The sequence below is a fragment of the Mangifera indica genome, chromosome 19 (assembly GCF_011075055.1).
Source record: "Mangifera indica cultivar Alphonso chromosome 19, CATAS_Mindica_2.1, whole genome shotgun sequence".
NCBI classification, from domain to species: Eukaryota; Viridiplantae; Streptophyta; class Magnoliopsida; order Sapindales; family Anacardiaceae; genus Mangifera; species Mangifera indica.
The window spans coordinates 353,075-425,163 of record NC_058155.1 but is presented as its reverse complement, the minus strand read 5'-3'; the positions used below and the strand labels follow the sequence as shown (position 1 = coordinate 425,163).

Genomic DNA, 72,089 nt, shown 5'->3' with positions numbered 1-72,089 from the left:
TATTATATAAACACTTAAGAAACCATCCATATAGAAATCCTCTTATTGGGTCATTCTAATGAACATATCTATAACATGCACTTATGTGAGAATTGTCATCGCCTTTCAGTAGGATCACTCAACATTGTGATAATCTTATCTGTAATACTTATGTCATTGGTCAAAGTAAATTGATCAAATAGAAATGGGACTTTGAATCATAGAACTATAATAAACTATATAATGAGTCAACATTTATTGATTTAACTCTATAGAATTTTCATTTTTAATATCAAAATAGTGGATAGAGTCGTGATTCAATGGCTAAAACTCACTTACTTCTTACTTTTGATGTAATTTTAATGATTCCCTATGCTCAAACAATACTATTTTAAATAAGAAGGAGACGTATAATAATTTGATAGACACAACAAATTACCATTTTAAATAAGATAGAGACGTATAATGACAAGAATTGAAAGAAGCTTTTGTTTAGTAAGTTTGGTCAATGATGTCTATCTTGAAAGATTGGGTGAAGAGAATAGATGCAAAACAAACATACATGTCAAAGGAGAAATAATCAAAGCATGCATTTGCAAAGAGAGAAAAGATAAGGATTTTACCTACTTATTTGCCTTCTATATGAATATAGGATGATGGAATAAGACTCGCACTTGTAAGACCTCCAAAGAAAGTCCACCACCAGGCCAAAATACAACTTTGTTGTGAGGTAGAGAGAGGAGAGAGAGTTTTACAATTTAGTGAGAGAAATTTTAGTTTAAAGTGGATTAACTCACTTTGAATGACCTAACTTCATTCCTTTACAATGGTGGTTAGCTGTAGTTTTCTAAAATTCTACTTTTGGCCCACCAATATGTTGATTTAAAGATTTGTCATGCATATATCAGCCATATTAATTTCATCTCACTAACATCTTAATTTTTAACATGTTATTTTTGTACTCATATAACATTTTATATGATTTTTATTATCGTTCGGAAGGTGCTACCCAACCTCGGATAATTAATTCTCCTTATAAGCTTGGTTTATTGGTGTGACCCTTTAGGTTCACCACAGCATAGTCGTAAGTACTTTTTTAGATGATCTAAAAGTGTATCTGAAAACTCAACAACTATAGTAAACATCTAGCAATGTGTCATAACCCCTAAACCACGATGAAGAAATACTTCATCGAACCTAAAATATCCAATCGTACGTTCCATATAGGTAATATCTTTTCTTTGTCCAATCCAGATCAATTTCAGACTTGTAGATTGTCAAAATCCTAATTTTGATTCTTTACGAATCATCAATTTAAATATTTAGAGCATGTCATATCGAACATCCTTTGTATGACTTACATTATACTTTGATTAGAAATTCAATTTCCAGTATTTATCAATGTTCACTTTAGAACTCAGATCCAGGTCAAATCAACAGAGATTCAGAACTTAATACTTTTTGAGTTAACTAATCCCATCTTAATCATCATTCTTCTTCATATACAAATAACATATGACCAGGTCAAAAGATTACTTCGTATACTAGTATGATCTTACGATAAGTCAATGACTACAATTTAATGACCATGTGACTTATCGTTATTGGTCATACTCGAAAAACGGTTCTCTAACTATTAATCTATACTAATACCCTAATAACATGACCATTATTGTCACCTGCACTAATGTTATCTCATGATATTCAACAGAGATATTCAATATGACTACTATGTGATATATAATTGTCCAAGGTATATCATGTCTACAAGGTGCAATTTAATGATTCAGTTTATGTTAAGTGAGTCATCTGGATAGTTCATATACATATATTTAGCTTGCGCATCTATACAACCTCTTTTGCTGCTTCTGAAACAACAATATATTTAGCTTCTATAGTGGAGTTAATTGTGGTTGATTGTTTGGAACTCTTCCATCTAACTACGCCCTCATTACAAATAAAAATAAACCCTGATATAGACTTTCTATCGTTAATGTCTGACTAGAAATCAAAGTCTGAGTATCCCTGAATGTTTAGCTCTGAACAACCATAACTCAGAACAAGATCTTTAGTCCTTCTTAAGTACTTAAGGATTGATTTCATAGTTGACCAATATTTCTCCCCTCGATTGGTCTGATATCTGCTTGTAACACCTACAGTAAATGTTATATCAGGCTTTGTATATAGCATTGTGTACATGAGTCCACCAACAACCGAAGCATAAGACACATTACATATCTATTGTCATTTTTCATCGATTTTTAGACCCATATCTTTAGAAAGATGAAGACCATGAGTGAAGAGCAAAAGTCTTCTTTTCGAGTTTTCCATATTAAACCTTTTCAACAACTTTTATACGTATATTTTTTGGGATAATCCTATTATCCTTTTTGCTCTATCTCTATAGATACGAATTCCAAGGATGTATATAATGTCTCCTGAATCTTTCAATGAGAACGCTATAGAAAACTAGATCTTGACCTCATTTATCATACCAATGTCACTACCTATTAGTAGTATGTTAGTGTGCTGTCGTAGGCAACCAAAATTAAAACCTATACTTCTAAAAATATAATGTGATAGTGCAAGTAAAGGATCGTCCCACAAAGAGTGTCAAATCTAATTTCTATGCTAATATGAATAAGATTAAAGAGAAGGGGTTCGTTTATAATGAATAAAAGTAAAGAAATAGCTAAGAAGCAAATTAAATTAATTATCAAAATTAATGAGAAAACACGCCTTGGTCCAAGTTAACATCCACCATCAAAACCTCAACAATTGGTCATTGATGCATGAATAGATTTATTCATACTTTAAATATTCACCGTTGAAATTACTTTCCTATCTCTCCTTAGTCATAGTTAATTACAAACAAGCGATCTAATTAACCCTAACTATCAAAAAACCTAAGTCAAGCACTATAGATTTAATTTGAGAGAAGCATTAAAAATTAGAGAGATCAATGAAGCTAAACAACACAAGCACAAGCAATTGTATTTAATTTAGTATAACGTTCTTCTTAGGATTTAATAATCGCTAATGTAGCATATCATTAACCCTTAGTTGCTCCATAGATTAGAAAGATCAAACAATTACGGATTTGATATCTAATCTAGCAATAGGTTATAATGAATAATTAACAAGTAGGCTTCTTGGCAATCAAACAAAATAATCATTAAAATAAATCAAACACAGAAGAACAATCGATACTCAAAGCATAAATTGAACAATAAAACTAATTGGATATCATAGTTTATGAATTTTGAGGTTTCAGTTTCCTTTGACCAAGCCAAATAAATCAGCCACGCAGGGCCATGGAAGAGCACACAGAGAAGAAAAGAGAAAAAGAAAAAAAATAGCTGTTGTTTTGTTCCTCTCTGTCTCTTCACGTTTTTCTTTTTAATATGCAAATTTCTAGCCTCTCCAAGCTCTCTTAAAGGTAATTAGAGTCCTCTAATAATAGGATATTCCCACTAATTATGGGAAATATTAAAAATAAAATAAAAGTCTTGATTTAAATAGGAAAGAACAACATAACAGTTGTGAAAGTCGTCCACAACCTGGAGACTTCTAAAAAAATATCATGCATCTAATCTGCCACTAAAATCACAGAGCAGGAAACGTTCCAGTGCAGGTACAACAACTTCAAGCCCAATTTTGACCCTAATTCGATTAGCTCTAGACAAAGCCTAAAATGAAAGTTGTAGAGCTCTTTCTTGGCTTTCCATAGCATCTTGAATCGTCTCATTTGGAGCTTAGATGATAAAATTATGCCCAAAATACGGAGACACATCAAGACTGTCCGAAAATTGTGAAATTAATTCCGTTTTTTTTTCAAATGCCTTCAAATGCTACCTAAATCAAAATGTAAACTTAACAAGTATAATTGGGCATAAAATAAACATAAAAGACTAAGTATTAAGGAGTAAAAATATAGCATTATGTAGTTTTATCAAATTCCCCCACACTTAGTTTTTGCTCGTCCTCAGGCAAAACTCTGAAACTAATAAGTCAATAAAAAAAAAAACAAGGTTGCAACATCACCAACAATAAACAACCAACCTTTTTGAAACTCAGAACACATCATGAACAACATTCTTAAACAACTTACAATTACTGATAAGCAATTTCACTTGAAGATGGAGCAAACTAAACAGGCAGACCTTCACGGAAATAACACTCACTCTCATGTGTTTGAAGGGTATGTGTTTCACTCAAATTATTTCCAATGGAAATGATCTAACATAGGCTTGGATATCTTCTCATTCTCTACCACTGGGATCACATGCATGACACAAATCATAAGGACTTTCCATAGGTTGTAACGGGGTTAGGTTTCAAGGTAAGAAACAATTTGGGAATGTAGCTCAAAAGCCATCGAATCTAGTAGAGCAAACACTTATTCAATGCCAAGTTTAGGCATACAAGATATGTAAGACCAAAAATCTCCATTAGTAGCTTCTACTTTTCTATATATTATATATGAATAACGTTTTTTCTTGAAAATTTAAGAGGGATTAATAATTTTGAATTCATTGAAAACATTTTCCTCCAACACTTTCCTTTCTTTCTTTTCTTTTTTTTTTTTTTTTGAATAATGACGACTTCATCAACCATGAAGCTCACATATTGAAAATGAAAACATGCTCCATTTCACTAGTCATAGCCATACCAAAAATATGAACACCCCCACACTTATTTTTTTTTTCTCTTTTTGCACACCCATTCAATAACAATGATGAACAATGCTCCATTAGTCCTCAAGCTAGGTATAAACATTGTGTTTCAGGTTAAAGGCTTGTAATGTGGGTTTATAACAAAAAAAAAATGGCCAATAAAGCTCAAAGGTGTTCAACAAAGGGAAAATTAATTTCAAGGTAGGCTATTTGGCTAATGTAGTTCAACGTCAAATAGGGCCTTAATCACATTCATGTCCAATGCATGGGTCAATGTAGCCTCGAGGAGAATCAAGGCAAGTTCTGGAGAACCAAATCCATGGAATAATATCACTCGTGAAAGGAAAAAAAAAGAGACTGATATGGATGTGTTAGTTTATGGCTAAAAAATCTCACAGGCTAATGCCTACCAAATTTAGTTACTACCATTCTCAAAGAAACAAACTATACCAATCAATCACAAATTGCAAGACGACTTGTTCAATCATGTCTTAAATCTCTCAAGCTCAATTGAACCTTGTTCATGATATCCACAACCATAAACTATTGACACATGCAAAAACAAAAGCAAAGGCTTATTGTTTTATTTTATTTTTTTTCCATTTTGAAAAAACAAACACAAAACACACATTTTTTTTTTAAAATTAGTTTTAAAAAAATCAAAAACAATATTCCAGAATAAAAAAAACATAACCTAAATCCCCCCCCCCCTACACTTAAAACTGACGTTGTCCCCAACATAAGGTTAAATGCAAAAAAAAGGCAAATAATAACCAAAACAAGAATGCAAAAATAAAAAGAAAATGGAACGAACTCCCTTTGGGTTGCCTCCCAAGTAGTGCCTTTGTTTATTGTCTTTGGCTCGACTCAATACTTCCTTCTTCAATCTGAATAAATTGGATCCTGGAAGTTCACTTATGCCACATTCTCTACTTCAAAACCTTCATAAAAAAGCTTAAGCCTATGGCCATTCACCTTGAATATCTTGGAAGCTACTAAGCTTTGAATTTCAACTGCACCATGAGGAAAAACATTAGTAACAATAAAAGGTCCAATCCAACAAGAATGCAACTTACCAGGAAATGGACGAAGTAGTGATTGGTATAGAATGACTTTTTGACCAACTTTAAAATCTTTCCTAGAAATCATCTTGTCATGAAAAGCCTTCATCTTCTCTTTGTAAATTCTTGCATTTTCTTAGGCATCATTACAAATTTCCTCTAACTCTTTTAGCTGTAACTTCCTGTGTTCTCCACTTTTATCCATCTTCATGTTAAACTCTTGATAACCCAATAAGCCTTATGTTCTAACTCAATTGGAAGGTGGCATGATCTCCCAAACACTATCCGATAAGGTAACATACCAATTGGTGTCTTATATGCAGTCCTATATGCCCACAAAGCATCATCTAATCTCAAACTTCATTCCTTCCTACTTGGGTTAACTGTCTTTTCAAGGATAGACTTGATTTCTCGATTTGATACTTCTGCTTGTCCATTAGTTTGTGGATGATATGCAGTTGATATCTTGTGGGTTACACAATACTTCATTAGCAATGCCTCTACGGTTCTATTACAAAAATGAGTGCCTCGATCACTTATTAAAGCTCTTGGAATTCCAAATCTGGAAAATATGTTAGACTTTATAAAATCTATAATAACTTTAGAATCATTAATCAGGGTGGCTTTAGCTTCTACCAATTTTGATACATAATCAACAGCAAACAAAATATAGATAAAACCGTAAGATATAGGGAATAGCCCTATGAAATCGATGCCCCATACATAAAAAATTTCACAAAATAGTATAGGGGTTTATGGTATCTTAGTCTTTTGAGAGATATTACCTGTCCTTTGGCAATGATCACATGACTTACAAAAAGAATATGAATCTCGAAATAAAGTCGACCAATAGAAACCACACTCAAGCACTTTTCTTGTTGTTCACTTAGCTTTGAAGTGACCTCCACAAGCATAAGAATGACAAAAGGTTAGAATGGAAATAATTTCATTATCAAGAACACACCTTCTTATCACTTGATTCACACAATGCTTCCATAGGTATGGATCATCCCACACATAGTGCTTAGCATCAATCTTGATCTTATCTCTTTGAGCTTTAGACAAACCATAAGGAATTATGTTAGTAACCAAATAATTCACAATGTGTGCATACCAAGGTAATGTCGCACTTGTGGAAAATAACTGTTCGTCAGGGAACGTTTCTTGCAGAGGCATTTCATCTTTCCCAAGAAACCAAACGACTCAAGTGATCAGCAACACAATTTTATGTTCTTTTTTTGTCTTTAATCTCTAGATCAAATTCACTCAAGAGAAGTATCCATCTTATTAATCTCAGTTTTGACTCTTTCTTTGTCATCAAGTAGCGAAGAGCTACATGATCAGAATAAACAATTACTTAAGTATCAAGCAAATAAGATCAAAGTTTTTCTAAAGCAAAAACAATAGCTAAGAGCTCTTTTTCTGTAGTAGAATAATTTCTCTGGGCATCATTCAATATCCGTGAAGCATAATAAATGGCATGAGTTGATTTTCCAATTCTTTGACCCAAAACAATGCCTAGTGCATAGTCACTTGCGTCACACATTATCTCGAAAGGAATGTTCCAATCAAGGGGCTGGAGAACTAGGGCAAAAGTGAGAAGTCTCTTCAACTCATCAAACGCTTGTTTACATTCCTTATCAAACTCAAAGACTATTTCCTTTTTGTAGCAACTTGCATAGGGGTAATGCTATGTTGGAGAAGTCCTTGATGAATCTTCGGTAGAAACTTACATGTCCAAGAAAATAATGAACTTCCTACACACTAATAGGGTAAGGTAGAGACTAGATAATATTAATTTTAGCTTTGCCAACCTCAATTCCCCTAGAGGAAACAATATGACCCAAAACAATACCTTGTTCAACCAAAAATTGACATTTTTCAGAATTTAATTCAAGGTTAGTTTCTATGCATCGTTTAAGAACAAGTGTAAGGTTATGCAAACAATCATCAAAGGAATCTCTATAAACTGTAAAATCATCCATAAAGACCTCTATGATTTGCTCAATATAATCAGAAAATATGCTAACCATACATCTTTGGAAAGTAGTTGGGGCATTGCAAGGCCTAAAGGGTATGCAACGATATGTAAATGCCCCAAAAGGGCATGTAAAAGTCATATTTTCTTGATCTTCCGGTGTAATAGCAATCTGAAAATAACTTGAATAACCATCAAGAAAACAATAGTAAGAATGACCAGCTAACCTCTCAAGCATTTGATCAATAAAAGGTAAAGGGAAGTGGTCTTTGTGAGTTACAACATTTAATTTTCTATAATCTATACAAACTTGCCACCCATTCTGAACACAAGTGGGTACTAACTCATCATTCTGATTTTTCACCATAGTCATTCCAGTCTTTTTAGAAACCACTTGAACTAAGCTAACCCAGTTGCTATCTAAAATAGATAAATCACACCAATTTCGAGAATCTTGAGAATTTCTTTCTTCACTACATACATCATAGGCGGGTTTAATCTCCTCTGTGGTTGACGAGATGACTTTACTCCTTCTAGCAAGATGAGATGCATATATGTAGATGGACTAATTCCTTTTATATCTACAATCGTCCATCCAATAGCCATCTTATGCTCCTTAAAAACCTATATAAGTTTTTCTTCTTACATCGTAGTGAGTTTGTTTGAGATGATGATAGGGAACGTTCCTCCATCTCTAAGGAACACGTACTTAAGGTGACTAGGTAAAGGCTTTAATTTTGGAATGGGAGCCTACAAAACAGAAGGTAAAGGTTTTATGTTAGAGACTAGTAACGCGATATAATGAACATTACCTTGCTACCGTAACTCTGAGGATTCATTCAATGCTGCTACTGTTTCCTACAAATCAATACTTAAAGCCAACTCCTCATTCTCTTTCTCAAGATGTTTAGTAAGGGCAACATCTAATTAATCCTTTCCAATTCAAAAATCTTCTGTGCTAAAGAATCAATAACATCAATAGAATAAATAGGATTATCATTAGCAAGGTATTTCATAGCATCATAAATATTAAATTTCACAATTTCACCATCAAATTCCATGGTAAGGGTGCCACTATGGACATTTATTTTAGTCATAGATGTTTTTAAGAATGGTCTTCCTAACAAAATAAGAGTTGTTTGATCATTATTCTCCATATCAAACACATAGAAATCAGTAGAAAAAACCAAATTATTAATTTGCATAAGCACATCCTTAACAACACCCTTAGGATAGGCATTTGATCTATCAGCTAATTGAATCACAACACCAGTTTTATTCAAAGGTCCAAGTTTTAAAGAAAAATATATAGAGTATGGCATAACATTGATAGATGCTTCTAAATCTAACATGGCCTTCTCAAATCTAGTGTTCCCTATCATACAAAGAATAGTGAACATACATAGATCCCTGCACTTTACAGGAAGCTTTCTCTAAATAACTGTAGAGACATTCTCCCCTATTCTTACCTTTTCACATCCTTTGAGTTTTTGTTTTCTCTTAATTGTACATAATTTTTTCAAAAATTTAGTATAACGAGGTACTTGTTTAATAGCATCTAAAAGTGGAATATTTACCTCACATTTACGAAAAGTCTTATATAATTCTCTATTTTGCTCATCTTTTCAAGATTCTACTAAAGTTTGAGGAAAAAGAGGTATCAGTTTATAATCAGAAAGAAGAGGAAACTTACATTTAGGTACGTTGTTGCTATCAGGAACATCCCTTTTGTCGACAAGAATAAAACTATCTAAAGTGACATTTTTCTCCTTTTCTTGGTCCGAAGGTGTAAGGGTGGTTTTTATTGGAATCTTAACCTCTTTACCATTTCTCAGAATAATTGCACTTGCATTTTCTCTTAGATTTACAATTGTTTGAGAGGGTAACTTTCCCAAACTTTGTGCCTCTAATCGACTAATTACAATTGCCATCTGACCCATCTGGTTCTCTAAACTTTGAATACTGGTTCTTGCCTCTTGTTGAAATTGTTTTGTCTCCTGTTGAAATTGCATAGTGTTAGTAGCAAGAGACTTAACAATATCTTCTAAAGACATACCAAAATTAGAGGCTTGGGGTGGTGGTTGTCTCGGAGGATATGATTGCTTATATTGTTGATTTACTTGTGAGTTTCCATAGCTAAAATTGGGATAATCCCTCCATCCTGGGTTATATGTGCTTGAATAAGGATCGTACTTCCTTTATGGTTGTCCAGGAAATCCACCTGCCGCATTCATTTGTTCTATAGGCTCTTCTTGAAGGGTTGGGCACGTATTAGTTAGATGTTCTGCTACTAAACAAATTCCACAAGCTTTCACCGTTTGCATGTTACCTAGCCATTTGACAAACAATAGAGGTTAGACTAGCAACTTGTTGTTCAAAGGAAGAAATATTTACCTCATTAACATGTTTAGAAGGTGGATCAAACCTAGTGCCGAATTGTTGAGAGTTAGCAGCCATGTTTGCAATCAAATTTCTTACGTCTTTAGTAGTTTTATCCACCAAAGCTCCTCCACTTGTAGCGTTAATCATGCTCATTTCAGTGGGACAAACGCCTTCATAGAAATGTTAAACTAAGAGCTGCTCACTAATTTGGTGATGAGAACAATTAGCACACAGTTTCTTGAAACGTTCCCAATACTCATACAAGGATTCCCTAATGTATTGCCTCACACCACAAATTTTTTTTTGAATGTTAGTTGCCCTTGAAGCGGAAAATATTTCTCTAAAAACAATTTTTGCAACTCGTCCCATGTGGTAATACTTCTAGATGGCAAATAGTAGAGCTAATCCTTAGTTGTGTCTTTTAAAGAGAATGGAAAGGCTCTCAATTTAATTTGCTCTTCCGTCACCCCTATGGGTTTCATACTCGTGCACACTACATGACACTCTTTTAAATGCTTATAAGGATCCTCACCTGCAAGACCATGGAAAGTGGGCACAAGTGAATTAGTCATGATTTTAATTCAAAAGTAGTAGTAGCATCTAATGTAGGAAATTGAATGCATAGGGGTTGTTGGTTTAAGTTAGGGGCAACAAGCTCTTTCAACGTTTTGGCCATGAGTTTCTCTTCTGAATTGCTAGCAAATAGAGTTAGGTTGTTCTCTTCAGAATTTTTCCGTGCTTCCCTCCTTAATCGACGCACAATCCTCTCTATTTCTAGATCAAACTCTAAGTTACCTTTATTAGAAGATCGAGTTACAACCATACACAATCAAAGAAATCCTAATAAACCACACAAAAAAAATCAGAAAAAAATAAAATAATGAAAACAAAAAAAATTCTATGTCGAAATTGAAACTAGCAATTTTTTTATTATTATTATTTTATTGAATTGCAAAAAATAATAATAATAATAATAAAAGATCACGAAAGACAAAAAAATTAACTAGAATCACTCCCCAACAACGGCGCCAAAAATTTGGTGTGCTGTCGTAAGCAACCAAAATTAAAACCTATACCTTTAAAAATATAATGTGATAGTGCAAGTAAAGGATCGTCTCACGAAGAGTGTCTAATCTAATTTCTATGCTAACGTGAATAAGATTAAAGAGGGGGTTTGTTTATAACGAAATAAAAGTAAAGAAGCAGTTAAGAAGCAAATTAAATTAATTATCAAAATTAATGAGAAAACACGTCTTGGTCCAAGTCAACATCCACCATCAAAACCTCAACATCTAATCATTGATGTACAAATAGATTTATTCATACTTTAAAAATTCACCATTGGAATTACTTTCCCATCTCTACTTAATCGTAGTTAATTAGAAATAAGGGATCTAAGTCACCCTAACTATCAAACAACCTAAGTCAAGCACTATAGATTTAATTTGAGAACAGCATTAAAAATTAGAGAGATCAATGAAGCTAAACAACACAAGCACAAGCGATTGTATTTAATTTAGTATAACGTTCTTCTTAGGATTTAATAATCGCTAACGTAGCAAATCATTAACCCTTAGTTGTTTCATAGATTAGAAAGATCAAACAATTACGGATTTGATATCTAATCTAGCAGTAGGTTATAATGAATAATTAACTAGTGGGCCTCATAGCAATCAAACAAAATAACCATTAAAATAAATCAAACACAAAAGAACAATCGATACTCAAAGCATAAATTGAACAATAAAACTAATTGGATCTCACAATTTATGAATTCTAAGGTTTCAATTTCCTTTGACCAAGCCAAATAAATCAGCCACGCAGGGCCATGGAAGAGCACACAGAGAAGAGAAGAGAAAGAAAAAAAATAGCTGTTGTTCCATTCCTCTCTGTCTCTTCACGTTTTTCTTTTTAATATGCAGATTTTCAGCCCTCTCCAAGCTCTCCTAAAGGTAATTGGAGTCCTCTAATAATAGGATATTCTCACTAATTATGAGAAATATTAAAAATAAAATAAAAGTCCTGATTTAAATAGAAAAGAACAATATAACAGCTGTGAAAGTCGTCCACAACCTGGAGACTTCTAAAAAAATATCATGGATCTGATCTGCCACTAAAATCACAGAGCAGGAAACGTTCCAGTGCAGGTGCAGCAAAGTCACGCCCGATTTCGACCCTGATTCGATCAGTTCTAGACAAAGTCTAAAACATGAAAGTTGTAGAACTCTTTCTTGGCTTTCCACATCATCTTGAATCGTCTCATTTGGAGCTCAGATGAGAAATTTATGCCCAAAATACGGAGACACGTCAAGACTGTCCAGAAATTGTGAAATTAATTCCCTTTTTTTTTTCAAATGCCTCCAAATGCTACCTAAATCAAAATGTAAACTTAATAAGTATAATTGGGCATAAAATAAACATAAAAGAGTAAGTATTAAGGAGTAAAAATATAGCATTATGCAGTCTTATCATATGTCATCTACATACAATATGCGAAATGTAATGGCATGATCCTTAACCCATTTGTAAACATAGTGTTATGTTTTTGCTGGGCGGAACGCGTAACAAGTATTGAAGAGCCTGGGTTCAGAATATTCTGCTCACACAAAGCTCTCAATTCTCTGCTTCCCTTGATTTTACCTCTGCTACCTATCTTGACAATAGATGAAAAGAGAATAAATAAACAAATGTTTACTTCGAGGGTAAACAAACCTCCCAAAGCCAAAGCTTAATTTCATAAATTTCATATCCCAATTACATTGACACAATACAAATAAATAACCTACTAGTTAACTAATTCCCTTAAGATTCTCCACACGTTTTTATTATTAAACTCCCACTAACTCCTGCTTCTAAACACTTCCACTAACTCCTGCTAAGCACAACCTGTCCAACTAACTCCTACTTCTAAGCACAACCTGTTATCATGACTTCATCTCCATGCACGTGGGTTACAACAGATAAATGAAATGGTTTAATAACTAAGGAAATAATAAAGAAAACGATAAATACATATCATTCCTTCCCCCTAAATTTCACCCTTGTCCTCAAGGGTGGCTATTGGGTATCGACTTTTAAGATCCTCTAAGTCTTCCCATGTGGCATCAGTTGGAGATAATCCCTTCCAGTGCACCAGAACCTCTTTTCTTTGTCGTCTCAGTCGGTGATCGAGCACTGCTTGTGGTATTGATGCGAGCACATCCTCTTCTTCTAAAATTACTGGTAGTATGTCCTGAACATCAACCTTCTTTCCTACCATTTTCTTGAGGCATGACACATGAAAAATAGGATGAATTCTCGATTCCGTGGGAAGTTTAAGCTTGTAAGCCACATTACCAATCCTCTGCACTATTTCGAATAGACCGTAAAATCGTGGAGCTAACTTGAGATTTCTTCGAAGTGATACTGAAATTTGTCGATATGGCTGGAGGCGCACATAAACATAATCTCCCACCTCAAAAATTCTTTCAGTTTGGTGGGCATCATGGTATTTTTTCATCCTTACTTGGGCAGCTTGCAAATGGTCAGTTAATTTCTTCAAAATGTGATCCCATCTTTTCAATTCTTGCTCTACAGATTCAACTTGGGCAGTTCCTGGCACATATGATAAGAGAGTTGGTGGAGCATGACCATAGACAGCTTCGAACGGCGACATTTTAATGGCACTATGAACACTAGTATTATAACAGTAGGCTGCCCAAGAAATCCAACGAGCCCACTCCTTTGGCTTGTCACCGGTGAAACAACGAAGATACATTTTGATAGTTCGGTTCACCACCTCTGATTGCCCATCCGTTTGGGGGTGATAAGCAGATGAGAAATTGAATTTGGCTCCTTGTAGACGAAATAATTCTTTCCAAAAAGAACTAGTAAAAACTGGATCTCGATCACAAACAATGGATTTAGGCATTCCATATAATTTGAATATATTATCAAAGAATATTTGTGCCACCGAGGTTGCCGTATATGGATGTGAGATAGGAATGAAATGGGCAAATTTAGATAAACGATCCACCACCACAAAAATTACAGTCTTACCTTTAGAGTTAGGCAATCCATTAATGAAGTCCATGGAGATATCCGTCCAAGTTTGAGATAGAATTGGAAGTGGTTGCAGCAGTCCTGATGGCGAAGTGTTCTCCCATTTTTGTCGCTGACAAGTCTCACATTGACGAATTTGTGTCTTAACATCTGCACTCATTTTGCTCCAATAAAAAACTGACTTGATTCGATGGAGAGTTTTATGATAGCCTTCATGTGTGCTAGAGTGAAACTCTTCCAGAATAGTAGGGATCAAAGGAGAGTTTTTTAATAAGAAAATTCTATTCTTGAAAAAGATCACACTTTCCTTATAATTCCAAGGTCCCACAGCTTCACCATGTTGAATATTCTGCACTATCTTTTGTAACTTACTGTTGGCAGCAACTTCTTCTTAGATGGTAACTAACCATCGTGGAAGTGGTGTTGATAAGGCTAATAGCTCTCCTGGTTCTTCTCTTCTAGACAAAGCATCTGCTACCACATTTTCTTTCCCAGTTTTGTATTCAATCACAAAGTCATAACCCATTAGCTGAACTAGCCATTTTTGTTGAGTTGAAGTGGTAATTTTTTGCTCCCATAAATACTTTAGGCTTCGTTGATCTGACTTGACAACAAATTTTTGGCCCAGCAAATAATGTCTCCAACGTTGCACTGCAAGTACCAAAGCCAACATTTCTTTTTCATAAGTTGATAAAAATAAATTTTTTCCCTGTAATGCTTGACTAAAGAAAGCAATTGGCCTTTTTCCTTGCATTAACACTGCTTCAATCCCTGACCCTGAAGCATCACATTCCACTATAAATTGCCTTGAAAAATCTGGTAAGGTTAAAACTGGTGCTTGAGTCATGGCCTTCTTGAGTTCCTCAAATGCCTCCTCTGCTTTGGGTTCCCACCTAAAGTTTCCCTTTTTTAACATACTCGTTAGCGGTGCTGCAATGTTCCTATAATGTTGTATGAACTTGCGATAATAACCGGTCAATCCTAAAAAACCTCTTAAAGTCTTGATTGTCTTGGGTTTTGGCCACTCGAGCATTGTTGATATTTTTTCAGAGTCCACTGCTACACCTTTGTTGCTGATGACATGCCCCAAATACTTTACCTCCTCCTTGCAAAAACTGCACTTTTCTTTTTTGACATATAATTTGTGTGTCCTTAGAATAGAAAACACAACATCAATATGTTTCAAATGTTCTTCTAGATTTTTACTATACACTAGAATATCATTGAAGAACACCAAAATGAACTTACGTAGGTAATTTCGAAAAATTGAATTCATTAAGGATTGAAAAGTGGAAGGAGCATTTGTCAAACCAAAAGGCATTACCAGAAATTCATAGTGTCCTTGGTGAGTGCGAAAGGCTGTTTTCTCAATATCATCAAGATTCATTCAAATCTGGTGATATCCGGACCTCAAATCAAGCTTGGTGAAGAGGGTTGCACCATGTAGTTCATCCAACAACTCATCGATCATGGGTATTGGGAATTTGTCTTTCACGGTTAACTGGTTCAGAGCCCTATAATCAACACACATGCGCCATGATTGATCATGCTTTTTAACTAGCAGAACTGGTGATGAATAAGGGTTATGGCTTCGTCGAATGACGCCTGATTTTAGAAGCTCAGCAACCATTTTTTCAATCTCTGTTTTTTGATAGTGTGGATAACGGTAGGGTCGGGTTGAAACTGGTTTGCTGCCTTCTGTAAGCGGAATGCGGTGATCATGAGATCGTTGAGGAGGTAGACCTTGGGGTGCATGAAAAATGTATGTGTAAGCCTGCACCAACTGATTAAATTTTTTTATATCATCTTCAGGAATTTCAGAAGACATTGTGCCCTGTTGGTTACACATGTCCAGAGAATAAATCTGCATCAAATGACCCACTTTGCTTTTTTTTAGCTCCTTGTTAAATTGCACCTCATTAATAATCTTGTGTTCAGGTGCTTTCAAACCTTGCAGTTCCACCTTCTTGTTATCTACTGTGAATGTCATGCTTAGCTTTGAAAAGTCCCATAAAATTGGGCCCAATGTGCTCAACCATTGAGCTCCTAAAACTGCATCATATCCTTCTAGTGGCAACAGGTAGAAATCAACTTTGATAGGAACTTTTTGGATCACCATATATACTCCTTTGCAAAGACCCCCACTTGTTAACTTATCCCCATTTGCTACAGCAACTTCAAACCTTCCTATACCATTAGGAGCTATTTCCATTTTCTTGGCAATTTCATTATTTAAAAAATTGTGAGTGCTACCCGAATCTATCAAGACCAAGGATGTTACCCGTTTTTCACCCATCAAGCTTTGTACTTGCATGGTTTGTGGGCTTCGTGCTCCCGAGATTGCGTGAATGGATATTTCAGGTACTTCAACCTCCGTTGCCATCACTTCTTCATTACAATCTTGCTCGTCTTCATCATCTGAGCAATTTGCTTCAAGGAAGAATAACTTCTTGCACTTGTGTCCTGGTCCAAATTTTTCATTACAATTGAAGCATAGACCTTTAGCTCTTCGTTCGCTAAATTCAGTTGGAGATAACCGCTTGATAGGTCTTTCAGGATTGCTAGCCGTTGTAGTTAAGGTCTTTTTTGGTTCTGCACTTGTTGCGGCTGTTTTCTTGGAACGAGCAAGATTGTAATGAAGAAGCTAGCTATTGAGATAGGAGAGCCCAAGGCCATATAAACCCCACATTAGTTGCCCATACTTTCCAATGTGGGATCCAAGTCCCATAGCTTGCATTTAGGATCGTAACATACCACTACGCTCCGCAGCCCCAGCGCCCACGTGGGCTGGCTGTGCGCTAGCTCCCTGCTAGCCCCGGACGAATACTGCAATGCCGGCATCACCACCCGTGCCGCACGATTGCGACTGAGAGACATGATGATGGCTCTGATACCAATTTCTAATATTTTTGCTGGGCGGAACGCGTAACAAGTATTGAAGAGCCTGGGTTCAAAATATTCTGCTCACACAAAGCTCTCAATTCTCTGCTTCCCTTGATTTTACCTCTTCTACCTATCTTGACAATAGATGAAAAGAGAATAAATAAACAAATGTTTACTTCGAGGGTAAACAAACCTCCCAAAGCCAAAGCTTAATTTCATAAATTTCATATCCCAATTACATTGACACAATACAAATAAATAACCTACTAGTTAACTAATTCCCTTAAGATTCTCCACACGTTTTTATTATTAAACTCCCACTAACTCCTGTTTCTAAACACTCCTACTAACTCCTGTTAAGCACAACCTGTCCAACTAACTCCTACTTCTAAGCACAACCTGTTATCATGACTTCATCTCCATGCACGTGGGTTACAACAGATAAATAAAATGGTTTAATAACTAAGGAAATAATAAAGAAAATGATAAACCAGGGCCATGAACCGGAACCGTCAGTTTCAAACCGTCCTATTACGGTTTCGATTCAGGGTCCTTATGTTTTCGAACCATGAACCAGCATTTTCGAACCGAAACTAGCAGTTCATGAACCGTGGCCAAGTCTACTCCCGTGAGAAGAAAAATATGTGTGGCATGTACCACCATATCTTTTCTCTTTTTTGTTTTTTTAGCATAAAAATCATGAGAAAGTATATATATATATATACTTATAGGGCCCCACCCATATGGGTTTAGATAATTATATGAGAAGTTTGTGTTTTATACAAACTCTATCTTTTCATATTCCATGTTATATTTGTGCATGCATATTATATGCAATTGGATGGGACCATAATGTATATATCATTATAGAATTTATAAATTATTTTATTTTTATTTAAACTTAGTAGCCCACATAGAATAATGCACCAGCCTTAAATTTATACAACTAGATAAATTCAATCCAACCCTATGCTTTCTCACATATAATCCTAACCACTCAGAATTATTTCACTTTAATATCTAAGTATCATAAAATATACTTTCAGGTCTAAAAACCTTTCCAAGACTTAAAACTCTTAAGCCATAATTCAGATCAAATCTTATTGGAATTCATCTCAAAAAATCCTAAATCGTTAATGATCAGATTCTTGTTGGGGCTCCTAACCTAACATCTGTCCAAACAAAGACCAAGAGCAGCCTCTAGCAAGACATCATGGCCACCCAATTAATGGATTATCAAAATATAACTTCTTATCCTATCTATGATATGGTTGCTTATACAATTCAATCATTTTTTCATACTATATTTCTTTAAGACTGAGGTATTGATGAAATGTCTCTCCCAAGGATTCTTGAGTTAAATAGACTGATTTTTGTCAACGACTAAAAAAAATTGAATCAAGTATCAACTCAATCCCACTATGGGCGTAGATTTACTTAGTCGTTGTCATCTGTTAGAAGACCCTAATTAAGATATCAGCTCCTGTTCTTAGGAGTGATGAATCATCTATTAATCCATCATTGTTTTCATATATATCTCAATATGGTCAATTATAACTTTTCTAACAATCCTCTAACTAGAGTACATCAGGTTAGTGTCAAACCATACCGATCTTTATATAAAACGATTTGATGACCTCAAGTCTAAAGATCATATCTACCTTTATTCACTAAGAGAATATATTCCATAGATATTGGAGCAACCTCCATATGAAATCCTTTTACTAAGTTAATCTGTTGAACACATTTACAACATTCCACATATGTGTTACACCAAGTTGTTAACAAACAACTTTGACATGTGAGAACTATCATTATCTTTCGATGAGATTATTCAACATTATAATAACTCTATCATTATTACCCTTGTCCTTGGTCATGGTAATATCATAGTTACAGATATTTTAAGAATAACCACCTAATGTGCACATAGGGTTCTCATGATCAAATGTCGAGCATTAATTCCCTTGTCATAGTTCAACCATTATTAAAGACATTTGTCGGAGCATATATTGATATGCTTTAGATAAAGAATATCACAGTAAATTGCAAATATGACCTATAATAGAGTATTCATTGATACAATCTGTTCTAGGGCACCAACTCTAACAATCTCTCACTTGCACTATAGAGTAAATCATCCATGCAACTAACATCGAATGACAATATGCCCATCATTACTTCTACTATAATAGAGTATTCATTGATACAATCTGTTAGGTTAACTAACCTTTCTTCTTATCAATCATCATTGACATGGTAAAATCACCAAGGTATGCAATTAGACCATTTGGTGAAACATGACTCCATGAAATATCTGTTTTGTACTAATAGTTCCAGATCAACCATGGTAACAATTAATTATACGATTTAATATGTCATTTAAGACCTTGCATTTTGAATGACTTATACTCAGTTTTCAACTTAGAATTGATTCAACATTTATATGACATGCCCTTCTGAATTGATATTCATTATTTTTAATCTGGTTTGTCTTATGACATTGTTCCTCAATCAGTGACTTCATCTTTCAAGACGTCAGGAACTATCCATATTCTTTTTTAGAAAATTAAGAATATTTCCTAACATGTTGTCCAACGTCATCTATTTGGACATAGTTGACATTTCAAAAAGATTGAGATATCAACTTTGAGTGTATTTCATGATCATTCTAATAGCTAGCACTAAAAGAAATATAATCATCTTTGTTTTTCAATTTATGCGTTCAATGACATATAATCCAAAAGAGGCATGTATCATAATGATGAAAGAGAATCCTTTCAGATTCTCGTTTGCTAAATCTTTTCAACCTTCATCTGTTATAAACACTTCAACTTAAATTTATTAGTCTATAAGATCTATAATAATAGATTAAGAAAGGATATGAACTACTTAATTTAAGTTCTTTTACAAAGGATTACTTAGTTACCCAAGTTTTAGTATGCCAATTGTAAATTTGGCATTTAATTTTGATATGTTTAGTATCGTACAAATATACAGTGTCAAAATTGTCATTGTACTCCTACTTGCTTTTGTATAGAGATTTCATATTCATCTTAGTAAAACCAAAAAAATTTTATGGTTTTACTTGTATGAATCTTTCTAGATTCCAACATTCACATAAGTTCTTAAATTGAACTCATCAACTTGCATACCCGACCAGCTCTTTTTCTAAGTCAATATCATTGGTTATGTTATAGTTATAACCATTATAGGTTTTATCCATTGGAGCTACTCTTGACACTTAATTGTCAAACTTTTAATGGTATACAACAACTATAAGCACACTAGAATTTAGCATCAGTCTTAGGTCTCAGATTTTAACGTCATAAATGACCAGTGTGTTTATAAAGAGTTATGAGAATTTTAATTTTTATAAACTCATAATGCACCTCATATTTACTACATGATTTTTGTATACTTAGATTGATTACTTGTTTCCTTCTAGGAATAAGTAATCTTTGTTGTGATGTTCAACCATGTATATTAGCACATCGTTCAGTTTATGTCTATCTTTCTTATGAATTAGATCTTGATTGAGTTATATTATTCTCCTACTTGATCTTTTAGAGAATGATGTCTAAAAGAATCTTCCAAAACAGATTTTAAATCTTATTTAGTATTAGAAGAGTAATATTTTTAAGTTTCCTTTAAAATATCATACAAGATAATCTATTTAACACATGGTTCAACTAATTCAAGTAAAATTGTTTAACATTATTGTTGCAACCATTGTTAAATAAGTCGTTTGGACTTCAATCCAATGCATAAAACACATATAAAATATGTTATACCCGTAGATATAAACATGGGTTACAATCAATAAAGTATTACTTTAAAATATTCAATGGATATTAAAACTCTGACTACACCTTAGGTATTAAATTAGACCATTTATCCTATGTATTCACCTCCTTGGACACATGTTAACAAATTCTTTATTTTATTCTTGAATTTCTTTAAGGTATTTAGATTCTTATTTTCAAAGATCTACAAATCATGTTCATTGGAATATCCAATAAAAAAAATGAAATTCAAAATTTGATTTGTTCAACACAAACTATTAATTCTTGTTGTTTAGATAAAATTCAATAGTCAAATGATCCTCCCATTGAAAACAGCGAAAGGTTAACATGGTCATCTTTGTCTAAAAACATAACTAGTATCCATCATTCAATAACAATCGAATGAATCAAAATTTCAATTATGACTTAGTCTTTTGTACCGAATTATTGGTCCAAATTAATTTATATGATTGTGAATTCTTGAAATAATCATAGTAATAAATCCCTCTGAAGTTTTATTTTTGAAAAAATTACAACCAGTTTTTATTTCTTTTCATCTTGCCCATGGGCTAGAAAGAGTACATAGATCCTATAGGTAATGTGGCATGCACATGTCATATTTCTAACTTGTAAATCCAGCTTTTCCCTTATCTAGCATCCATTATGCCTCATTTAATTCACATCGAACAAATGTGAAAATTTAAATCTCATGTTAAACAATCCAAGATTTCGAGAAAAGGGTTAATTCTCCATCTTACCTAAATTTGAAGACTCAGTCTTCCTTATTTCGTTAGCTACAAAGGTTTTACAGTGTTTGCTTTAGTGGGCAAGCTTACCACATCAAAAACAAATTCCCTTACTTTTGCCAACTGTACCCTTATAAGAGTTTAGTGTGTTCTGGTGTACTAGCTAAGATTTAGAATTAGGCTAGGCATCAACCTTAGTTCTTCTTCCTCTCTTTTCAAACTGGCTTTGACCTATTTAGCCATTCTAATTTGTACATCAATATTCACAACCATCCATATCAAACCTTCAATGGATTCTCCCTTGTTATCCTTCAGAAAGTTCATAATGAAATTAGTATAGGATTTGGGTAGAGACGAGACAATATGGATAAATGTCATGTTATTCGTCGTACACAAGTCTAAAGTTTTGGCCCTCTCAATCAATTTAATTATATTAAACACATGAGTTCCATTCTTCACTCCATCATCAAATCTCATGTTTCTTCTAAGGATTAAATTCCTTCATTTCAGCAGCAAGTTTCGACACAACTAGTAAATCTTGTGTGACAACATACAAGATTCTCCTATGCATTATTTGAGTTTTGATTCATACTTTAATGGGTAAGTTGCAATAAAATAGATAAAACATGAAATCATACGCATACCCAATAAAACATCATAAATAAAATATATACATAACAACTTTAAAATCATTTAAATAACCAATGATAAATAAATATATATATTTACGATATACTCGATGCAACAAAAATACAACTCTAAGGCCAAACGCATCCACATCGAGGCGGAAGAGTTGCTGGGGAACACTAGGCTCTGCAAAAGAGCCATACACGTGGAAAAACCCTACGAAAAAAGAAATTTGTATGAAATGTATATCTAATCCATCAATTTCTGCAATTATTGAGAAAAGGAATGCCAAATTCAAAAACTACAAGTTGAAAATCCCTTATAATGGAAAAATTAGAAAAACGAACCTGAAATTAAAAAATTATACGTCGAAAACCCCTATAATGAGAAAAATAAAAAAATAGACCTCATATTCAAAAACAACACATGGCAAATCCCTAAACAAGGAAAACAAACATGAAATTCGAAAACTATATGTCGAAAAATCTTATATTACAAAAAATATCCATTTGCACCCTTAACACTCACATTCCCCTCTCTTCCTCCCACGAGTTGCACTATTTAAAAAATTAAAATTTTTCCTCTCCCTCAAGTTCCCTTGGGGTTACTGTGCAACCCAGGGGATTTTATCCACCTCAGGGGATCCTGAGGCCCCTTGAGGTTGAGCGCTAGCCAAATTAATCCATTTTTTCCAACTAAAATTATCATTTCAACCTCCCATTTTAATAACAATCTAATCTACACCTACTATAACACAATAATCCTCAACAAATTCAACCAAAATAAATAGAAACTAACACATAAAATCCATTGTTCAAAATCAAAACTTTAAACTAATAACGTCCAAAATTTTCATCAAATCGGTAAAATCTAAAGACCAAAATGATTCAAACAAAACAATGGATGATGTACTCATTTTTTTTTCCATTTTTGTCGTTGAAAAACACAAAAAATGCTGGAGAAAATCCAAAGAAATCGAGCAGTTGCCAAACCCATGGAAGCCTTAAGGGAAAATTGGTTAGAGATATGAAATTTTTTTATTTATATGTGAGGGCATTTTTGTCATTTCAAATTAATGAGGCATTTTTTCTTAATCATAAAATTTTGGGTAATCTTGCTTAGAACCCGAATATTTAGGGCAACTAATTTAATTTCATTTTTTAATGCCATCCCAAAATTATATTTTTTGGACAATTTTATTTTTATCCCAAAATCATGATTTTAAGAAAGGAAATTTTTAATTTTGTCCCAAAAAACATATGATTTATTTCTAGGGATAATTTTAATTTCATCTTAGAATATTATTTTTAAAGACAAAATCTTATTTTCCTTCCAAAATGATTATTTTAAGAGATGAAATTTTAACTTTGTCCTCAAAAACTTAAAATTTATTTTAAAATATATTATTAATTTTGACTCAGAATGATAGTTTTAGAAAATATTTTATTTTTGTTACAGAATGATAATTTTAGTTTTGTCTTAAAATCATATTTGAACTTAAATCAAATTTTAAATTAAATGAAAATCCAAATCCTTTTAAATTAAGAGAAAATTAAAGGCCAAAATTTAAAATATAATCACATAATTTTTTTAATTGAAATTTTCCAATCAAAACCCCTAACCTCTAGAACTCGTCAAATGTTTCATTCTTCTATTGATGAGTCTAGTGTCGAAAGTCGTCTCCTTTTTGGCATCACAAATGTCTCCTCTTCGGCGCTCAAAATCTCGACGAACTCTCCAAATCTTGTCTTCGAATCATTAGCACATCGAACTATTTGTCTTCATTAGAGCATTGACGATGGTTGACAGGAACCCGTCTTCTGTTCGGTGTCTCTCCTATCCTGTGTTTTTCTTCAACACTAGCATTTAAACAAAGTATTATAAGTCTTTATATTTTTATGTATTTATTTTGCTTTGTGTTTTGTGTAATTGTTTTTTGGTTGCTTTGACTGATAATGTGAGGGTTTGCGTAGATTTGTTTTCGGTTTAGGACAAGGAATGTAGTTGACGAAGTTGTCTTACGTGTCATCACCAAGTGAACTCCGCCACCATCAAAGTCGCTACTAGAGGTCTCTGATCCAATCTTTGCTCTTTATGTTTTTTGTGTTTTATTTTTGAATTGTGTTGCAGTGTGAAGGTTACATTGTAGATTTAAAGCTTCTTTGAAACTTGTCTTGTCTTGTATTTTTATTTTATTTGAAATTGAAACCCTCATTTGGCATCTTATCTAAGGAGAGGAAAAAACGAGTAAGTGTTTACTCTTAGGTTTTGTTTGGATGCTGAGAAAACTGCTTAGTTATTGGTGTGGAATGCGACAATCTTGATTGATTATAAATTTACATGCCCTTGTTCTATACTGGAATGTAGACCATAATAACTATATTTTAGTTGAAATCTATTTCTAACAAGTCATAAGCTACTTCTTTGCAGTGAAAGTGGAAAAACGATGCCTATATTGCTATAAGGGATTGCTACAATGCTCGAATAATTGCTAACACTTCCTTTTGAGCTCACTATTACATGTCAGAAGCCCTAGAGCAGGTAATCAATAGTTTCTGCTTTATGAGCTTATAATATTTTTTGTATAAATATCATTTCCTGCAATGACTAAAATGTCCATTTGGTTGTATTTCAAATGATCTTAATTGTTGTCTTCCTGGATTATGCTTTAAGGGAGAGGGAATAAAATCCTGGTCATGATACTTGAATGTTGTGATATTGGGTATCAATTCTTATTTTGGTGGTTATCCTGGTAATGCTTGAAAAGTAGCATGTTATATTGAATATATGTTGTGTGTTACTAGTAATGTAGTAAGATTTATCAATGATTATTAACAATTATGTTTCAAGCAATTTGGTGCGATGAATTGATTAATAGAGATTCTTTTTATTGAATAATCTAACTAGTCCATTGAAGTCTTGTTTCAATGATAGGTTTAGAATCATTGAAGAATCAAAACAGATTAATAAGAAGTGATCATGTGTGTGGAGAATAAAGTCAAACATAATATTTTGAAAAAATTTAAAAAAAAAAAAAGATGCCAACTGTGTAGGATGAAAACCCAGTTAAACGATGCCAATCACTATCCATTATTATTATATTATTAGATCCCAAGTCACTTTGTCTGCTTTCAATAGTTTACCTTTGGTGGGGTTAGTGCACCGAAACCCAATAATTTTGCTTTCACTTCCTGTCTTATTTGTCTACTCTGCTTGGATCTGCAACTTGAATTTTGTGTTATTTAAAACGTTAAAGGCTAGGAAAAATATACATAAATATATATTGTGTGATGTATTTAAACGTATTTATTCATTTTCCTTTTCCTTGTAGGTCCTATCTGTTGTTGAACTGCCTTCTGTTCACTTTCTTATGGTTGATTTCACTTTCTTTTCTTTCCTTCTTTTTTATGTTAGGAATTTCATTATTCATTTGTGCCAATCATGAATTCTTTTTTTTTTTTTAAACTTGTGGTTGTCAAAGTGTAGACTCAAAATAAATCGATACCAAAAAAAAAAAAACAAAGCCAATCATAAACGAAAACTTAAGACCCAAATGGGCAACCCCAAAACTCAATTCAAAAAAATATTGAAACTCGTGCTTGAACATATCAGGTCTGGTTTAATTTGCCTAATTATAATTGTTTTAATAAAAAATCAGTAGTATTATAGTTTAATGAGATGTTTATATTGAATTATATAGGTCAAGAATTTAATCTTAAATGCCAGTGAACAGAATTTAAACGCATATAGAACACTTGCACAATTAGGGGTAATCGGTAAACAAAAAGGAATCATATTACTAGTAGGTTTCAAAGCATTTACAAGCTGTCCAAGGATTTAAAATTCCACTTAGAAATTCACGGTTTCACCTAAAGCTTCGAAGGGCTCTTCGTTTTGTGTTCAGTGGAGAGTTTCTTCTTAAATTTCTCAAATTAATTGAGACACAAGCACTGGTTGTCCTGATTCTGCTGGAATTAATGTACAAGCAAGGGCTGGGCTGTTGCTAAGGGTGGATTCGAATCGAGTTTATTCGAGCTCGATATCGAGTTCGGCTCGTTCGAGCCCGAGATGAGCTAAGGATTCCCGAGCCTGAGCTCAAGCTTTAAGCCGAGCAGCTCGACTCGGCTCGCAAACCATGTATTCTTCACGCAAACCGCGTCGATTTTGGTTGGATTAAAAGAAATGAAAATTGGTGGCTTTCTTCACTTTCATTTGCGTCTGTCTCCTAGTCCTTCATTACAACTTAAAAAAAGCTCCAGACTACAGCCTTGAATCTTATGTTCTAGCCTTAGTTCTCCGTCCTCGGTGGAACGGTTTGTGTTTTCCATTTTTGAACTTTGATTTTGTTAATTTTTAGCTTAACTTTGTTGAGCCCTAACTTTGTAATTAAGATTTCTGAATTGGGGGTTTTATTATACTTGCTTATTTGTGTTGTAGGCTTGCTCTTGTGGATTTCGTTTTGTGGCTTGTGATGATTTTGAAATTGGTTTGTTTCAATTATTCTAATTAAACATTGAACTCTATTTTGAAATTGGTTTGCTTATTTTGGAGAAGAACCGCATTTTGTTTTTGTTGTTTTAGTGTAGAACCAATTTCCAGAAGATTATCTATTGAATATTTATTGTTGTTGGTTTGCTTATTTTGGAGAAGAACCGAATATTTATTGCTTATATTTGTTGTTTTTGTTGTTTGAAATTGGCTGGGTTTAAATCTGTGGAGGAAGTCGCAAAAGAGCCTTCGAATTCAAGTTCAGATACAAAGAAAAGTGAAAAGAATTTGACCCCAGAAGGTCTGTCTGTTTGTTTCCCTTTGTTTGTTAGAGAATTATAATTTCATTTTCATTAACTTGCAAAGTTGAATTGCTGCAGGAAACCAAGATTCAAAGAATCAGAGGCCAAAAACAAAGTCGAGAAGGAAATCATCGAATGGCAGCCTTGGCTCACCCGTATGTTCCCCAAAGATGGGAATTGAATCTGAATTTGATTGCCTCAGAGGAAAACAGAAGTCAAATCTTAGTATTAAGTCATCATCTCAGGATTCCGCTGGCAATCCGAAACAATCTGGTTGAAAAAAGACAAAGCAGCATGCTGGAAGTGAGGCAAGACAAAAGATGATGAACAAATAAAAACAACAAATAGATTAAAGTTTGGAAGGAAATGAAGAAGAGAAAGAATGAGATAGAACTTCAGGAGGAATATAAAAATTTGTAAATTATAAGCTTTAATATAAATACATAATTCTCTGAATGACAAAAGTGTAATTGTGTGTCTAACTTAATTGGCCTTCACTTGCCATTCTGCTTAGCCATTGCTTAGACCAATAATGAAAGCTCGTGAACAGCTCATTTGGCTCGGCTCGTTCAGCATATTTGAGCCGACCTTGTGAACAGTTCATTAGGTTCGGATCATTATGCATGCTGGATCGTAGCTCTTTAACAGCTTGTGAGCGTATAAGCTCGTTAAGATTTTTCGAGCTAAAACTCGTTATGAGCTCGTGAGTTGACGAGCTTGAGTACGAGCTGCCCTTTCTCTCGGCTCGAGTTCGCATAAATAGTATCAAGCTGAGATCAAACTCATCTGAGTTCGGATTCGGTTCGATTCGAATCCACCCCTAGCTGTTGCACTTACATTGTCACACCATATAAATATAATTGGTCTTGCACTTGTCAACTACATTCCTAACTTTCTTATAAGCTCCTATATGAATATGTTTAAATATAAGCCGACTACTGAAAAATGCCAACTGCCAATAAACCACCAGATTTCAAATGTATCGGATCCAAAATCCGGATCTCCCTAAATTGTCACACCAGCAACTTCATCACGAGCTATGACAAGAAGAAATCAGAAAAAATTTAAAAAATATACAAAAAAAAAAAAAAAAAAAAGATTGTGCAATAAACTTCGGAGAAAATATTTCACACAAGGCAACTATAATATATCCCTCCCCTTACAAGAATGCTGAAAATATTACGAAATCATCTGCGGCCAAAAGCACTTATGTTTATATTACCGTAAAATTAAACAAGCAAAATACAACTGTTGGGACCAAAAATGGGTAAAGGAATAAAAATGAGAATAAGAAGAAAAATGAATAGAAGAATATGATAAAATGGATTTCAATAGACATTGGATCCACTGTTGTGAAACTAGGGCAAGCTGTAAAAACCCAATATTCTTGGTCTTGGTCCTATGTACACCCAACGATGAAGTTCTCAAGTAATAATCAGAAACCACAAAATGCTGGAAGCATGGAGTGGTTAGTGGGGCCTCACCCACTAAAAATGCAGTGGATATATGAGTATCTCTGTCAGCCATCTAAAAATATTTGTGACCTGAAGAACCCGACTGCTGTGGTGGTGCAGGCGGCAACCGATTAGAAGTACGGCGACTGCTTGAGTTTGAACCAGTGTACACATCACCATTCTCAACTGGTGAACTGTAACGCTGACTGTGACCATTGGATGCCAATCGTGAGTAGCCACCAAAGGAACCACCTGAAGGTCCATTGGCAGCTGCATCAAATGCAGATCTCCAGTCATCTCCTGAAGCCAAGCTTGTTCTTGGGCTGCTTTCTGAATATTAGATTAACCCAAAGATTGTAATGTCAAGTTTTGATCAAGTTCAGAAAGCTAGGAATATATATCAAAATTATCATGACAATATTTACACCATATGGGGATGCCCTACTCCCAAGGAAGAAAGAAGAATGATTTTAAGCAAAATTCAATCTCCAGCCCTCTCTCAGAAAAGCCCATAGGAATAATTTAACTAGCTAGTACCACACATTTTTCATGACATTAGAGCAATGGAATCTCATAGAAACCATTCACTTCATGATAAACCATTTCTTAGCTTTCCTTTTTTCCCCTTATTTTTCTTTATTAAAGAACAAGTGTTTAGAATGCTAAGCCAAGATAATCCTCACATACCTGATACAGTGTCACCATTTGGCCAGCTAGAGGCAGCAGCTTCCCGGCTGTCATGAATGCTAAGTTGGCGTGTTAGTTTAGAAAGAAGTGAGGATTGTTTCTGATAACGTTCCCTTCTACGTTTCACATTCTGGTCTTCCTGAAGCAACTGTTCAATCCTTGCTGTGCTTTGTGCACTAACAGGTAAAATTATAAGGAAAAAAGAAAAGAAAAAAACATAAATTCTCTTTGCAAGAAAAAAATATTAATTCTTTTATATGCTGAATAGTTTAAGCCCATATAACAAACAAGAAATGATGGAAAACCAGAACTAGCAGGGGAAAAAGAAGGCAGCCCATCAGAGGCTTATGCTAAACAGTCATAAATTCTATAAAGAAAGCAGGACAAATTGATAAAGACTTCGACCTGACAGAGCTATATAACTGCTTTAGCATGTCTTCCTTTGCTCTCTCAACTTGGCAAAGAACAACTGCCTGCTCAATCAATCAAATAAGGTATTAAAATATACAATAAGAAGCCAACTATAAGGATGAAAAATTGTTATGTTGAATTGTCAAGCTAACCTTGGGCACATTAGCAGCCAAACTATTCAAAACTGCTTCAACATAACCACGTACTTCCTGAGACATCCATCGAAGTTCTTCTTCAGGGTCAGCGGGTCTTCTGGCCATTGTATCCTGCATAAATCCAACAAAATAATTGTATCTTGTTAGGAACCCAACAAACTCTACAAACAATTAACTGAAACAATCAACCAATGTAAGAGTCAACAAGTACAAGAAACCGTATTTGACAATCACAAAATATGCCCAGACCAAATACAATAATAACCCAGCAAGGACCCCACTCTTATCTAGAATTTGAGAGGCTAAACTCTCCACTTCCATTGGTTTTTGACAGATCAGCTCTCTCCCTCAATCAGCCAAAGGCTGCCAAAACAAACACAATTTCCCCCTCCTCTGTTTCCCCATTCTCATTTTTATGCTTGCTCATTTCATAACTGCCCATGCTTGTTTTTGCCATGTTCCATGTTTCCTTCCCTCCTTCCTCAATTCCACTCCTATTATTTCCATGTTTCCACATTTTCATAATTCCCATAACTGCCCATACTTTCATGACCTGCTCATGTGCCACTTGTGCTCTCTATTCCCTTCTCCTACGGATCACCTAAATCCTTGACTCTAACATATCTCAAGGTCCTACCACAATTTCCATGTGCACACTTAAGAAATCCTAGTGGAAGAATAATATTGAACAATGTCAAAGTATATTTAAACCAATTTAGTGTTGAGCCAAAGAGTGTAAACTCACAAGAGAACCATCAGAAAGACTATGTCGCATGGAATGACCTCCTTCAGTGGATGCACCTATTACTTGTCCTCCTCTAGATTGAATAACTTTCCTTATTTTGTTTACCCATTCAACCTTATCAGCCATACTTTCTGCCTTCAACACAACAGCATTGTGAGCTGCAAGATAAATGAAGTTTGATTCCAATGTCAGTTGACAAAAACAGGAAGGGATTGAATCCACTGCCATACGATTTTATATTAGGAAAGAGTACCTTTCAAAATAGTTTTATATTGAACTTTGCTAGTTAACTTGAAGACTAAACTGGCTGCTTTCCCTGGATCTGGTCCATTAGCCTTTTTATCATTTGAACTTTTAGAGGGAGGTTCCTCCTCATCCGGAACCTCTTCAATATTACATTCCTGCACAGTTAAACACACAGCTGTTGGCAAGAAAATGATAAACAGTCCAAACTACATACTAGCCTTCAATGAAATGGAAGCTAGCTTCATATGCCATATGCCATATAACATTTAAATACAGATTAATACCAGCCACACCTACCAGTATTGTCCACAACCCCATATGGATCAAAAGGCAATTTAAATTGATGTAATAAACATTTGCAGTACAACAACTATAAAATGCACGTAGATACAGTTAGAATTATGCCAATTAATGACCCTAATCATCATTGTATATGCATTCATGCCATAGATCAAGGTTGATAATACTGAGGTGTGTCCATGATACATGATCTTTATATCCATTCTAATCTTCTGAACTTCACTAAGTACACTAAATTTGTCACTATTCAATTTTAAGAGAATTCAAATTGTGATAACATTATTAACAATAACAAGAAAATGCTCTTCCATATCCTTCAAAGGTGTGTTCTTTTTCTACTATTGCACTACCATAATTTATGCTACAGCATCAACACTTCTTAAGCCGATGTGTATTGTTCCTGTAGGATAGGTCTGGACTGACTTCAGTCCAAAATCCTATCCAGGTGCATGAAATAGACCCTTGAGAAGTGCAGGCCTATTTAGTGCCCCTGCTGCATTATTTTCAAAATCTAATTAACTAATTTAAATTATCTAAATAGTTAAAATTATGAAAATAATTATAATAAATTAAAATTTAACATTACTTATAATAAGGGATGGAAAATAATACAAATGCATTACATAAATTTTTAATATAAATAACTATATATTAAAAATATTTTTTATTTATTTGTATATTTATATTTAATTCAAAATCAATTACCGGTGGAGTTAATTATATACAATTTATTATATTGTGTATTTATTATATACAAAGTAATTATATTGTATACACCTATTTATGCCACTGTCACACCAAAGTCTTGAAAACTAACCTAATCCAATACAGTATGTTAAACGCACCCTCAAGGTCCAACATGGTAATAAAACTCAAAATGATGAAACAGGTTTCAGCATTTTTATTATGAAAAAAATAATCTTAGATTAAAAATATAAAAATATAAAAAAATAAAAGATGGTAAACATACCTCCAAAGTAATGACACCACGAAAATGTCTTTCCTCCTGCTTCTTGGTATAACCAAGCTGTGGTAGGATAGTATAAATTAATCATACCAATCAAACACAGTTTCAACTTGCAATATAGACTATACATTCAAGAATCTTGAACTTCTTACATGTGGAAGATACAAGAAATAAACAGAATGGTCATTTCCACATCTTATAAAATCATTAAGCATTTAACAAATTTTATATAATTGTCACACCACTTTGGAGAATGCATTAAGATGTGGGTCCAAAAAAAAAAAAAAGGACAAAAATAACTGACCAAAAGATGACATTGAAATTAAATAAGTTTTGCTTGAAGAGATGAGATTAGTGCAAAATCCTTATAGATTAAAGTTCACACATCTGAGGAACATCATCTCTAAAATGTAAAGCTTGGATATTGTAATTAACCTGCAGCAGTATGTTACTTACAAACCTTTCCAGTCTTCTCATTTAGAACAAACCACAGCTTGCTCCATCCATTCGTTTTTGCACTTTTCTTCAATAAAAAACCTGAACATTCAAAGACTTGTAAACTTCTACACGAAAAAATATGAAAAGATCTCTTGACCTTATCAAATTTCGAGTGATTATCAGCCTTTCTGTGAAAAATTGCACTAGAAAAAAGAATATTACCATACATGCAAAGTTTTTAAAGACATCCAAAAATCTTGATAGCAAGATATGCGAAGTTCAATATTGATCGAGGGCCATTTAATCATTTAATAGCATCTAGTCTTGGGCAATGTTGGGACCCATGTGTACGCCACCTGCAGGAGCAAAAATCTGGACACAGGTGGCACAAGCACAGAGCAACACCTTGGGAGCACAGATGTCACATACACACAAGGGAGAGCAAGACCACATGGAGAAGATGACTGACATCACAAGAGTTGAGCGAGGCAGCTAGAGAATGAGCTCGAATAAAGGCTGGATGATGAAATGGGATAGGCAGAGAATGAATTAGAGGAAAAACAGTGGGAAGGAGAGTGTTTTGGTCTCCTTTTTCTTGTTTTAGGAGATGATGATGTAAAGGGCTTACTGTTCTATGTAAATACAGCCTTTAACCAATACATACAACACCATTTTCTTCATTTCAGTATCATTTTATTTGGATTACATTGGCTGAGGATTGCTAAGCTGTTGGTTCCTAACAGGCAACAAGCACAGATTTCAGATTTGCATCCCATAAGCAGTCCCTTTATGCAAATTGTTTAAAGTAAACATATCCAGACAAATAATGCAGGCAATTTTCACACAAACCTGCTGTTATCTCTCCTTCCGGACCAGCAGTCTTTAAAGCAGAAGACTCATTTGCTTCTTTCTCTGCTTGACCAGCTTTATCCTTCATTGATTTCAAACTTCCACCACTTTGTTGAACACCTGTTTGAGGACTAGTTGCCTAAAAGGAAAAGGTAGATAAGTAGTAACCAAGGAATGACACTGCATTATGAATCAGGACTAAGCGTCTATACAATGTGTTCATCATTCTAAGGTCATTGGATTATACAACATAAAGGACCTCCTACCCTGTTCAGTACTGCTTGCTCTGCCTCATGTCCTTTCTTTGAAGATCGGTTCTTCACCTCCTCCTCTCGGCGTTGTCTTTCCATTCTGATAAAAACAAAGAGATTCTAAGTAAGCTGCAGTGAGGGAAAAATAACCCTGCAAAGATACAATACTGTTGAAAATTCATTAAAACCACAAGCTAAAGTTGATAGGAATTGGCCAACTATGGTTATGATATACTAACAGACCACTTTACATAAGGAAAATTTAATTAATGGACTCATCACATAGAACCCAAAAGAAAAATATTTGGATCAAACAGAAGCCCAACTTGCTCATAATCTAACATATAAAGGGAGAATTTAAATACAAAACCTCCTAGCCAACCTAGCTTTGACTCCATAATGATGAACTTACAACCAAAAATTTTAAGTTGAATGAAAGAATCTAAACAATAGCAACTCAGCAAGATTATAAACCTGTAGGAATATAAACAATAGGAACTTCAGAACATTCTATAGGATTATAAACCAAAAACGATTATTACATACAGCATACCAGGCTACCAGCCAAACAAATTTAGTGAATACCTCCTCTGCACCAGACGGATGAAGTGTTGGGGAGGGACAAAAGCTCGCTCCATGTCAACAAGTGCAACCACCATCTTTTTAGCTTCATTTTTAAACTCATCTAGCGCAGCACTTGCAATGGCCACAACCTTGTCAAAGGTCAAAATCATTCAACTATTAGAGAAGGAAAAGAAGATTTCAACCAGGCAGAGTTCAGAAAATACAGACACACATTTCATGCGCCATGATGATGAATAGCCATACCTCTCTCTTGAAGGGAGGGTATCTTCCAAGGCCTGGTGTAGCATTTGCAGAAGCAGAAACTATATCAACCAAGACACGGTGTACCTGTTTTTCATGAGTAACAACAGAAACAAGAACAAGTTATGATTTTCACTGTCATCCAGTTAGAAAATAGCATAGAAGATAATACATGTACATAGAAAATTTAATATTGACTCCAAGTCAGATGAAGTTAGCAAACACCATTACAGCCAAACACATCTAATTGAACAGGGACACACCAGTAAGCATGTGACCTTGGAATAACAATGTAAAAGAGAAGGCAACTTGTAAAAAATGAAAGATAATACCACTTGAATGTCCATAATTGGCATCCAACAAGAAGCATACAACTTATGATAGACACCACAGAGACACCATCAGCAGGTCAGAAGCTAAGAAGTTAAATTATGATAAAAACATGAAGACTTAACACCTAAGGGATAAGAATTAAAACTGTGGGAGTATTCAAAACGCACTTTGAAGGACATGGTTTGATTACCTCTTCAACACAAAGACGTGATGGTTCTTTCGCAAGCTCCAGGACACCTTTTATCAAAGATCTCAAACCTTTTTCAGGAGATATGAGATATGGTTGATAACCATCTGCTTCTAACACAATCTGATAGAAATGAACATAAGAAGGTTAATAACTGGTAAATCCTGAAACAATTACACTCCATAACACAACAAAGAATTGTAGAAGAAGTAGCAGCATACCCTCTTGACATTATTTATGTCAAAATGTCGGTCCAAAGGAAGCTGCTTGATCCTGTTTGGAAAAGTCCCCTCAAAACTTGCAACAATTTTCCAACCAGAACCCTGGAACCAAAAAAGCTGCTATCACAACCAATATTTCTGAATATAGGAATTTCATACATCTAACCCGAGAGTTATTCAATTATACAAGCTCTAGAACATATAAGATAAAAGGAAAAAAGGAACATAATTACGAGCATTGAAGTACCATTTACACCTACTTTTGTTACAAAGATCTAATTATATAAAACCCTTCCTAATGAGAGGAAAATCAACAGCTTCGGAGAATAATGTATTATGTATAATAACAAGCAGTAATTTTCTATTTAATATTTTGATATAAAGTAATGACATTTGGTTAGCAAAAGATATAAGAAAATTAACATATGTATAAAATAGACATCCATGAAAATCGGAAGAAAATACTCAGTAGCTACCTAATATCTGTGTACCAAAGCTGAAAGATCAAAAAAGAAATGCAGCAACATTAAACACCTTCTCTCTGGAATAGAGGACTGGTTTGAAAAAATTCTTATTTATACCATCACCCTAATCCCTGCTGGCATCAAATCCAGTAGGAAGGAAGATGTTTGACTCTTAGCAATCATTAAGAAGCTTCTCACTAAACATAAATGAGCAAGTGACTTTATTGAAACAAAGAAGGCATTTGACAGCACTTTCCAAAATATTGAGTCATTTTTTCCTCAAATTTTCTATTTATTTTACTAAAAAATCAGTAAATTATGATATATGCATGGACTGCACAACAATTTGAAATATGTAAATACATAGACACATAAAAGAAAACTATAAAGAACACCATATAATGCATGGAAAGTTTCAGAAACAGGTATAGCTCACCTCACCAGTAGTAATGTGTTGAAGAAACTTATCTTCAAATTCACGGCAAAGTTCCAAAGCTACAGCTCTTGTGCCTTCAGCACTCTGGACCATCTGCTCACCAAGCTGAACTAATTCATCCTGTACTATTTGAGACTTCCCTTGTAAACTGCACAGATGGAAGGAATAAAGGAATTAGCAACTAGGGTAACTAAAGATATACATTTGGCAAAAGGAAGGCAAATATGCATCCGATCTTAAGCTGACTAACAATTATATATATTACAACATTATGCTTAATTGTGTGTGATCATTGAACTGCAACTAGTAACTTCAGAACATTCTATAGGATTATAAACCATATAAACAGCAATCAGTAGCAAAATTGTCATAGTCCACCAAGACAGGTCAAAGTCTAACAATTCAGCAGGACTTTAGCTAAACTTCACTCAGGAGATTTAACTGGCAAATATAATGTAAAGTAATTCCATTTGCTAAATTATTATGATTGCAATGCAAAATCCTAAAATTTCAGCAAAAACAAGAAGATGCAAGATATCATTTTCAAGAAAACTGAAGGCAACATATAGTTTGTGTCACAAAAGAAGGAAAATGCTATTAGAGATGAACTAAAATTCTGATGAAATTCAATTATTCATGCAGAAAGTGGTAAAGCATTTACCCTGAGAGGAGGTTTGGAACCCGGATTTTCATACGCTTGCGGATCTGCTGTGCCAGAGCATCCACCAAAGCTATTCTGCCTAACTTACTCTGAGGGGCTCCAGTCAATATGGATTTGAGACTTTCACTCTCTGCCTTCCATGCAGTTTCTAAGGAGGTCTCCAGTCCAGACTGAGCAGAAGCAATAGACACTGATTGACCAATTAATGCAACCCATTGGATATCAGCTGTTTTTGGTGGACCTTGGTTTAAAAGGAGAGTCTGAACAGCAGCAAGAGCTTTTGGGTCTGCAGAAGCTTGATCTATTTTACTTATTACACCAATGGTTCTGGTTCCTACCATTAACATAACAAGGTCCCAATTTACTTAACAAATAAATATCGACCAATGTAAAAACAGGGGACAAAGAGGTGGGAAACAGGGAGGGTAATCAACGTGCATACAGTTCAAAGGGTACTGCTTGACATGCACTAGAAGATAGAATTTCATGATATTAAAAATAGGATATCTGAGATAAAAAATTTAGCATCTACCCTCAAGAACATCTTAAAATGATATAAAAGGTTACAGCCATTTACCTTCTCCATCATACTCCTTGGCAACTCTGAGGGCTTGATATGAAGAAATTTCAGGTGCTTGGGCAGCAGGGATAATAACTAATAAAATTGAATCATTGCGCTCAGTATAGTTGCTAACCTATGCAAGTTACATCACCAAAAAAAAATATAGTAATTATTATTTATTCACCATACTAAATATAAGCAAACAAGCAACAAATGTTTCCTTCATTGATATAAATGCAAAAGAGTGTCTTCAAAAACAATAACAACTACTGGGCCAGATAATCGTGCAAATAAGGTCTACAAAAATTAACAAACGCTCACCATTGACTCATCCATAATCCTTTGATCCAGTCCAGGTAAGTCGATTAACTTCAAGGGAGGTGCTGAAAAAGTCACATTGGACAAAAACATGAGATATAGAAACCAAAATATTATATGGAATTAATCTACTAATAAGCAGAAACCATAGCATAGATCGAATCACATAACTATAAAAACAGAAAGGTAGCAGCTAATAGGAGTTAAAATACAGCAAACTCTAAAGTTCAGATTGCTAAATTTACAAAAAAAACTGTACCTTCATTACTGTAACAGTTCCTCACTAACAAAAATTCTACAAAGAAGTAATACACATAAATGCTTAATCATCAAACAACCACTGTTTTTATATAAATATACCTCACATATATAGTGACATAAAATAAATTAGAAGTCATTTAATAGTCCATATCAACAATCAACTCAAAAGCAATAAATTCATGATGAGACATTTCAGTAATTTCATAACTAATCTAGTTTGGTTATTCACAAGAACATTCTACAAGATTGTTTTACCTCTTAGCAGTAAGCTAAATAACCCATCACTAAATTTACAGTTCTTGTACTTATTGCGATTCTTTAGAAATTTAATTTCTTTTTGCACTCAAAATATTACCCATCCATTTATCATTATCTTTTAATTTATATGTTCATCACTTCCAGAATATTCATAGGTTAAGATATCGAGGCTAACCATTCAAAATAGCAACACAAAAACAATTGTGCCGACTATAAATTTAGAAATTCTAAAGCCTTAAACAAGCGAAAGCATTTGAAACAAAGTTCATAGCAGACACAACATAGAAGACTATTAATACCAACCTGTACTTGTGCGTAGCTTCAAATATATTTCATCACGACTCTTGCCTGAGGCACTCTTACTAAGCCTATCCTGTAAAGAATGCCGTAAAGCACCTGTAAAACAACAATTGGTAGATACAACATAAGAATAACATCCAAAATGAGCCTACACAAGCATTCTCCTAGTATTTCTAATTTTTAACAAAATTACAAACCTCCTCTTCAAGTTCATTTTCCTTCGGGATCAACTGCACAAATTTTGTTCTCATGCAGTTAAACATTTTTATTCTTATAACTAAAAAATTCAAAAAGAGCCTTTACAGAACATTTAATATGTCAACTTTCTAAAATACACATTGGAGACTTGGAGTGATGGTAAAAACCTATAGTTAACACTACAGAAGAGGCTAGCAGCACTTATAAAATCATAGAAAGCAGAAGCTAGTACGAAAAACCTCAGAGCTGGTGTCTGATATTAACTCTTAAACCATACATACCCAAAATGAACTTTATGAAAATTATACAAACAAACAGGCTAAGTTCAACTAGGAAGACCTATCAAGTGGAGTTACTAACTTGCAGAAACCTGTTGTGACTTATTGTCAATTTGCAAAATAATTGATTTGCTGCTCAAAGAAGCATCCTTTTGTAAATCAATGCTTATTGGAGCTCGAGTAGCACCATTTTCACCAGTTGGCTGGACAGAGAAAACAGAATTAAATACGAAGCTACCACATTTCATAACCTCCAAAATAATAACGGCAGAAAACCTGACCGAGCCAACTTACCAGAACTGGATGCCCAATCAAACTGTTCAAAACCGCAGATTTGCCAGCACCCTACCCAACATATAAAAATAAATAAATAAACAAGTCAGAGAAACAAACAAGACAAAGCATATCTCTAATACAATTATTCAACAAACACACGGTAAATATCTAACTGTCAAAATCCTCTTTGATTACTGATTGCAACAATAACATGCAGTCTTAAGGTAACCAGACTTAACATACACTGTAAACTTCACACAATTAAATTCAAAATCAAAAATCACTTGACCCAATCCAGATTTCATAATTCACCTCGCTTACCAGCCCCAATTTGTAATTCCATAATACAATGTAAGGCTTAACATTTTACCAGTAACGTCACCCACTCAATCTCAGTATTGTCACCGGGCCCTCCCCATTAATTTTACAGAAAGGCAATCAAATATTATTAAGAGTTACTGAGTTGCCGGTAATCTTAGCTGCCTGGTAACTTAGCATAACATCGTAACTTCACAAGACGAAGCTCAAATTCAAATATCACTCGACAACTGCACCGTTACCGGCCCCTGCCTATTTGTTTTCCAGAACTTTCAGGATTCAAAGTTACCGAAAGTTCCAGCAAAGTTACCACATCGTGTAACTCAGCGAAAAACCTCGACACTTCACGGAATCAAATTCGAACTGAATCCTTACTTGATCGCAATATAAAACAAACAACTAAACGAAAGATCTATCATTTCTCCACCAAATAACTTAAAATCTTCAACTTACAACATTTCCGAGCGCCACAACATTGAGAAAAGTCGAAGTCCGACGAGAATTCGAGTTTTGACTCTCGTCAACGTCTTCGTCAGCAAGTAGCGCCGCCGCTTGCCGCATTGACTCGGCAAGCTGAGCCAACTCCTCGATCGCCTCCATCGAATCTAATAGCTAACAGTAACGGCGAAAGAGATCGAGATGGATTAAACCAGAAAGGGCAAGATCTAGAAGTGAGGCGAGGCTTGAGTGAGAAAAAAAAATGGACAGAGAGAGATCGAGAGAGCAAAACGACGTAGGAGAAGAAGGAACCACAAACGAAGAAAGGATGCTCTTTGGTTCTCTCTGTTTGTTTTTTTTTTTTTTTTCCCTCTGGGTTTCTCTCTCTCGGTAGAAGTTTGGATTTTGAAACGAAAGTCGAAAAGTAATTTTCAATTAAGCTTCTGTTTTTCTCTCATGAAGTTTGAGTATTTGTCGAGTCTCGCTCATTTGAATCTTGTTTTCGCTTGCCTGCTTCCCCTTTAGAATTTTCCCCTTTTTTCTTTTTAAATATTTTTTTAATGTTTTGGAGTGAATGACAATACATTCTTGACGGTTAGTAAAATAACAAGAAACCCCTAATTTTATTAAGTAACAAAGGTTCCTCCATTTTTAACAAATTTTTATGAGTTTAATTTCTTACAACATACTTTTCATAAGTACCAGCTTACCCTTACTTAGACCATACTTTATGAAAAAATATAACAATAAAGGGAAATTAAATTAAATCCCCCCCCCCCCCCCCCCTTTTACATTAGGTTAACAAAAATGCTCATTTTCAAAATCTTAAGCAAAAATGTCTCAAATTTTTTTTAAGAGTATTAATAATTTCTTTCACCACTTTTATATAAACTCTCACCTTTATACAATTTTCAAACCATTCAAATTTTCATTTTGCACTTAATAACTATCATTGTGGGTTAATTCGAAAGGAAAAATATTCATATTTCTGAGTTTGAGTTGAAAAAAATCAGTCAATGATAACAAAGTATTTATACAAATTGTAATCCAAAACTTAATTTATCCATTAAATCAAATTCGTATATTTTATTTATATAATGACATAGGGGGCATCTAGATTTTGACATTATATAAAGGGGTTAAAAAGTGTTTAAAAAATATGAGGGTATTTTAATATTAGATAATGTATGAAAGTGTTAAATGAAAAATATTATGAAAATATAAGAGCATTTCGATATCTGACGATATATGAGAGTGTTAAGAAAATCTCAAATAAATATAAGGGTATTTTGAAATTAACCAAAATATTAGGGTTCTAAAGAAACACATCAAGATTGTGAGAGTATTTTGATATTATAAGAATATCAAGTTCATATATATTTGGAAAATATAAAGGGCATCTTAAAATTAGAAAAAAATATGAGAATGTTAAAGAAATGCAAAAAAATTAAGGGGGCATTTAGATATTATAAGAATATCAAGTTCATATATATTAGGAAAATATAAAGAATATTTTGATTTTTGATAATATATGAGGGGTTAAATGAAATAAAAAATATAGAGGTATTTCAATATTAAGCAATATATGAAGAGGAAATTTTTATATCAGACAATGTTTGGGGGTGTTAATGCAACGTAAGAGGATGTTAATGAAATGTAAGAGAATTTGAGGGGGTAATTTGATAGTTAATAATACTTGAAGGGGTTAAAAAGTAGGAAAATATAGGGGACTATTTGATATTGGTAAAGTTTAATGTAGATTTTCGGCCAAAGGACTATTTCCCACCCAAAGTATCTTCTAATCTCAAATTCTTATCCCTTAACTTTGAAAATCTTATTTACCCACCCATGGATGGTTAAAATTTTTGAAACCCCAACCCCTTAAAATTTTCTCTTTTACCCCCTAAACTTTAAAAACTAAAAGTCCCCCTAACTTAAGTTTTAAAAAATGACAATTCCCCCCAAGGTTTAGTTTCTAGATCTCCGACGTCATTGTTAACGACCTCTTTCTCTCAAAGTTTCCTCTCCCTCCGACGATCTCTCTCTGCTCAATTGGATGCCCAATTGGCATCTAATGAAGCTTGGGAAATGACAGGAGACGAAGATGAAAATCCTTTGTCTAACATTTCTACTGCTTGTGAAATGTCCTTTTGAAGTGCCATTACCATTACCATTAACAAGGATAGATAAATGCGTTGAGTTAAAGAGAATCATGATCCAATTAACAAAAGTGTTATTGAATCCAAATTGATTGAGCATAGAGAGCAAAAAATCCCAGCTAAGGGTATTGTCGTCTCCGAAGCTTCGTTGGACGTTAATCGAGCATCCAACTGAGTGGAGAGAGACAATCAAAGAGAGAGAAAGCTTCAGGAGAAAAAGACCATCGACAATAATGTCAGAGATCTGGAAACTAAACCCTTGAGTGGAACTATCATTTTTTAAAAATTAGGTTAGGGGGAAACTTTTAGGTTTTAAAATTTAGGAGAGCAAAAATACATTATATTTTAGTTTATTTTAAATATTATAGATAAAATGATGATTTTGCCCATAGAACCGTTAATTTTAACTAGTCATAGGTAGGTATTTAGAATTTTCAAAGTTAAAGTAAGGAAACTTAGGAAAACAATATACTGGGGGGGGGACTAAGGGAATAAGTCCTTTGGCTTAGATTTTCTAATAAATGTTTTTTTTTCCAATATTGTTCATTATAAAATTGATTATTAAAATGGTGTGTTATGTTACTATTCATTTCGATGGAGAATGAATTCAATGTAATCAGAATACAATGAAATACATTGCAGGTTATAAAATAGTAGTTAAAATTTCATTAGAAACAACAGTTAGGGGATTTATCCAACTGTTGACTTAAAAGTGTGGTATTGATCTAATTTAGAACAACATTTAGCTATGCATGAAACCAAAACGTATCAAGCTAGACTTCTTTGTAAAAATTGAAAATGATAAAGATGTCAAAGGTTTTATTGACATGTCAAAATACTTCTAGGAATGTATTCCAGTTTTTATTACATATACCACTATCGAAGCACAAAAACATGAAGAAATAAGTGACAATAATGATAGTGAATTGAAAAAGGAATCTGATGGGGAAGACTTGACTAATTTTCTTATTGATGCATTATATATTGTTATAGAATGGGTTCATGGAGACAAAGAAAAGGCTCTAGATTAGGGTGACTTTGTGGGAACAAGATGATTAATATTCCTTTTGATAAATCGAACTTAGAGAATATGTTACCTATTAACTATGATATAATGTCTCTAATGATAAGTCTTCAGCTTGAAGATCCTCTTCACGATGGCAAGAATTTTATGTTGCACTATTTTTTGATAATGTCTCTAATGATCCATTTAAGTAGCTACCAGATTTTCCTTCACAACCTTAAAAACCATCAAGTGGTGCAAAATCAGTGCAAAATGGGAGTGCTATAAAAATTGGTGATATTTTTTGGGATAAAAAACACTTGAAAGATGTTGTGGCTCAATTTGTGTTGGAGAAAGGATTTCAGTATAAAGTAGCCAAGTCAAACACAAAGAGATAGAATATTAAGTGCACTGATGAGAAATGCGAATAGTATCTATCAGAAAGAAGAATAAAACTCAATGATGTATTCCTAATCCATTCTATGAATCCCACACACATATGCTCAAGAGATCAAATAAAACCACATCATAGGCAAGCTAGGGCTTGAATTTTAGGCCAATAAATGAAGTCAAAATTCGTATTGATTGATCATATTTATCAGTTTAAAGAGATTATTATCGACATCGCCAACAGATTTAAAATTGATATATCATATTCATAAGTTTGGTGGGCAAAGAATTAGGTAATACAGTCATTGAGGAGCTTATCGGAAGAGTTATTTATGTTCTTACCAGATTATTTCTACAATTTAAAGCGTACTAATCTGAGTATCGTGATACATATAAAAACAAATAAGGAGCATCGATTTCAGTACTTTTTCATGGCATTAGGTTATTCTATTTGTGCATTTCAACAATATCTTTGACCGATTATTTGCATTGGCATTGTTTTCTTAAAAGGTTAATATCTTGGACATTCATTTCTTATTGTGGTCTTGGATGGTAACAATAAGATCTACCCAATAGCTTTTGGCATGGGAAAAAAGGAAAATCATCTAACGTGATGTTAGTTTTTGACAAAGTTTAAAGATTACATCAGTAAAGTACTAGAATTGGCAATAATCTCATATTGATATCACATTGTATACTCTCCAATGGTTAAGGTATTTCCAGATTACACCATCGATGTTGTTGTCATCACCTTTTTTGTAACATGTAATCAAAGTACAAACGTAACTCATAGATTGCGTGTTTATAGTGAAGACCTATACAGAGGTAGATTTTGAGATCACGATGACATCTATTGATGAGGTACATCTTGAAATAAGGGATTACCTACGTGAGATAGGGTATCAATGATGGAACAAGACACATTTTTTAGGTAATAGGTATAACATAATAACAACCAATATTATAAAGTCATTTAATGCACTCGTCAGACATGCATGGGGTTTGCCTATCATGATACTGGCCAAGTTCATTTAGGGTATCTTACAGTAATGGTTTTACGAGAAGAGAAATCATGCAAGTATGTATAGTGTTATTACTAATTATCTAATTGACTATGACTTTTTACATTTTGCTTATTTACTAACAGATATATTGATGCTTTTTAAAATTATAAATGAATGCCCCTACTAGGTTACACCATAGACAGAGGAGAAACTTGGCCAGTATGTGTTGAAGTTTGTGAATTTAAAGGTTCTTCTAATTACAAATATTTGTTACCAAGTAGGTAAGGGGATACATGGGCATTGTGGACTTTCATGAGTAGGCATAAACGTGCATGTAAGTTTAAGCATTCACATATTCCATATAAGCATGACATTACTATCTCAAGACATATGAGGGTCACCAATGTCTATAGATGAGTTCATTTTTTCTATACCACTGAATTCTATCGTGCAATGTATGCGAAAGTGGTCAATCCACTTAAGGATCAATCAGAATTGTTATATGTCAAGAAGGAAAAAGTTATCCTACCATTTGTTTCTCGATCGTTGTTGATCAGGTTGTCTTTCCAATAGGAATCGACATTTTTTGTATGGTGAGGTTGTTATACCAAAGGTTTGTAGTTGATGTACTCAACTTGGACATGTACGATCACACTATAAGAGCCCATCACTAGTTGCATGCTCTGTGCCATTAGGTTCGTCAAGGCAAAATAAAGGAAAGAGATCCTCATAGCCTCAAGCTTATGTTTTGTTTGATTTATGTTTAATTTATGTACTTATTGAACTGAGATGTAATCATTTAAGTCTTGTATCAATATTATTTATGTTTCAGATATTTATTAATCAGTTATTACGTTTTATTTATATTTTAAGTTATGTTTGATTTACGTTTGTATTAAAATTACTTATGAACTTCTGGTGTACTTGTTTCAAACATCTCATAAAACAAATAAAATATGAAATCATAGACATAACTAATAAAATATCGTACATAAAATATATACATTACAAGTCTGAAATCATATGAATAACAAAGGATAAATAATCATATGTATCCGCAATCTGCTCAATGCAATGAAAATACAACTTTGGGGCCAAATGTCTGCACATCAAGGTGGAAGACTCACAGGGGAAATCCAAACTCCGCTTAAGCGTCATACATTCTATGAAGTGCAACATAAAAACACTGCAATCACTTAATCCTACACCCTGTTAAGGGACACTCTTCGCTCGACATAATATTAAGTGATCCTATTGTGGCGTACGACATAATATTAAGGTAATGTACAATCTCATCCAATGAGCAAGCCCTTCATGACTGCCTTTAAAGGTGCTTTGGGAGTTATAACAATGATCTTCCACTCGCATAGATCTAAGACCCCCGCGACCTAATGGGCATAGTCAAAATTTATTGGTATGAAAATCTACAAACATTGAGAAATTATATTAAAGATATGTATTGTATATAAATAAATTATAATAAAAACACAAATATACAATACCTGATCAATCGCCTCATATCGTTTGTAAAATAAACCCAACATATAATCCCCCTCAACCATCTTCATAAAAAGTTTTGACCACTTATAGTCACCCTATAGGTTGACACTCTATCTATAATATGTTATGTCGATATGCCCTACGAAGAACATATGGACGACTTATTGCTCATGCTGGTGCTAACACAATAATGCCAAGAAGGATTCTACATGATGATGATCGACAAAAAAACATGAATTGTTTTACGTTTTCATGAATATATAAAGTATTTACAAAAAGTCAATAGATATAGACCACTTACATTGTCAGTTAGCTATTGACACGACTCCACAATAGTGTACCAAAAAGTGGTTTTGGACTTGGCTCTTATGCAATAGACCTTATGGTCATCCAATGCTCCAACTTCATCACCATTTTTGGAAAGCTTCCTCACGCTCTATAGCTAAAGAAGGAATTGTTTGAATTTCTCATTTTGCCCTTAGTTTGAATAGATTTTTGTAAGGAATATATACAAACAACCCTTTCAGACAACCTTACCATAAGTTGTTACTCCAACTAAACAAAATACATAAATTTGTTAATTCAGTAATTCATCTTAATTAACACATTGATGAAATGGGTTAATGTTACCTTCTTGATGTATAAAAGAGGAGGTTTGGTAAGGGAATCCTCCATTATTATTAAGTCACCCATCTATACCCTTGAGATGAACTAGGAAAGTAATTTAATATTATCAATGATCAATACATAAAAATAAATATTCATTTAATTATGGATATACCTTATTCTAATCACCATGTGACATAACATCAAGCAACTCGTCCCCCTGTAAGCTAATGTCAATGACATATTTAGTCACGCTGGGAAGGTCAACAATTAATCACAATCATTCATCCTAAAAAGATGAAAAAAACAATTTAACACCTTGTTAGATTTAACCGCTAACAGTCAATGGCATCCACTGTTATCAGAATGCAAAAGAAACTTGGTCTAAGTTTTGGGCATTATGTACATGGGCATGTGTCCCATACCACACAATCGTTTGGCGAGCTCAAAGATCAAACTTTGCTCACACCCTAAACTATTTCCTGCAAAAATTACTCATGTTCCATTGAGTCTAACACAAAACCACACTTACACTAATAACATGACTTTATAATGATCACCTATCTTAGGTTTAACAAATCATTAAATGTAAACTCACTCAAACATATCCACAAACTCACGAATAATAGGATGTCTAGGTTCATCAGTCTACTCTTTAATATAATACAACTCAACAAATATCACCAATATCGTTAATCATTCACTGATATGTACATAAATATATACATGCTTCATATTCTCATCTCAATTATAATGAACGTACATAAAAACTAATTACAGAGCAATTATCAACATCATGTTCTAAAGATCACTTTAAATCCTCATTCATGGCAATGATTAACATACATATACATATAACTTGGCTAAATCCATGGCAAATATGATCATTAGGACTTATGAATCATAACAACATCTTAATCAAAACATAAGAAACAAGCCCTACTTACCTTTTAAAGATCCTACTATCGTGAAATTGATCAAAGGGGTTCCTTCTATCTAGATTTCTTCTCACCATGTCATCAGAATTGGGCTACTAGAGACATTACATGGAAGTTTGACTATCAAACTCTCTCTGTCAATCAAACTTTAAGGATTTTATGTATTTTGGGATTATGAAATCGTAATCCTAAAAATGCAATGATGTGTCATATATAAATTGAAAACGTGTTACACACACATGGGCGTATGGTTGAGGCACATGACTGTATGTCACTTAATTTTGAATCCATGCAGAATTAATCTTATCCACCTAACATGGTATGACACACAAGCATAAGCTCTCCATACACAATTGTGTGTCATCTAGAACTCATACTTTGACCTTCAAAACACACTAATACATGCAAAAAGACTATTTTACCTTGAGACGTACTTGTAGGTGTTATAATTTATCCCCCTTTATTAGAATTTTAACCTTGAAATTCATTGGAAACAACTCAACATACTTTTCTCTCATAGTCTACTTCATCTCCCAGGTAGCCTCATCAATTATATGATTCCTCCAAAGAACCTTGACCAAAGGAATCTACCAGTTTCTTAACTATTTGAACCTCTTATCTAGGATTTAAACCAAACTCTCTTTATAACTCAAATCCTCTAATAACTGAATCTCTTTGATTTTCAACACATACGAATTATCATTAATATACTTGGGTAATGACAAAATGTGGAATACATCATGAATATAATTCATGCTTGCTGATAACGCAAGCTTATAAACCATCATATCGGCCCTCTACACTATCTTAAATGTGTCGATATGCTTGGGAGCTAACCTACCATTTCTCCCAAACCTTATCATATACCTAAATGAGGTTATTCTGATGAAAACTCTTTCACCCACAATAAACTCCAGATCTCGACGTCTTTGATCAATATAAATTTTCTATCGATTCCGGGTTTGTTTCATTCTTTATCTTATCAACTGAACACCGTCAATCATCTTTTAGGTTAGCTCTAGTCTAAGTGACTGTACTAAGACATATCTCTCATCCAATTTATCCCAATGTAGTGGAGAATGGTACCTTTTACCATAGAGTACCTCATAGGACACCATCTAAATCATTGTCTGATAATTATTATTATAGGTGAACTTCACTAAGGATAATATCTCAACCCAACTCAACCTATGATCCAAACAATAAGCTCTCAACATGTCTTCTAACATCTAGTTGGTCTTATCAATCTAACTATCTATGTATAGGTGATAAGCTATACTGAATGCTAGATCAATGCCCAATAATCTATGTAAACTCTTCTAAAAGGTTAACATAAAATTTGTGTCTCTATCTGATATTATCATCTTAGACATACCATGCAGTCTGACATTCTCTCGTATATATAATTTTTCAAGCTAATCTATAGAGATGGTGCCTTTAATAGGTAAGAAATACACTATCTTGGTCAATCTGTTAACTATCACCTAAAACACATTAACTCCACTCTAAACTTTTAATAGTCCTATAACAAAGTCCATAAAGATATGCTCTCATTTCCACTTGAGCACATTCAAAGGTTGAATCAATCCTAATGATCGTTGGTGCTCGACCTTAGCCTTTTGGCAAATTAGACATTTGGTCATACATTCACCCATGTCTTTCTTTATGCTAGACCACCAAAAACTTTGTCTCAAATCCTGCTACATCTTTACATCCCCAAAATGGGTCATGTAAGGAGAATTGTGAGCCTCTAAAAGAATTCTCTACCTTAACTCATTCACTTGAGGAATATACACTTTATCTCTAAACTTGAGGATACCATCTATCTTATGTAAATTTAACTTAAATCCATTATGAAAATTTTGAATCGTTTACTTACACCAATCATCTTGAAATTGAGTTGTCTTGATTTTCTCCACTAAAATGGATTAGATCTCTAATCTAGCTAGAGCCTTAATTATTAACTCAATCTACTCTCGATCAAGACTTGACTAAATCTCCCTCCATTATGGGCATCTGTAACTATATCAATCTTATCTAGATGATGCTTGATATCACAGTCATAATCTTTTACTAGTTAAAGTTATCTTCTTTATCTTATGTTATACTCTTTCTAAATAAAGAAGTGTTTAAAGCTTTTGTGATCAGTATAGATATTGCATCTTACCCTACATAAGTAGTACCTCTAAATCTTAAGAGCAAACACTATAATTGTTAATTTTAAGTCATAAGTGGGGTATTTGGTCTCAAAATTTTTTCAATTGTCTCGAGGCATATGTTATAACCTTACCTTACTGCATCAATACTATTCTCAAACCACTATGAAATGTATTAGTGTACAGATCATACTCAACCCCTTCCTCAAGTAGGGCTAACATTGAAGCATAAGTCAATCTCTTTTTTATCTCTTGGAAACTCTCTTCACAAGAATCTAACTACTGAAACTGAGTTTCCTTTTTAGTGAAAGCTATAAGAAGTCTTGCTAACTTGATGAACCTTTCAACAAACTTCCTAAAATATTATGCTAAACCTAAAACTACAAACCTCTCTAGTTGTCTTTGACCTTTTCCAATCTAAAATTGTCTTAATCTTGATTAGATCTACTAATATACCCTTCACAAAAAGCACATGCCCCAAGAAGGTTACTCTACTAAGCCAAAATCACACTTGGAGAATTTCACATGTAATTGTTTTTCCTTCAACCTTGGCAAAGTAAGTCTCAAATGTTGCTCATGCTCCTCACGACTTCTAGAATACATCAATATGTCATTGATGAAGACCATATAAACTTATCTAAGTAGTTATGCAATACTTTGTTAATCAAATCTATTAACACTATAAGGGCATTGGTTAGTCTGAATAACATCACCATAAACTCAAAATGGTTATACCTCATTCAAAAAGTTGTCTTGGGTGTATCCTACTCAGCCACCCTTACTTGATGGTAGCCTAACCTTAGATTGATCTTGGAGAACATAATTGATCTTCTTAACTGGTCAAATAGATCATCTATTCTAGGTAACAGGTATTTGTTCTTCACTATTTCTTTGTTCAGCTTTCTATAATCTATGCATATCCTCATGGACCCATCTTTCTTTTTAACAAACAAGATAAAAGCTACCTAGAGAAAATGACTTGGTCTAATGAAACTATTCTCTAACAATTCTTGGAGTTGCTTCTTTAACTCTTGTAACTTAGTTGAAGCCACTCTAAAGGATGCCTTGGATATAAGCGTTGTGTCTGATACGAGTTTTATACTAAACTCAACCTCTCACTCAAGAGCTAATCTAGATAACTTTTTAGAAAAATATCTGTAAACTCTTAAACCACTAACGTCTCTTTAATGCTTAGGCTTGACTCTACCTTGCTCACTACATAAGCTAAGAAACTTATATACCTTTTACTTAGCATTTTTCTTACCTTCAAGGCATTAATCATTAAACGCCTGATACAGTACCGAATTCAAACTGGTCCCTATTCTTAAGGTTGAACTAAACTGTCTTACATCAGTAATCAATCTCAACTTTATTCCTTCTTAGAAAATATGTCCCTAAAATCATGTCAAAATCTGACATCTCAAACACTATTATGTCCACTAGAAGTTGTTTGTCCTATATATCAATAACCTATCCCGTTATCATCTCGTCACTAATCATAGACCCACAATCTAGTAACTTTATCTTAACCTTTTAGGTCATCCAGAATGGTTATACTCCTAATCCTTTTACTAAACTCTTGGCTACAAAACAATACGGAATATCACAATTAATCAAAATGTAAATATGAGTACCAAGGAAAGAAATTTGACCAGTAATTATTGTTAGATTGGCCTTAACTGGTCCATAGGTGATGGTGTACACTTTGGTGGTGACTCTCCTTACTAGTTGATTGGGTTAAACTGGAACCCTACAGTAAGACCTAATATGTGCCTTGGCTAACAGTACTTGTAGCAGACTGTTTGCCCTATCAAGCACTCTCTTTTGTAATGTCTACCATATCTCTAACATGTTAAAATCTTTAACCCTCTCTGTTTGTTATTACTTTTTCAATCTTTCTTGTTACCCTTAGGTTGGAATGGTTTCTTCCTTTTCCTATCTAAATGAGAACCTCTCTAAATTGGGGTATTACTACTGCTCGATTATTGTATTGGTACTGATGTTGGGACTGGTACTAGTAGAGGTACTATTTGGGCGGAGGTTTGGCTATACATCCTCCTTACAAAAACCTTTGCCTTCAATGCCCTATTTAGGGCTTTATTGTAAGTCTGAGGTAGTTATTGTCCTATCATGATGTCTCGAGCTATAGTTAGATCAAGGCCATGCATATATTTCTCCATTCGCCCTATCTTTGTTCTAGTTATCTTAGGGGCATACCTCGCTAGATGATTAAACTTAGTAAAATACTCCTTTACAAAGTTTATGCCTTGAGTCAAGGTGAGGAACTCTTAAGCTCTAATGCACGTCATATTTGCCCCTTTATACTCGACCTCAAATCTTTTCCTAAACTTTAATCGAGACATCTTAGGAGTCTTGGTAGTCTTCTTGACCAGGTTCCACTATGTTCTTACACTTGACTTAAAGAAATAAGTGGCATATCTGACTTTTTCCTAGTCGGTCATATCAAACAGGCTCATGACACTCTTCAATGATTCTAACCACTCCTCAACTATGATCAGATCCTTAGCACCATTAAATTTCTAAGTTGGTGTATACTAGGTAGGTTAAAGATGGGATGCAACTAAGTCTTAGTTGGTGTTGTTATTGGTGCTACTGTTGGTGCTAAAGTCATCTTTACTAATCCCTATGCCTGTGTCGATAGTACATGTGTTAACTCATTACCCTAAACTAGAGCACCTCTTTGCTCCTTGAACATCTTTTTGAATATGTCCTTGACATCTTGGGCACTAAAACCATTTTGGGGGACTAAAGGTACTGCCTTTTCACTTTGGTTCTTCTATGGGTTATCTGTTTGAATGTTTATGGTGTTCACTAAGGTTTTTCTCATCTTTCCTGAAAAGCTTACAACTATAAGTCTCCATGAAACTCAGTAGGTACAAATAAAATTGAACTTACATTCCTATTTAATTTGAATACATAGATACTTTAAAATATATTTTGGGTACCAAAACCATACTCTGATATCAACTTATAACACCCCTTTTAGAAATATTACCCTTTGAAGGAGTGTGCACTAAATTGACTATTTTGAGCATGTATTAAATAAAAACAATTAATAATAACTCAAACAATTGAATAAAACCTCATTTATTAAAATTGGTAAATTACTGAAAAACCTTTTGTCAAAACTAAATCAGAAGCGTTTGAAATATATTGTAACTAGAAACATAAACTAAAAATATAGTATATGTAGTTTGATACATTTGTAAAAAATCAAATAAAATGAAAGCTGAAAAGATTGAAATACCCTCGATACTCTACACCTGTGAACCGATGCTCGTCTTGCAGCCATCACGATCACTTGTACTTACACACATGAAAGTAAAGAAGTAAGTGGTGAAACACTTAGTAAGTAAGAGACTAAACTGATGACTTTTACTAAGATCCCTAAAATGCTCATAATTCTACCCATACTAACTCTATCATTCAAAATCAGTATTAAACTCCTATATGGATGATAATAGGTCCTATATAATGTTTTTGTACTTTAGGGACTGTCTAGGTTGTATGTCATAACTCTTGGGTCGAACTATGTCTCTCTTGGTCACTAAGGAACTATTCCCCTAGATTCCTATCTAATGTAACTAAACTAAACGCAATAGAGGCATCTGAATCTAAAAACTATAATTGAAGTTGTATACTAGATGTATCAATCTATATCGAATACAAAAATTTGACACCTTGGTCATGTTAATTATCTTTCTGTTTCACTATACCAACTATATTTTAACTAGGCTCTACTGCGAGCATGTACCTTACTATGTGTTTGATGTCCTACTATGAAAGGCGTAATGACTATATACTCACAGTATCCCTTCATAACGATCTTATGATGTCTAGCATGCATGGATCTTGAGCCTTTACTTATTTAGCTCACTTTCATTTCCACCTAATAGAATGTATCGTGTTTTATTATAACTGAACTCTTAGACATGTGGGGTACTACTAAATACCCAAGCTCTCTATATTGTTTCTTGGGATAACCCTTAAACTCTTAGCCTAATTTCCTCTCCTTTTTCTCTATTCTACTCTGTACACATGAATGTGTGTCTATGGACACATAAAAGTGTGTTTTGTTATGTTACTCACATACGACCACTTTCTCGTGGCATTTTCTCGTTTGCTTCTATTGACCAATACATGGGCATGTATCATACCTCACATAGGTGTGTGCCCTTCAAGTAATTGTTTCATTTTCCTTTTCTATTTCCTTCTCAATTGTACTATTCCTTAAGGGTATTATGGTCATTTTATCCCACACAAAGTTGTGCTTTTGCTATAAACAGGAAGTTCATGTGTCATAATTGGCGATTAACCAGTCAATGACATCTTATTGTCGTTAGAATGTCAGAGAAACTCGGTCTAAGTTTTAGGCATTGCACACATAGATGTGTGTCCCAAATCACATAGTCATATGGCGAGCCAAAAAATAAAACTTCGCTCATAGCTTACACTATTTCTTGCAAAAACTACTTATGTTTCATTAGGTCTAACACAAAACCATACTTACACTTATAACAGCCTTAACAATGATCACCTATCTCAAGTTTCACAAATGATTAAACGTAAACTTACCCAAACATATACACAAACTCATGGACAATAACATGTCTAGTTCATCAATCTACTCTTCAATATAATACAACTCAACAAATACCACTAATACAATTAGTCATTCATTGGTATGTGTATACATATCTCCTCTCAATTGCAATGAACATACATAAAAATTGATTAAAGAGCAGTTATCAATATCATGTTCTAAAAATCACTTTAAATCCTCATTTGTGGCAATGATTAACATCCATATACATATAACTTGACTAAATCCATGGCAAATATGATCATTAGGACTTATGAACCATAATAACATCTCAATCAAAACATAGGACAACAAGCCCTACTTACCTCTTAAAGATCTTGTCATCGTGAATTAATCAAAAAGGTTATTTCTCTTTAGATTTCTTCTCACCACATCGCCAAAATCGGGTTATCAAAAAACTACACAGAAATCTGACTATCAAACTCTCTCTCTTACTCAAACTATAGGCACTTTACGCATTTTAGGATTATAAAATCATAATCCCAAAAATGTAGATATATGCCATATATAAACTGAAAATGTGTTACACACATAGGCATGTGCTCACGGCACATGGTTGTGTGTCACTTAATTTTGAATTAATGCGGAATCAATCTTATCCAACTAACATGGCATGATACATGTGCATGGGATTTCCATACATGATCGTGTGTCATCTAGAACTCACACTTTGACCTTCAAAACATACTAATACATGCAAAAAGACTATGTTTCCCTTGAGATGTAACTGTGAGTGTTGCATCTTCCCCATTAGATTCCTCTTTAAATTCACCATCATTATTGCCACTTCTTTCTTCTTCTGATTATGATTTTGCTTCAATGAGAGTACATGTAACAAAGATTGGAATATATTCCTTAAAGTATTTAGACATGTTAATAAGACCTTTGACATCTTTCTCATTTTCAGTTTTTACAAGATAGTCTAGTTCGATACTTTTTGTTTTCATGCATAATTGAATGTTATTTTAGATCAGATTGATACTACATTTTTCACTCAATAGCTGACTTAATCCCTCAAGTATTGTTTCACATCGAATTTTAACCACTCTTTTATGACCTCTTATATATTTTATTATATTCTAATCACTTTGAATTCATTCTCTTCATAATGAACAACAACATAATGTGCCACTTTAATAATAAATTCTATAATGATCAATATTAGTGAAAAAAAACACTTAGTAGAAAAATCCATATTAACACCCTATAAAATTAGTATCAAAATGCGTCCTAAATTTTGACATATTTCATTTAATTCGTATTTCAATAATCAATACTATAAAATTTGTGTCAAAATGTCTCATATATTTTCCTAACATTCTTTTAAACCCCTCATATATTGTCAAATGTCAAAATGCTTCTATATTTTCCTAACATTCATTTTATGACACAATTATATGTAAGTATATAAAATATAGGAACTTCATTTTCAATAATATCAAAATTAAATTTTGTCATATCTGTTTAACACCCTATTATTTTCTCTAATATCAAAATACCCTCATATTTTTTATATTTTTTTAACACCCTCATACATTGTCTGATATCGAAACCCCTATATTTTTCTAACATTTTATTTAACACCCTTATACATGTCTAATAGCAACATGCCCCTTATATTTTCCTATTATTTCATTTAACCCTCTCATGTATTGTCAAATATCAAAATATCTCCTATATTTTTTCTAATATTAATTTATGTAAGTAAAATATATGTACTTTATTTAACAAATAAATTAAGTTTTCGGTTAAGATTCATATAAATACTTTATTATCACGAACTAATTTTTTTATTCGAACTCAGAAATACAAATTTTTTTTATTCTGAATAAACTCACAGTGTCAGATATTGAGTGAAAATGATAATTTGAATGGTGTGAAAAATGTATGAGGGTGAAAATTTATATAAAAGTAGTGAAAGGTATTTTTGATATTTGAAAAAATGTAGGACATTTTTACTTAAGCCTTTAAAAAAGGGATATTTTTACTTAAATCACTATAATTTAGAACAATTAATTTAATTTTCCTTCTTAATTTTCACCCTCTTTGTTTTTTCATTCTCCATTTTATTATTTTTATCGTTAAAATAATTATTTTATTAAAAAAGAAAAAAATTAACAAGAAGTTAAAAAATAACTTGTGCTAAACTCACAATAAAATAATAATGAATTTTTTATTATTTTTATTTTTAAATAATGTTATTGATAAAATTATACAAAAGTATTTAAAATTTTTGATTGCACGAAACAAAACACTGAGATGTTAAAGCTCAACTTTTATTATTATTCATATGAAAAATTATATTAATGAGGGAAAAATTATATTAACGAGGAATATGCAAAATTAGAAATGTGATTTATATAAGGAGTAAAAATGAGTGGAATTAATGGTGTAATTATGTGTAAACGATAAAAAACCAAAAATGGTTTTTAAATGGTTTGGCTCTTGACTTAGAAGTTTACGTTCACTCTTATGTTATTAAGTATTCAAGTCAAAGTTTGTGTCAATAATTTAATTGAGTCCTTGGAAGGCTCATCAAATGTCTTTCATCTCTGTACAATCCTTCACTTACAAAACTAATGGGGCGTTTGATTAATGGTAGATAAAAATTACTTTGATATTTTATCTTTTATTACTTATATTACTTTATTTGGTTTATAAGTAATAAAAGATTTCAGTAATACTCTATTATCCATAATAATGTAACAAGTAATATAAGATGTAATCTTATGGTCACCTACACTTTAATTATTTAAGTATTTTCAAAATAATCTTGATTTTATTATAATTATATTCTTATTTATTAATTTTTTAAAACAAAATTAACTTTATTTTTAAGTAATATAAAAAATATTTTAGAATAATTATATCTAAAAATATTCAATAAAATAATATACTAATATTCTTTGAAAAAGAAAAATCTTCAAAAATTACATTCTTATTAGTACGTTAACCAGAAGAAATTTACATAAAAACATTGATGCTACTCTTATTAATCTCAAACTTGTGTTAATTAACTAAAGCTTACAACATCAATTATGAAAGATTTTAATTAACACATTTGGTGCAAAAAGGGCGACAGGGGGCTTGACATCAATTTTAATGTTTGTTGTATTTTTACTATAAAATTCTCCCGTTTAATATTGTTATGTGATTAGACTTTGCCTAAGTCAATCACATGAGAATTATACCTAAAAATCAATTAGTTATGTAATTAGTCATTAAACTTATTATCTATATGCAACCCTATCCTAAATACGTGTAGAATTCTTGTAACTTGAAAACAAAATAATGTTTGTTTTCATAATCTCATCAATGTGTCATTTCCATTTTTTATTATTTGGGAATCATATTTCATTGTTATCTCTTATCATTAGAGGATATCATGATTTCTCCTTTTTTAATGGGATAACATAATCAAATGTTTTCACTAGACATTTAGATTTAATGTATTAGGGTTATGTATATCTAATTATATAATTATACAAATAACTCACTTTCTTTGTCCCATAGATGTAGGATCATACAAAAACTCACTTTGTTTGTCCTATAGATATATGATCATTCAAGACAAACGAAAGATTCATTTATAACTCATATTGTTATTTTGCAAAATTTTTTTGAATATTATTTAGTAACACAATAATAAATGTAATTTTTGAATAATAGATCAAACTTCTTTAAAAACCTTTTTATTCATCATTACTGGTGACACAAAATCACACCTCTTATCTATATTTATCAATATTTTCACCGTGAACAATTTCATAATTGTAAAAGAGATATCAATATTTTCACCGTGAACAATTTCATAATTGTAAAAGAGATGTATATATAATACACCAATGCATGCCCTTTTTATTGCTTATCAAAGGAGACAATTCTTCTTTCTATTGGTTGTTGAATTCAAACCTTTATTACCTGTTTTCATTATTACTCGTGTTCATTTCTGGAACTCCAAGACGTAACTATTGTAAACACAACATATGACGTCACACCTGCAAAATCCAGATTTCATAGCTAATTTCTGAAACTCTTTAAGTGTCCTCTCTCTTCCTCCTGGGTGGACAATCATCATTAACACATCTTTCTCGCAGGCAATGTTTGATGAAACATTATTTTCAGGAGTCTCTGGAACAATTAATTCTATAACAATTACTTTCCCATGGTTTGGAAGAGCTTCACAACAATTCTTGAGAAGTTTCAAGCAATCTTCATCACCCCAATTATGTAGAACCGTCTGCAATTAATTTTCATTTACACGTCAATAAAACAAATATCATTTTATGAGTGCAATAAACTGGAACTTAGGGGTGGACTCCAAGTGAATCCAATCCTGACAACCTTCTGAGCAAGTTTAGCTAAAATAAAAATAGAATGACTCGAGTTTGACTTTTGTGTCAAATTTAAAGATAGTTTGAGTTCGATTTAATTCCTAAGTTTGAAATTCAAACTTGTTTGAATTTATAGCTCAAATTTTTTATTTGAGTTTGCGGCGTATTGGCAGAATGATGTTATTTAACCTAATAAAGTACAAAACAACGTCATTTTTATAATTGATTGACAATTTAAATCAATATACGAGCTAAATTTGAATCGAATCAAACTATCCTCTAACTCGCTAATTAAACTCTTTCTAAATTGAATTTTATTTAATATTAGAAATGAGTTTAGTCTCTTAACTTAAGTTCGATTTAAATTTAATCTAAATGAATTTAAATTAAACTAACTTTTATAACTAAATCAACTTAATTTGGGTCTAGTCCAATTTAACTGGTGGTCTATGGATAACAATGGTATCCTCATTTTTACCTAATCTAACCGGGGCAGGCATCAAAACCCATGTCCAACCCATTACCCAAATTAATATTAAAAAGAAACATAAAATTTATGAAAACCACCATTTAGGATTACTTACTCTACTCTCGTCATGTAACCTAATTACTATGTGTGATCATCTAACTTCTTTTAATTCAGGATAGATTTAAGTCAAATTAAATTGATAATTAACATATCAAAAAAGAATATAAAAAAAAAGTTAAAAGGGTTATTGAAGAAGAAGAAGAAGAAGAAGAATTATAAGGGAAAAACAAAAAAAAAATCTTTAAAGAAGATAAATATATGATTTACTTTTTCAGGGACTAATTAAATTTGATTTGACTCCAAACCCAAATTGAGATAATCTCAAGTTCTCAATTTGAGTTTAACATATTTATGTTTTGGCACATCACCTCATTCATTGCTTCATTCATAATTCCTGTTAAGCTACACATATTAATTATATAATAATTCAAGAGATAATTATACTATCAATAATTATATATATATATATACACAATAAAACTTTTTCAATCAATCATTTCTTTAATCGGGATTCCGGTTGACAATAGGCAAATTCCAGTGATTAGAAATTTGATTAGTATGTAATAGCGATGAAATTGGTATATAATGATTATATTTAAATAATACATCCATATAATTTGGCCAAATGACTTTTTGGCACCAAAGTTTGATAAAACAATATATATTTTTTTAAGTTTGAAAAAAATATATTTTTTTCATTTATTTGTTAAAATTATTAATTAATTTTAATAATTGAAAAATATTTATATTATTTTATTCAAATATTATAATAAAATTGTAATTAATTGTCATTTTTAAATGTTTAAATATTATAATATCAATCATATTGAATTAAACTATAAACAATATTAATAGGTGCAAATGTTTTTATAAGTTAGCAGAGGAAAATAAATACATTTCCTGTACTATTTTGGGAATTTTATTCACCTCATATTTTTTAAAAATATATTTACCATTTTACTAGGTTTTAATATAATATTCACATTTTAATTTATTGTACTCTATGCAATTTTTTACAAGCCTACCTCTTATTTTTTAAACTATTAAGGAGTGTATTAAAATTTTATAATTTTACATTCACCCACACTTCTTTTGAATCTCTAAAACCGCATAAAATTTTCATTAACGGCCGTAAAAGTTTTGAAAATTATAATTAGTTCTCAAATATACGATTGTATGTTATTAGCACCTTATCTTTACTAGTACTAGTAAAAGTTATTATTTTTAATTGACATTAACATAAAATATGGATACAAAATAATTTAATAAATTTTTAAGATAAAATATTATTTAGTTTGAAGACTTCTTTTTTTAATTTTTAACAATTTTATAAAAAATATATCAAAATTTTTTAACAAATGTGTGAAAAAGGGCATTTTCAAATTTAAAGAATAAACTGTCCCCTGGGTAGAATATAGTTATTCGACAATTTTAAAAGATCATTTTATTTTAGCCAAATGTCTATTTCTCACCCAAGATTTGGTGCAAACTTAACTTCCTATCTGTTAACTATCGAAAATTTAAATATCTATTTGTTTGTCAAATTTTATTGTTACTGTTAGGGGTAAAATTATTATTTAATAAAAATATTTAAAAAATTATTAATTTATCACATTTTTTCCTAAGGTTTAAAAACTAACAATTTACCCCACTTTCTCTCACCCAAAGTTTAAAAAATTTACATTCCCCCTTATGGTTTTTGTAGCAGTTGCTAGAGGTCGGAGACGACAGCGACATTCTCTCTCCCTCTCGGCTTCTCTCTTAGTAGCGATCAATTTCCGATCATCTTCAACTGTTCTCTCCTCTCACCAGCCAGTAGACGAAAAAACTAAGATTTGGGTCTTTTCGTAGCTCGACAAAGAGATTTGGGTCTCTTTACGAAGAGACGAAGAGACCAAGTTCTCTTTGTCTTATGACGAAGAAACTCAAATCTTGGTCTCTTCGTGCGTTGGCTAGTGAGGAAAAATGACGGTCGATGATGGTCGAAAATGGACCGCTACTGAGAGAGAAGCCAAGAGAGAGGAAGAACACTGCCATTGTTGTCATCTTTGGGTGCCAATAGCTGCTTCAAAAACACTAGGAGGGGAATGTAAATTTTTCAAACTTTGATTAGATAAATTTTGTTAGTTTTTAAACTTGATGGTAAAAATGTGATAAATTTTTAGTTTTTAAAATATTTTATTAAATGACAATTTCACTTTTAATAGTAATAATGAAATTTAACAGAAAGATAAATATTTAAATTTTTAATAATTAACAAATAAAAAATTGAGTTTACGTCAAACCTTAGAGGAGAAACAGTTGTTTGGCCTTTTATTTACATTTTTTTTTCCTGATCTGGCCAAAATATTTCCGGCCATGAAAATTCGGTGGACAACAACAGATTCCAAAAACTAGAAACTCAATTTAGGCACTAATTATATGTATTTTAAAAATCTTTTGAATAAAATAAACTGTTAAGTAATTAAATTTAACTTTTAAGATATGAGAGGAAAAATTAAACACAACATCAATACAACTTTATTGGATGAATATATAAATAACATTATATCTAATACTACTTTATTTAATAATTATAAAATTCTCTCAACTTTTGAAAAGCAGTTGTTCTTTTGAATTTTCGTTTTTTTAAATGTTGAGTTTAACCTAAACAATTAATTATTTTGAAATAAATTGGATAAATAGTAAAAAAAATTAATTATTAATAATACTTACATCTAAAAATAATAATTTTAAAACATATTATGATGATGCTATTAAAATCTATGTTAATAATAAAAATCTAAACTTACATTTCAAACATATCCTACCTAACCTATCCCAATGATGGTTGTTAGTATCATATTATATGCAATACCTATCATATAATATATGTGAAAAAATAATATGTATCTTAAAGTATATTAGTATGATAGAATATATATATTATATGATATAATACATATTATTGATATGATCGATAAACTTTTTTAAGAAATAATGACACGGTAGGTTGAATTTAAAAAATTTTTAAATTTTAAAAGATATTTGTGATATTTTCTACTATAATAGTATAATAATTAAACTTTATTATTATCTTTAAAAAGGACATGTCATACAATTCAATAAATATATGATAGAAAAAATTAAATTTTTAATATATAATATGATACACGATTTAATTATTATATATTAGATTGAAGAAACAGGATGAGTTGGGTTAGTGTAATATTATGTTTGAGTTGGAGTGTTTTGGATTGAATTCTGCGGTAACAATAAAGTCCCTTAAAAATACTAATTTACCCTTAGATATCGTTTCTTAATCTTTTATATTCTACTATTTTTCATTCTTGACCCCATAAGTTTTATTTCGGCCACTATCCCATTTGTTGTTAAGTGTGGTTAGATTACCAACAAACAGATGTCCTAGGAATGCACTTACCTTCAAGAAAATGGCATCGCCTTTTGGAACATTTAGGAACATATCTCCACCAACGTGTTCAACACCTGCATGTACAAATTTTATTATTATGTGACGATATATTGTTATTTGTATATAAAATTGTACATAAATATTATGTACATAACATTACTTGTGCATATATATATATATATATATATGATGGTACCTGATTTTGGAGGTGCATGAGCTACAACATGAGGCAAATCAAAATTAATGCCCTTAATGTGAGGATACTTTGAAGTAATGATACCAAGATTAGCTCCAATTCCACCACCCACATCCACTAACACTTTTAGCCTTTCATTTTCAAATCCTCTGTAGACATCAATCATCTTCTTCATGATCAAGGTAGTGCTGTTTGACATTGCTTTGTTGAATAACTGCCCATGCTTTCCATCCTTCTCTGAGTATTCAAATGCAGACATCCCATGTGTCCTATTGAATGGGGTTCCACCTTCCAGGACAGTATCGGTTAGGTGATAGCTGACAACAAAGATTAAAGTATGAAAAATTTAACCCCAACTCTCAAACAAAACAATTTAAATTATTCTAGATGTTTAAAAAGCAAAAGTACCAGCTCTGAATGGTGACCTTGTCGTGTTGCAATCGAAACAAAGGCCCAACTGACCCTCCATCTTCATTCTTAACAAAGAACTTGCAAATGGGTGCAGCACTAAACAATCTCTCAACTTCTCCATTCTCACCTGTTCTCACCGAGCATTTAAGTATATCATAGCTGGCCAAGAGCCGTAGCATACGGTCAAGCAAGACGGGTGCGTCAGGGTTGTTGGTGGGGAGCCTACTTGCGATGTCAGAAGGTGACAGAAATGAGCCATCACGGGAGGTGGAGATTATATCTATGAGGTTGAGCTCCATTGCTGAGTTCATGACCATGGGAAGAATCGCGGCGTTTGCTAACCTGATGGCTTGCTTCCCCACTTCTTCATCTTCTTTTTCTTGCGACATGGCCGACCTTTGCAAGTTTATTCACATCTTAAGACATGAGTCTAAAATAGTATTTATAATACGCACCCGCATGCTAACAACATTGGTAATGGTATTTGTTCAAAGATTGGTGTGAAAAATAATGCCGATTTGGGGAGGGTGCTTTCTTTGGAAAAACAAAATTTCACAATCATTTCTTACAACCGAAAGGCCAGTTATCCATTACTATAATCTATATAGAAGTTCACAAGTTATACAATGTGTAAAATCAACCTCACAAGTAATATATTCTATATATAACCCAGATAACAAGTAAATGGATTTATGATTTCTATTTTATTTTTTAGTCTGAATTGATAAAAAAGAAAAAAAGAATCCATAGAGTAATTTACAAGTACTGAAGATTATCGAGTAAATTAATTTTCTACATGTAAATATATGTATTAACTCATCACTTGATTCAAAAAAATATTTAAAGCCAGTTTTGATGGAATTCTTCATAATTTTTTAAGGAAGAGCTTGATAATTTTTAGGAGATTTTTGATAAATACAAAAGTGCTTCCAAGTAACTCTTAAAAAAATCTCACGAATAAGAAAAAAATAAAATAAAGCTTTAGAAAAAAAGGTACATCATATCCTGTCTTGATCATTACGACTTTCGTGTAGGTGAATATATTAAAAAAAATATATTATTAAAACTTGTACTCACAAAATTTCTACCAACTGGGAATTCATAATAATATTTAAATATTGCCAATACTTCACCTCTACTCAACTACATGCACACAACGGTATGACATGGTTAACAAACGGTGTTTCAGTCATAAAACTTTATTAAAAAACGGGGGTTGGTGTGTTGTGGTGTGGCCGGTGAGGATTTGGTGGTAATAAACTAAATGCCCATTTTACCCTCATTTAGGTAAAAATATCCCATTTTTCAATTCATAAGTAAAAATACCCCTTTTTTTAAGCTGCAACCAAAAATACTCTAAATTTTTTTTAAAATATCAAAACTACCCTTCATCACTTTTATATAAACTCTCACTCATATATTTATCAAATCATTCAAATATCCACTCTCACTTTTCATTTTTACTTAATATTTGATACTGTGAGTTTATTCAAAAAGAGAAAAATTTGTATTTTTGAATTCAAATCGAAATAAATTAATTCATGAGACAAAAATATTTATACGAATCTTAACTCAAAATTTAATTTAATTTGTTAAATCAAGTTCATATGCTATATAAAGGAGGCATTTAGATATTTGATAATATATGAGGGGGTTAAATAAAATACTAATAAATATAGGGCATTTGATATTAGACAATGAATAAAAGTTTTAAATGAAATATTAGAAAAATATAGAGACATTTTGATAAAGACAATTTATAATAGTGTTAAATGAAATATCAGATAAATATAGGGGGTTAAAAAAATGTTAGAAAAATATGAGGTTATTTCAATATTAAATAATGTAAGAAGGTTGCAAATGAAATATTAGAAAAATACAGGGGTATTTCGATATAAGATAACATATAAGAGTATTAAATAAAATGTTAGATAAATATAAGGGGTTAATTGAAAGGATAGAAAAATATGGAGGTATTTTGATATTAAATAATGTATGAAGGTTTTAAATAAAAGCAAAATATAGGGGCATTTTTATACAAGACAACATATGAGAGTGTTAAATGAAATGTTAGATAAATATGGGTTTAATAAAATGTTAGAAAAATATGAGACATTTTAATATTAAATAGTATAAGAAAGTTTTAAATAAAATATTAAGAATATATAGAGACATTTAAATACAAGACAACATATGAGAGTGTTAAATAAAATGTTTGATAAATATAAGGGGTTAAATAAAATGCTAGAAAAATATAGAGGCATTTTGCTATTAAACAATGTAAGAAGGTTTTAAATGAAATGTTAGGAATATATAAAAACATTTTGATAAAATATATGGGGCATACCGATACAATACAATATTTGAGGCGGTTAAATAAAATTTTAAATAAATATGGGGATATTATGAAATTAGACAAAATATGAAGGTTTTAAAAAAAATATACAAACAACGAGACAGTATTTACAATATTATAAGAATATCATGTCATGTATGTTATAAAAAAGGTGCATTTTGATATTGTATGATATATTAGAGAGTAAAAAAATATTAGAAAAATATAAGAGTCATTTGGATATTAATCAGTATATGAAATTAACATTTTGCTTTTAAATAATGTATGGGGGTATTTAATGAAATGTTAAGAAATTGGAGGTGACATAGATACATCAATAAATGGTTATTATGGATCTTTTTATGATAAATATTTAATTTTTTACCGAAATTTTCCATTGTAGAATTGATAATTAAAATGAGTGGTTATGCTACTATTCGTTTCCAAGGAAAATAGATCCAACGTGATGAGAACATAATGAAGTATGTCAAAGTTTTTAAAAATTGATTAAAATTTCTTTTGGAACAACACTTGAAGGATTTATCCAACTTTTGAGTAAACAGTGTGGTATTGATCTGATCAAATATTACATTCAACTATGTATGAAACCAAAGAGAATTAAGCTCGATTGCCTTATAAAGATCAAATAATGTATTCCTGTTTTTGTTCGATATATCGCAATCGAAGAAGAAGAAGAAGAAGAAGAAATTGGTGGCAACGATGATAGTGAAGTGAAAAAAGAATCTATTGGGGAAGACTTGATTGATTTCAATAATGATGCATTTTATATTATTGTTGAATGGGTTTGTGGAGACAAAGAAAGAGTTCTAGATTGGGGTGACTTTGAGAGGAATGAGATAATTGATATTCCTCTTAATGAGACAGACTTTGAGGATATGCCACGTGTTAACTGTGATATAAATGGTCTGCAACTTGAAAATCCTATTTGGGTGGCGAAATTTATTTAGGACCACTTTTTGATAATGTCCCCACTAATCTGTTTAAGTTGCTTCTCGATTTTTCTCCTCAGTCTTTGACATCATCAAGTGATACAGGATCAATCCAAAAGGGGAATGTTGTCAAACTTGTTGACATTTTTAATAACAAAAAACACTTGAAAGATATTGTGAACTAATTTGCCTTGAAAAAAGTATTTTAGTACAGAGTACTTAAGGTTGACATAGGGAGATGGAAGATTAAGTGTTATGATGAGAAATGCAAATGCTTTTTATCATGAAGAAGAGTCAAACTCAGTCAAGTCTTTTGAATTGGTAAAATGAATCTAACACACACACACACATTCAATTGACCAGATAATGCCACATCACAAACAAGTTAGGGAATGAGCTTTAGGTTAATTAATAAAGTCAAAGTTTGTTTTGATTGATCGTATTTATCAACCTAAGAGATCATTATCGATATCATGGACAGGTATAAAATTGATATTTCATGTTTACAAGCTTGGTAGGTAAGAAATTATGGTTTAAATTCATTGAGGGGCTCATTGGAAGAATCATTTATGTTTTTATCCGATTATTACTATAATTTAGAACATGCTAATCCCAAAACTGTAATAGCTATAGAAATGGACAATGAACATCACTTTAAGTATTTTTTCATGGCATTGGGATGTTTCATCTGTGTATGTAAACAATATCTTCAACTCGTTATTTGCATTGTTGTTATTTTACTTAAAGGTCGATATTTGAGACATTTATTTTTTGTGGTGGCCTTCGATGGTAATAACCAGATCTACCCAATCACTTTTGGTGTCGGTAAAAGGAAGATCATAAAACGTGGTATTGGTTTTTGACAAAGGTTAAAGAATGCATCAATAGAGTTGGTAATAATCTCAGATTGACATCATGCTATATACTCTGCAATGGGTGAAGTCTTTCTTGATGTACACCATGGGTGTTGTTACCATCACCTTCTCTGTAACATGTGATCAAAGTACAAATGTAACTCATAGATAACGTATTTATACATTTATAAAATTTTTATACTCGTTAACACGTTATAAATTTTGATAATAAAGTGATCATATTATTTATAAACTTGTAGGTTGCGTGTTTATATTAAAAAGTCACAAAGTCATACAGAGGTAGATTTTGAGGCTATGATGAGATCTATTGATGTAGTAGATCTTCAAGTTGGGGCCTACCTATATGAGGTGGGGTTTCACCGATTGAGCAAGACATATTTTCTAGGGCATCGGTATAACATAATGACAACTAATATTGTAGAGTCATTTAATTATCTATTCGAGACACATTATAGCGATAGTTTTATGAGAGAAGAAACCATACAAGTACGTACGAACTTAATATTAATTATCTATTTAAGGATGACTTTTTACCCTTATACGGTTTATTAACAGATATGTTGATGCTTTTTCAAATTGTAGATGAATGCTTCCACTATATTACACCATAAACAGAGAATAAGCTTGGCCGCCATGTGTTAAAGACTACATGCTTGGAGGTTCATCCAACCACAAATGTTCGATATCAGGTTATAGTTAGTGGAGGATACATGGGCATTGTGGACTATCATGAAATGTCTTGTACGTGTAAGAAGTTTCAGCTTTCACGTATTCTATGTAAGCATGTCATTACTGTTGTAAGACATATGAGGCTTACAAATATGTATGTATGGGTTCATCTTATCACCAGTGAATATAGTTCCCAAATGACTTTACTAGGAACATCTTGTGTATGCCACTTGAACATCTGTGGAGACGCATGGACATCAACCAAGTTCACTCAATTTATAAGGTGTCGATCATCTTATATATCTAATATTGCAATGTAAACATTAATGGTTAAATTCAATTAATTTTTTCCATGCCAATTAATATATATAATAAACAAATATACACTTACTTAGAATGTAAGAGGAAATTCGTAGATGTCATATTTACGCATGTTAGGCATTTGGCTGGAACAAATCTTATCACTCCCCCAAGACATTGACTCGAATATCATTTTTCACATCGAAACATCCTACGGGTAGAAATTAAACCTGTCAAAGTGATCAATCAACTAGAGATACTTTGCAGATATCTTCTTTCATAAATCATTTCCCAATAACACTTTATAAAGACAATACAACAAAACCATTTTGACGGCGTCAATATTGTTATCCCCTCATGACCTAGTTAGGAAAACACACTCTAAATCATGATACTGCATCTTTTGATATCCCAAAAAATAGGTATCTTGAATCCTATCTCTAGATCTAAGTGGAATATATGATAAAATGTAGTGATTCGATTTAATGGTAGGGCGGTCATGAGTGCAAACTTGAATGGGTTGAATCTCATATCAACCCCATTAATCATAAACCAAAACTTATCTCTACTTAAGCTTGATATAACTGTTGTAGCAGAAATGAGTGCACCAACACTCCATTAAACCTAGTATCTGGTAATCGAAGGATATGTCCAAACCATGTCCTTTCAAACAATTGTAGGTGCTCCAGTGTCAATGTAGATTTAATATTCGATATTGCGATTCATTGGACATGATATGTAACCTCTGCTTGAAAGTGTCGTACTCATCTAAGATTCTTAATTCGCTATCGTTAGGTTTTCTCTTGTGAGAAATATCTTGTAAAAAAAATTTAAAGTTCATAAGAATTTCATAAAAAATAGATATAAAAACAGAGATGGAAAAGACAAATATCAAAAAACAGACCTAAAACAAAAAATAATTCAAAAACTACATGTTGAAATACCATAGAATGACAAAAACCAAAAAATCAAACGAAAATTCAAAAAATTAAATGTTGAAATACCTTAGAGTTGAAAGAAATTAAAAACTTAAACTAAAATTTGAAAATTACACGTTCAAATACCTTAAAATGATAAATATCAAAAAATAGATATGAAATTTAAAAATTTCATATTGAAATACCATAGAATGACAAAAACTGAAAAATCGATCGGAAATGAAAAAATTATATGTTAAAAAACCATAAAATGACAAAATAAAAATAGACTAGATTGTTGAAAACTAAGTGTGAGAAATATAAGAAAACAAACCTAAAATTCAAAAAACACATATCGAAAAACCCAAAAATGACAAAAATAAAAAATCGATCTCAAATTCAAAAACAACACATCCGAAAATTATAGAATGAAAAACATAAAAAACGGATCTATAATTTAAAAACTATACGTCCAAAAACCTTATAATGACAAATATCATAAAATATATCGAATATTTGAAAACTACACATCTAATTATCTTAGAATAACAAATATTGAAAAATTAACTTGAAATTTGAAAACTACACGTTGAAAACCCTACAAATTAGAAAAATAAAAAAATAGACCTGAAATTCAAAAATTGCATATAAAAAAATCTTAAAATGTGAAAAACAAAAATAAAATTCTAAAACTATGCGTATAAACCCTATATTTAGACACACTATCAGCTTGCCCTTTTAACATTTTCTAGTTCTCCAAGAGGTACTAAATGTTTAAGAAAATATCAATTTGCCCCCATAACATTTCCTCATTCTCCTAAAGGTCCTAAATATTTATAAAAATATCAATTTGCCTTTTATAAATTTCTTTTTCTCCCACATGTCCAAAATTTTAAAAACTTGTAATTCCCCTCTGAGGGATCCACTAGTGTCACTGTTTAAAAAATCAGCATTTCTCCTCTTTCCCTTCGTTCCCCTATGCTCCTCCGGGAGAAACTATTCCAAAACTTGCAATTTCCCCTCTCCCTTGAATTTTCCCCGTATCTCCCCCAGTGTAACTACTGGTTAGAAACTCACATTTTCTCCCTTCCTCTATGTCATCGATTCAACCCAAGGGATATCTCTCAAACACGAGATTCACTGAGCTTACATATATCCCTCGGGGTGAGTCCTGACTACAAAATCGACCAATTCTTTGACCAAAATCACAATTTTCAACTACCATTTCAACAAACGATTGTACACCTACTTAAACACAATATCCCTAAACTAATTCATCATAAACAATCAAGAATCAAGCCACAAAATCATTTTTTCAAATCCAGAAACCTTGAACTAAAATCGCACAAAATCTTACTCTAAATCTATCAAATCTAAACATAAAAATGATTCAAACAAGCTAAGGGACGGTTTACTCACCTTCTTCATTTTCATAGTCTAAAAACATCAAAAATTCTGTCTAAAAGTCCAAAAAGCTGTCGCCATGGGAAACCCGTGGAATTTGGTTTTGTGCACAGTTGAACGGGGAAAATTTTGGTTGAGATTATGAAATTTTTTTGCCTCTTATATGAGGTTATTTTGATAATTTCAAATAAATAGGGCATTTTCGCTTAAGTCTAAAAGAATGGGGCAATTTTCTTAAATCCTTGATGTTAAGGATAATTTATTTAATTTCCCAAAAAAAAAGTGTCATTTAACTGTATTAAATAAAAATTAGGCTAGGTCAAATGTCAAGATAGAATTATCATAATTTTGAGTTTTAAAAGTAGAGAAAATCAAATTATGTCATAATTTTAAAACAATTATAATAAAAATACTTCCCATAATTTTGGAAATCTATTAAATAAGAAATAACCAAGGCCATTGGGGTGTGAAGTTTATAATTGTCTCTCTCACTTTTTAAGCTTAGACAAATAAAAAGTAATAGTAAACTCAATTAATTAATCAAAGAAACGCATAACAATCTTTTATTTATTTTTCTCTTAATCTGAAAAAGGAATATTATTTCAAACAAAAAATTTATCCCACCCATTATGTCACGATAGCAGGTCTTTCAATCTTACTCCCACTCTTTGTTTTTCCTTACTTTTAGATGAAAAATCCCATCTGCCATAATGCACGTTAAACAGTCCCACTTTTAACATGTGTTTTTGTTGCTCGAGCTGAAAGATGTTATGGATGTTGTTCATTCCACAATCTCTAAACTAATATGAATAACCAAAGATTAGGCCTTGCTTACGAAAATGCTAGCAATTGATGGAAAAGTGATCAAATTGTGATTCAGTGTAGGAGATTCAAGGAAATAATATATATTAAGATATAATGGATGATCGAGTTACAACCATGGTTATATTATTGTTTGCTCTCATTGGAGTTTGGCATAAAGAATGTAAATGATACAAGAGTTTACTAAAAGAGAGTCCTCTTTTTCCTCTATAACACCTTTTTTATAGGATCAAAGGAAGGTTAAATTAAATCAATATTACATAGAAGGTTAGCATAGATCTTAGTATACTTCTAAAAAAGAAAAATAAATATAATCATCCATTTGAAAGAAAAGATAATGATGTGGTTAGCCATTATCCTTTATCTATAGTTGATAAGGATGAAATGCATTCATGTGATAGCTAGAGATCCAATTTGCCCTATTAATCATGGGATAAGGTTGATTTTAGTCAGTTTTGAAAATGATTCTACCAGTGATTGGGATGACTTGTGGACTGGATAGGTGACATAATTAATTGATACATGTTATTGTTGTATAGTGATAGTCACGCCCTTGAATATGTCTTTTTTATGAGTTTGACCAAGTAGGAGTTTGAATTTATAACAATTGTTTGTAGTTTCTAAAGTGCAAGTAGGACTCAGGAAACTTTTTTTTATTCTACAGAAACAAGAGACATATTGAAGATTAGGGTCCCTTACTTTTTAGCTAAGAGTGGATTAGAGTTAAACTTGCTTCAACTCATTTTCGAGCTCAGCTTGAACAACCTTGA

At 32.5% G+C, this 72,089-nt stretch overlaps 2 protein-coding genes and 1 long non-coding RNA gene across 3 annotated transcripts; 1 reads left to right on the top strand and 2 right to left on the bottom strand.

The window, feature by feature from the left end:
• Positions 1–23,773: 23,773 nt before the first annotated feature.
• Positions 23,774–27,053, top strand: LOC123202957. Its single transcript, XR_006499094.1, has 4 exons — positions 23,774–24,033; positions 24,132–24,227; positions 24,589–26,947; positions 27,027–27,053. It is a non-coding gene; the product is annotated as an uncharacterized LOC123202957 (long non-coding RNA).
• Positions 27,054–28,060: 1,007 nt separating this feature from the next.
• On the bottom strand, positions 28,061–40,314 carry LOC123202956 (dynamin-2A-like). The gene is made up of 22 exons (XM_044619104.1): positions 39,801–40,314; positions 39,048–39,098; positions 38,836–38,956; positions 38,281–38,373; positions 37,462–37,523; positions 37,156–37,273; positions 36,579–36,912; positions 35,918–36,065; positions 35,018–35,119; positions 34,800–34,919; positions 34,280–34,363; positions 34,037–34,164; positions 33,467–33,551; positions 33,201–33,339; positions 32,374–32,450; positions 31,917–31,973; positions 30,654–30,801; positions 30,401–30,558; positions 29,653–29,766; positions 29,495–29,562; positions 29,090–29,265; positions 28,061–28,732 (listed from the first exon to the last, which is right to left on the bottom strand). The coding sequence occupies exons 1-22, from the start codon at positions 39,945–39,947 to the stop codon at positions 28,476–28,478; spliced, it is 2,787 nt and encodes a 928-aa protein (XP_044475039.1). The 5' UTR covers positions 39,948–40,314; the 3' UTR covers positions 28,061–28,475.
• A 17,697-nt stretch (positions 40,315–58,011) lies between these two features.
• On the bottom strand, positions 58,012–63,572 carry LOC123203759 (caffeic acid 3-O-methyltransferase-like). Its single transcript, XM_044620229.1, has 4 exons — positions 63,045–63,572; positions 62,637–62,953; positions 62,450–62,514; positions 58,012–58,405 (listed from the first exon to the last, which is right to left on the bottom strand). Exons 1-4 carry the CDS (start codon positions 63,434–63,436, stop codon positions 58,109–58,111), a joined length of 1,071 nt encoding a protein of 356 aa, XP_044476164.1. The 5' UTR covers positions 63,437–63,572; the 3' UTR covers positions 58,012–58,108.
• Between the last annotated feature and the right edge of the window lie 8,517 nt (positions 63,573–72,089).

What these genes read in the sequence shown, in the direction of transcription:
- LOC123202956 (XM_044619104.1), bottom strand. Translation starts at nt 39,947, where the DNA reads ATGGAGGCGATCGAGGAGTTGGCTCAGCTTGCCGAGTCAATGCGGCAA. An exon ending in GGAAGGAGAGATAACAGCAG is followed by an intron (nt 32,451 to 33,200) that starts GTTTGTGTGAAA and finishes TTGAATGTTCAG; the next exon opens with GTTTTTTATTGAAGAAAAGT. An exon ending in CAGTTATATAGCTCTGTCAG is followed by an intron (nt 29,266 to 29,494) that starts GTCGAAGTCTTT and finishes TTTACCTGTTAG; the next exon opens with TGCACAAAGCACAGCAAGGA.
- LOC123203759 (XM_044620229.1), bottom strand. Translation starts at nt 63,436, where the DNA reads ATGTCGCAAGAAAAAGAAGATGAAGAAGTGGGGAAGCAAGCCATCAGG. An exon ending in TCATGCACCTCCAAAATCAG is followed by an intron (nt 62,515 to 62,636) that starts GTACCATCATAT and finishes TTGTACATGCAG; the next exon opens with GTGTTGAACACGTTGGTGGA. An exon ending in GCGATGCCATTTTCTTGAAG is followed by an intron (nt 58,406 to 62,449) that starts GTAAGTGCATTC and finishes AATTAATTGCAG; the next exon opens with ACGGTTCTACATAATTGGGG.